Source organism: Moschus berezovskii, chromosome 26 (assembly GCF_049115385.1).
Source record: "Moschus berezovskii isolate FMDL1 chromosome 26, NW_MosBer_1.0, whole genome shotgun sequence".
NCBI classification, from domain to species: domain Eukaryota; kingdom Metazoa; phylum Chordata; class Mammalia; order Artiodactyla; family Moschidae; genus Moschus; species Moschus berezovskii.
Window position 1 is genome coordinate 36,253,020 of NC_142485.1, and position 72,089 is coordinate 36,325,108.

The following is a 72,089-nucleotide window of genomic DNA, read 5'->3' on the forward strand; positions in this document are numbered from 1 at the left end:
TAATTAGACACACATGCTGAATCTGGAAACATAATTTGTGGCATAATGTGTTTTCTAGGGTCAAATCTTTCACCAGATATTTTAGGAATATGTTGTATAAATATATTTGTTCAGTATATATTAAAGCTATTTAAAGCTATACATATTCTAAAATTAATTTGTCATTACTTGAAATGCAGTTTTATAAAATTTGTCAAAGCTTATTTAAAATATGTATAGTGTCCATTATTAAATAAAATGGTATTACATTAATCTTAAATATTAAGCAAATATTAGCAAATATTAAATGATAATGTGTTCTTCCAAAGCATAGTTTTTAAAAGAAATAATAAGTTGGTGGAAATATTTTAGAAACAGTTTTGAGATTTCCATATTATATCTTGCTTCATGACTTACAAATTATTAGATATGTATTTTCTTCCCCAGATAGTTTTAACTAGAATATAATTTTAAAATCTTAATATATAATTTTTTTTTCATTTAAAAGGTTGAACGGGAACAATAATAGTAACAATTTAGCAGGGATACATTAAAGTCTGAATTTCAATTTCCTCATTTGCAAATGGGTGGGAAAATATTTACCTGGAAGGAATGCTTAAAATCAACACACAGTAGGCATTACATATCTAATTATTATCATTATTTTTCTTTCACATTTAGTCTGGGCATAAATAGGCATTAACCTTTACTATCCCATCAGTTCTGTAGCAAAAGTATTAAACTACTCGTCACAGGATCACAATGACACAACATCACCAAGTCATACACACACGTATGTCTGTAAAGGGATGCAAAATCTGTGATGTATTTAACCTCAGAGAGTTAAGAAAATGGACCATGAACTGATTTGGGATTTTCCCATATTCATTTGATGAAGAGCATTATGGTTACTTTGATCATTATATACATTACACATTTGCAAATTAAACCAATGACTCTGGGGTCTATGCCCTAAATGCTGTCTTATTTTGGAAGGAACCCATGTGGAATTCAAGTGTGGTATGAATAGATTCGACTAAGGTTTCTAGGTATTCTGGCAAGCTGATAAAATTAATATGTATGAAATTTTGAAGAGGGAATATAACTCAAAAAAATTACAACTTTTTAGAGCACTTTAAACTTTACAGCAAATTGAGAAGATAGATTTTCTATATACTGCATGCCTCACACAGCAGAGTCTTTCCCATTATTAACATCCCCAACCAGAATGCCATATTTGTCATAACTGAGGAAAGTATGCTTATGTATAGTAAACATCAAAACCATAGGTGACATTCCAGTTTACTGGAACTAGTATGTGAGATAAGTGCCACTGTGTGGTAGTTTGAACATTCCTTTCTTTGGGATTGGAATGAAAAGTGACCTTTTCCAGTCCTGTGGCCACTGCTGAGTTTTCCAAAATTGCTGGCATATTGAGTGCAGCACTTTCACAGCATCATCTTTTAGGATTTGAAATAGCTCAACTGGAATTCCATCACTTCCACTAGCTTTGTTCGTAGTGATGCTTTCTAAACATCACTTGACTTCGCATTTCAGGATGTCATTTGCCACCTCTTCTTAATATCTTCTGCTTCTGTTAGGTCCATACCATTTCTGTTCTTTATTGTCTTTATTTTTCATCTTTGCATGAAATGTTCCCTTGGTATCTCTAAATTTCTTGAAGAGATCTATAGTCTTTCTCATTCTGAAAATCTGAAAAATTCAATATAGAAAACATTCAATTTTTCTGCAATGCATTTAAATATTCAGTGCAACCACCACATATGTTTTTGCCATTGTTTTCATGTTTGATTTAGTTTTTTAGACCCTGATGCTGGGAAAGATTAAAGGTGGGAGGAGAAAGGGACGACAGACAATGAGATGGCTGGATGGCATCACTGACTCGATGGACATGAGTTTGGGCAAGATCCGGGAGTTGGTGAAGGACAGGGAGGCCTGGCGTGCTGCAATCCAGTGGGTCACAGAGAGTCAGACATGGCTGAGCAACTGAACTGAACATATTTCTAAAACTAAATTTATATGGTCCCAAGAATGCATAAAGCACTGTTCCTTATTGGGTATCGAGATATTAAGAAACAGAGAAAAATCAATCAATGGAACTAAATAAAAAGCTAAATCACACATCTGAATACTGTGTGACAGAGGTAGAGTTTGCAGAATAGTATTTTAATTTTAAACAGTATTTAATACAGTATATCAGAATGCCATTGTGAGTGTGAAGTAGGAGATACTGTTTAAACAACATGCAAATAGTGTAAATCATAAGGGGAGCATCTGAAAAATTCTGTAGCTACATTGAGAGATGCTTCAAAATAAATGCTACCAGAACAAAAAGGCTAAAAAATAGAGTATCTTCAACACATGAAATCTCTATGTGTAATTTTAAAGAAATCCTTGCAAATGATGACAGTAATATAATGAGTACAAAAGATCAATAGACATATGATTAGTAAATAAAAATCTTATTTACATTCAATCAATTATCAGAAATTAAAGTTTAATGTTAACTATTAGAAGATGGACCTTGATGGGAGTACACATTGCCTGTTCAGTTCAGTTCAGTCGCTCAGTCGTGTCCGACTCTCCGCGACCCCATGAATCACAGCAAGCCAGGCCTCCCTGTCCATCACCAACTCCAGGAGTTCACTCAAACTCATGTCAACAGAGTCGGTGATGCCATCCAGCCATCTCATTCTCGGTCGTCCCCTTCTCCTCCCGCCCCCAACTCTTCCCAGCATCAGAGTCTTTTCCAGTGAGTCAACTCATCACATGAGGTGGCCAAAGTATTGCAGTTTCAGCTTTAGCATCAGTGCTTCCAAAGAACACCCAGGATCGATCTCCCTTAGAATGGACTGGTTGGATCTCCTTGCGGTATGAGGGACTCACAAGAGTCTTCTCCAACACCACAGTTCAAAAGCATCAATTCTTTGGTGATCAGCTTTCTTCACAGTCCAACTCTCACATCGATACATGACCACGGGAAAAACCATAGCCTTGACTAGACGGACCTTGGTTGGCAAAGTAATGTCTCTGCTTTTTAATATATTATCAAGGTTGATCATAACTTTCCTTCCAAGGAGTAAGCGTCTTTTAATTTCATGGCTGCAATCAGCATCTGCAGTGATTTTGGAGCCCAAATAAAGAAAGTCTGACACTGTCTCCACTGTTTTTCCATCTATTTCCCATGAAGTGATGGGACCAGATGCCATGATCTTTGTTTTCTGAATGTTGAGCTTCAAGCCAACATTTTCACTCTCCTCTTTCACTTTCATCAAGAGGCTTTTGAGTTCCTCTTTACTTTCTGCCATAAGGGTAGTGTCATCTGCATATCTGAGATTATTGATATTTCTCCCAGCAATCTTGATTCCAGCTTGTGCTTCTTCCAGCCCAGCGTTCCTCATCATGTACTCTGCATACAAGTTAAATAAGCAAGGTGACAATATACAGCCTTGACGCACTCCTTTTCCTATTTGGAACCAGTCTGTTGTTCCATGACCAGTTCTGACTGTTGCTTCCTGACCTGCATACAGGTTTCTCAAGAGGCTGGTCAGGTGGTCTGGTATTCCCATCTCTTTCAGAATTTTCCACAGTTTATTGTGATCGACACAGTCAAAGGCTTTGGCATAGTCAATGAAGCAGAAATAGATGTTTTTCTGGAACTCTCTTGCTTTCTCCATGATCCAGCGGATGTTGGCAATTTGATTTCTGATGCCTCTGCCTTTTCTAAAACCTGCTTGAACATCTGGGAGTTCACGGTTCACATATTGCTGAAGCCTGGCTTGGAGAATTTTGAGCATGACTTTACTAGCATGTGAGATGAGTGCAATTGTGTGGTAGTTTGAGCATTCTTTGGCATTGCCTTTCTTTGGGATTGGAATGAAGACTGACCTTTTCCAGTCCTGAGTTCCAGGAGTTCCACTCCTGGCCACTGCTGAGTTTTCCAAATTTGCTGGCATATTGAGTGCAGCACTTTCACAGCAACATCTTTCAAGATTTGAAATAGCTCAACTGGAATTCCATCACCTCCACTAGCTTTGTTCGTAGTGATGCTCTCTAAGGCCCACTTGACTTCACATTCCAAGATGTCTGGCTCTAGGTCAGTGATCACGTTATCGTGAGTATCTTGGTCATGAAGATCTTTTTTGTACAGTTCTTCTGTGTATTCTTGCCACCTCTTCTTAATATCTTCTGCTTCTGTTAGGTCCGTACCATTTCTGTCCTTTATCGAGCCCATCTTTGCATGAAATGTTCTCTTGGAATCTCTAATTTTCTTGAAGAGATCTCTTGTTTTTCCTATTCTGTTGTTTTCCTCTATTTCTTTGCATTGATCACTGAGGAAGGCTTTCTTATCTCTCCTTGCTATTCTTTGGAACTCTGCATTCAGATGCTTATATCTTTCCTTTTCTCCTTTGCTTTTCGCTTCTCTTCTTTTCACAGCTATTTGTAAGGCCTCCTCAGACAGCCATTTTGCTTTTTTGCATTTCTTTTCCATGGGGATGGTCTTGGTCCCTGTCTCCTGTACAATGTCACGAACCTCCATCCAGAGTTCATCAGGCACTCTATCTATCAGATCTAGTCCCTTAAATCTATTCCTCACTTCCATAAAAATCGCTACAAAACTTTGAAAAAGGACATATAGCATTGGTTAGGGAAACTGAATGTGTGTGCATTTTATGATGTAGCAATTCTACTTTTGGACATATGCAGCTAGCTTCTCGGAGAAGGCAATGGCAAGCCACTCCAGTACTCTTGCCTGGAAAATCCCATGGACGGAGAAGCCTGGTGGGCAGCAGTCCATGGGGTCACTACGAGTCATACATGACTGAGCGACTTCACTTTCACTTTTCACTTTCACACATTGGAGAAGGAAATGGCAACCCACTCCAGTGTTCTTGCCTGGAGAATCCCAGGGATGGGGGAGCCTGGTGGGCTGCTGTCTATGGGGTCACACAGAGTCGGACACGACTGAAGTGACTTAGCAGCAGCAGCAGCCAGCTTATACGTTTACACAATGAACAGTAAAGCAACATGCTAACAAGGAAAAAAGATAAAATAGCTATCAAACATAATGTTAGAATGGATAAACAACTTGTGCTATATATGTACAAAGGAATATAATTTGAAGGTAAATATTAATTTGCAACAAATATCAGCACATCTGAGACTGGGAAAGGGTGAATAGAATTTAGTCAAAAAAAGAAAAGGGAACATAGAGTCTTCAGTCCTGTCCCTAAAGAGAGTAGGAATTCCCTTATGGCCAATTTTGTTTTAGAGTGAGTTTCATTTAGGAAAATTACTTACTTAGATGTGACTTCGTCACAGTTATCTGAAGAGCTTTCTCAAACTGTATCAAGTTTTTCCCACGTCCATGAAACCCTTCACGAGTCAGACTCGATGTGGGTATACCTGCTCATAGTTTTCTCTTCCCACTCTTTCTTCTCTTCTACTGTATGCATTTGGTGTTGGTATAACTTGGGTACTTGCACTATATGTATTTATGACCTAATTTAGTATGAGAATGCTGGAACCAAATTTAATTCTCCAATAGGAATAATACATAGTGTGTGGTCTTTCAATCAGTATTTGACCACATAAGCAAAATATCAGGCTCTAATATGGATAAATTTCAAAAGTGAATCAAACTGAATTATCTGAGAATTTATTTATATTAGACTACTGTTAAATAAAAACATGAAATTCTTTATTTAATACGTCTCATTGTCTATGAAGTGTCACTTCTCAGGTGCTATGCATGTAATGGTGAATAGCACTAATGTCCTGGCTTCCTGATGCTTACAATATTTGAACAGGTGGCCAACTGACCCAATGACAGACACCGTATTGTTGTTGTTGAATCACAAAGTCGTGTCTGACTCTGCAACTCCATGGACTGCAGCATGCCAGGTTTCCCTGTTCTTCACTGTCTCCTGAAGTTTGTCTAACTCATGTCTGTTGAGTTGGTGATGCCATCCAACCATCTCATCCTATGGTGCCTCTGTCTCCTCCTACTCTCAGTCTTTCCCAGATCAGAATCTTTTCCAATGAATCAGCTTTTCACAACATGGATGGATGACTATTGGCCAGAGACACCAACATCACATTCCAGTCTGTGGTCCGTAAGCAGCTCTTGTCACAAAGTCATAGCCAGATCTACTGAAAAATCAGTTTACACAGCATGCGACTTCTAAATTATAACTATGTTCTGATTAATTCGCTAAAGCAGTTATATCAAATTTTATACAAAATGAACAGGAAGGCGTGGCATGCTGCGATTCATGGGGCCACAAAGAGTCGGACACGACTGAGCGACTGAACTGAATAATAAATATGATTAAAGTTAGGAAAGAGTGTACTAAAGGAAGTCTCCACTTTAGCTAAGAGAGGAACACATATTTAGTCGTTTTCCTACCATGTATCACATCTAGTAAAATTCAGTCAGTTACTTAAAATATCAATGCAGAATAGAAGTACTTTTGACAAAATAACAGAAGACAGGAAACTCTTTTCTGACATTTTTGAAGACAGATTTTAAGAGCATCTTCATAAGATGCTTTGCTTTAACTTTGATAAAGAGGGAATTACCATGGAAATGAACTTAAAAGAGCCTAGGAATCCTCAGGCTTGAATTTGCCTCCGAATCTACTGAGGATGTGGAATACGTGAACCAACTCAGATCACAGGATCCTGAGCTTCTCTGAAAGAGTGGACAGCTTCAGATTTTTTCCTGCTTCACTCACTGTGAGGTGATAATTGAGCAAACTGGACCATCACTCATCTGTTTATATACTTGAAGTCCTGTACAGTTGCAGGTGTGGACCAGTGAAGAGAGCATTCAATGTCATAAGCAACAGTGTTGTCAAATCCAGAAATTTTATGTATTCATTTACTTATGTGTATTATATGTAGTAAGAATTTTTTTCAAGGCAACAAATTTGGATGGTATAATTTATTACCCTTCTCCCACCCCCCACCCACATAAAAATGTTGGATCTCCTTTACAGGAACTTAAAATCAATGGTAGAAGAAGACGTATAAAGCATCACAGTATATTGTTCTATGTTTATACTTGTGAAATATGGTCTAACACATCAATGAATTAAAATTCATTGGTGTTAAAGATATTTCTAAAGCATGCCAAAGGAATATCTGGAAAACTGACACACTAAAGTGAAAGCAGTTACTAATGTAACAAACTTACTTTTAGGCAGGATGCAGATATTAATTATTTGAGTATATTTCATGAAGAAACTTGGGCTTCCCTGATAGCTTAGTTGGTAAAGAATCTGCTTGCAATGCAGGAGACCCCGGTTCAATTCCTGGGTCAGGAAGATCTGTTGGAGAAGCGATACGCTACCCACTCCAGTATTCTTGGGCTTCCCTTGTGGTAAAGAATCTGCCTGCAGTGTGGGAGACCTGGGTTCGATCCCTTGTTTGGGAAGATCCCCTGGAGAAGGGAAAGGCTACCCACTCCAGTATTCTGGTCTGGAGAATCCATGGACTGTATAGTCCATGGGGTTGGACATGGCTGAGCAACTTAGACTTTCTTCTCTTTCACTTGAAGGAACTTGTTAAATCGTATTGTTAAGTATCACTATGGCATTAAAATTTGATATAAAATATAGTATTAATCATCAATTATATAGACGTTGTATCTTTGAACAAAGAGATGTTTATTACTATAAATAATTTTAAAAATAGCTAACCTGTAATATAAAAAGTAGTGATTTTATTAAACATGCCCACAGATTATTTTCTTCCATCAAATATTTATATCTGACAGTGCAGGAAGAAATAATGAGTACATGCAGCACCTTCATCTCTATGCAGATGAAGAAGAAGAAGCCCTCATCCTTGATTTAACATTCTCAGAGAATCAACCAACTTGAAGAGTAATTTGAAAATTATTTGTGTCAGCACTTTTAGTGTTGCCACGTATTTCAGTACAGCAGTGTACAATTTAATGAGACTCCCTTCAAAATAAATCATAGCACTGGTATACATTTGGAAAGTATAGCTCATCATTGGAAAGTTCCAAGAGGGAAAGTCATTTCTGACCAACAGTATATATAGGCCTTCACAAGGGAATGGGATGAAAACACGGGCAGCTTGTCTGAATGTCCCCTAATAAACCTTCAATTATCCACATTATCAAGGTAATGTAGGGTGCTTTAAAAACAAGATTAAGACCAAAAATCTATTGCCACAGACACGGACACACACAGAAACACAGAGGACCTTTGGATCCTCTCCTCGTTCAAGGATATTGCTGTAAACAATCATCAGTGTTTCCAAGGATATTTGTGTACATGTAGATTTTTTTTTGCCTGAACATAATTTTATATTTATGAAGCAAGCCAATTCTCTGTAAATAAATATGAATGGAAAACAAATACCGCAAGCTTCAAGTGTGGGAGAATTTTTGGTTTGAGCACCTAAATTGCTTCTTAGCTTTGTTTGTCTTTTGGGGACTATTGCTTTCTTTATAAATTATAATCCTTGCATCACTTGGTGAAATTTGTTGAATTGTTTAGAAGGATCCAGACATTCAAACTTCTGCAAGTTTTATTTTGACTGTTCTAATACTACAATGATTTAACAGAGATTTTCATGATTCCACTTAAATGATCTAAAATGTATTTTAAATTGCTAATCAATACCTGTATCGAGTTGAGCCTCAGTTTTTAACACAGTTTGACAAAATCAGTCACTAAAAGCTTAGGTCCCCTTAGGCTCAGACACTAAGGAAACACATTTAATCTTTAACATTTCGGTTCAGTTCAGTTCAGTCGCTCAGTCGTGTCTGACTCTCCGTGACCCCATGTATCACAGCACGCCAGGCCTCCCTGTCCATCACCAACTCCCGGAGTTCACTCAAACTCATGTCTACAGAGTCGGTGATGCAATCCAGCCATCTCATTCTCTGTCGTCCCCTTCTCTTCCCTCCCCCAACCTTTCCCAGCATCAGAGTCTTTTCCAGTGAGTTAACTCGTCACATGAGGTGGCCAAAGTATTGCAGTTTCAGCTTTAGCATCAGTGCTTCCAATGAACACCCAGGATCGATCATCCTTAGAATTGACTGGTTGGAACATTTCGGTTAGTAGCACTTGATTTCCTTGTTTCACACAAAAAATGCAAAACACAGTGCACTAAGTGTACAGGGGTCTTCTTAATTGTTTCTCTAACTTTTCCCAGTCCCTGTGTTCCCAGTGTTGAGAGTAGTTCAGTTATACGTGCAGTTCTAAAATTTACTGCATTGAATATTTCAGACCATATATTGAACATTTTATAATTTCTCTTAAAATGGACCTCAAATTTGGGTGGAAATATTCTACCATACATACTGAAATATATATGCTTATATCATAATAAAGGAAGAGAGGATGTCCTAGATACTTGATACTTAAAAAATAGGAGATACAAATAGAACATTCATATACTGTAGCAGCATGCACAGTATTGGATTACCTGAATTTTAACTGGGAATCTTTAGTGTTCAGCTTAAATATTATCTTTTAATGAGACTTAAGAACTGATTTGCATAATCCTTAAGCAAAACACGTTGGCTATTCAAAAGAGTCATCAGTATTCTTCTTTAATGTTCATATTACTGCAAATTCAAAAAGAACTGTTTATGACAACCAGACAAGAAAATAGAAATGGAGTTGGGCATTCCTGTGCTAAGTCACTTCAGTCGTGTTCGATTTTTTGCAACCCTGGGGACTGTAGTGTGCCAGGCTCCTCTGTCCATGGGATTCTCCAGGCAAGAATACTGGAGTGATTGATCACTTTTTAAATACAAAATGTCCCTCATAATTGTACCAATATTTTATTCCAAACTTAACACTTTTATTGCCTTGTAGGTGTCTTCTATAATTTGTTTTCTATCATTCTTTAATGCCTATAAATATAAAAGGAATATCAAGGTAGTCTAAAATGTAAGTAAATCTTTTGGCAATTGACCTCTTTTCTAGTGAAAATTAACAATGAAGTAGGTCTTTGTAATTCTTAACTATGAATCACAGTTAGATGAAAATAAGTTGTACTTCAAAATTTCTTAACTTTTAAACTTACACTAATGTAAATTCAGTGTTAATTTTTCCATGATTCTGTTTTATTTATTTTGATTTATTTTATGTTAATTGGTGAAAAAGGTTTGTTAAGTATAATAAATATATTAAATATTTTGGCAGTCCAAATTAGAAAAGGTGTGATCACACTTTATTTCATTTTATACTTAACTGCTATATAGTCAAGCATCAATTTGCATTTTCTTTTTAATTCAATGTTGCACTCCCGGATGATCATTGTTGATTCCACTTCCACAGAGTCTTTGCATAGGATTAAGCAAAAGATTTACGTTAATCCCATAGAAAACCAAAATATTAAAGAAAATACATCAGTGTGTCTGTTTAAACCTGCACTTTACCTGTATGTATATAATCTGAGGTTTTGTGTAACTGGTTAGGTATGAACAAGGTAAGAGTACAGGATTACTTACTTATTCGGAGTATAATTGCTCTATAATGTTGTGTCAGTTTCTGCTGCGTGTTCACATCTACCCCCACCCCACACCCCGTACTCAGATCTGCCTCCATCTCTCCCACCTAGGTCACCACAGAGCCACACGCTGAGCTCCCTGTGCTAGACACAGCAGGTTCTCAGCAGCTATCTGTTTTACACACGGTTGTATTTATAAGTTAGTTCTAATCTCCCAATCCCCCCCACCCTCTTCTTACCCCAGCTGGGTCTACAAGTCCATTTTCTATGTCTGTGTTCCTATTCTTGCCTGGTAAAGAGGCTCATCTGTACCATCTTTCTAGATTTATATATACGCATTGATACGCAATATTTGTTTTCCCCTGACTTCACTCTGTATGACAGATTCTAGATGCATCCACATCTGAAAATTACCCAATTTTGTTCTTTTTTATGGCTGATTAATATTCCATTGTATCAGTTGAATTCAGTTCAGTCACTCAATTGTGTTCGACTCTTTGTGACCCTATAGACTGCAGAACGCCAGGTCTTCATGTCCATCACCAACTCCCGGAGTTTATTCAATTCATGTCCACTGAGTCAGTGATGCCATCCAACAATCTCATCCTCTGTTGTCCCCTTCTCCTCCCACCTTCAATCTTTCCCAGCATCAGAATCTTTTCAAATGAGTCAGCTCTTCGCATCAGGTGGCCAAAGGATTGGAGTTTCGGCTTCAACATCAGTCCTTCCAATGAACACCCAGGACTGATCTCCTTTAGAATGGACTGGTTGGGTCTCCTTGCAGTCCAAGGGACTCTCAAGAGTCTTCCCCAACACCACAGTTCAAAAGCAGTAAGCTTTCTTTATAGTCAAACTCTCACATCCATACATGACCACTGGAAAACAATAGCTTGACTAGATGGACCTTTGTTGGCAAAGTAATGTCTCTGCTTTTTAATATGCTGTCTAGGTTGGTCATAACCTTCCTTCCAAGGAGTAAGCATCTTTTGATTTCATGACTGCAGTCACCATCTGCAGTGATTTTGGACCCCAAAAAATAAAGTCTGACACAGTTTCCACTGCTTCCCCATCTATTTGCCATGAAGTGATGGACTGGATGCCATGATCTTAGTTTTCTGAATATTGAGCTTTAAGTCAACTTTTTCACTCTCCTCTTTCAATTTCATCAACAGGCTCTTTATTTCTTCTTTGCTTTCTTCCAAAGGGTGGTGTCATCTGCATATCTGAGGTTATTGATATTTCTCCCAGCAATCTTGATTCTAGCTTGTGCTTTATCCAGCCCAGCGTTTCTCATGATGTACTCTGCATATAAGTTAATAAGCAGGGTGACAATATACAACCTTGAAGTACTCCTTTCCGTATTTGGAACCAGTCTGCTGTTCCATGTCCAGTTCCAACTCTTGATTCTTGTCCGGCATACATATTTCTCAAGAGGCAGGTCAGGCGGTCTGGTGTTCCCATCTCTTTCAGAATTTACCACAGTTTATTGTGATCCACACAGTCAAGGCATTGGCAGAGTCAGTAAAGCAGAAATAAATGTTTTTTGGAACTTTCTTGCTTTTTTGATGATCCAGCAGATGTTGGCAATTTGATCTCTGGTTCCTCTGCCTTTACTAAAACAAGCTTGAATATCTAGAAGTTCACAGTTCATGTATTGTTGAAGCCTGGCTTGGAGAATTTTGAGTATTACTTTACTAACTTGTGAAATGAGTGCAATTGTGTGGTAGTTTGAACATTCTTTTGCATTGCTTTTTTTGGGATTGGAATAAAAAGTGACCTTTTCCAGTCCTGTGGCGACTGCTGAGTTTTCCAAATTTGCTGACATATTGAGTGCAGCACTTTCACAACATCATCTTTTAGGATTTGAAATACTCAACTGGAATTCTATCACCTCCACTAGCTTTGTTCGTCGTGATGCTTCCTAAGGTCCACTTGACTTATTCCACAATGTCTGGCTCTAGGTAAGTGATCACACCATTGTGATTATCTGGGTTGTGAAGATCCTTTTTGTACAGTTCTTCTGTGTATTCTTGACACCTCTTCTTAATATCTTCTGCTTCTGTTAGGTCCCTACCATTTATGTCCTTTATTGAGCCCATCTTTGCATGAAATATTCCCTTGGTATCTCTAATTTTCTTAAGAGATCTCTAGTTTTTCCCATTTGATTCTTTTCCTCTATTTCTTTGCACTGATCACTGAGGAAGGCTTTCTTGTCTCTCCTTGCTATTCTTTGGAACTCTGATTCAAATGGGTATACCTTTCCTTTTCTCCTTTGGTTTTCTCTTCCCTTCTTTTTCCAGCTATTTGTAAGGCCTCCTCAGACAGCCATTTTGCCTTTTTGCATTTCTTTTTCTTGGGGATGGTCTTGATCCCTTTCTCCTGTACAATGTTACAGACTTCCATCCATAGTTCATAAGGCACTCTATCTATCAGATCTAGTCCCTTAAATCTATTTCTCACTTCCACTTTATAATCTTAAGAGATTTGATTTAGGTCATGCATGAATGGTCTAGTAGTTTTCCCTACTTTCTTCAGTTTAAGCCTGAATTTGGCAATAAGGAGTTCATGATCTGAGCACAGAAAGCTACTGGTCTTGTTTTGCTGACTGCATACAGCTTCTCTATCTTTGGCTCCAATTTCACTGTATAAATGTACCATATCTTTATCCATTCATCCATCGATGGACATTTAGATTTTTCCATATACTGGCTATACTAAGTAGGGCTGCAGAGAACATTGGAAAAGACTAATGCTGGGGAAGATTGAAGGTGGGAGGAGAAGGGACAACAGAGGATGAGATTGTTGGATGGCATCACCAATGCGAAGGACATGAGTTTGAGCAAGCTCTGGGAGTTGGTGATGGACAGGGAAGCCTGGCGTGCTGCAGTCCATGGGACTGCAGACAGTGGGACTTGACTGAGCAATTGAACTGAACTGAACACTCAAGTACATGTGTCTTTTTACATTATTATTTTCTCAGGTATCTGCCCAGTAGTGGGATTGCTGGATCATAAGGTAGTTGGAGAAGGAAATGGCAATCCACTCCAGTATTCTTGCCTGGAGAATTCCATGGACGAGCCTAGCTTGCTACAGTCCATTGGGTCACAAGGAGTCAGACATGACTAATTGACTAATTTTTTTCAAGGTAATTGTATTTTTGGTTATTTTAAGGAACCACCATAGTAGTCTGCATAGTGGCTGAATCAATTTACATTCCTAATAACAGTATAAGTTCGGTTCAGTTCAGTCGCTCAGTCGTGTCCGACTCTTTGTGACTCCATGAGTCACAGCACACCAGGCCTTCCTGTCCATCACCAACTCCCAGAGTTCACTCAAACTCACGTCCATCAAATCGATGATGCCATCCAGCCATATCATTCTCTGTCGTCCCCTTCTTTTTGCTACTTAAATCTTTCCCAGCATCAGGGTCTTTTCAAATGAATCAGCTCTTTGCAGGTGGCCAAAGTATTGGGAGTTTCAACCTCAGCATCAGTCCTTCCAATGAATATTCAGGACCGATTTCCTTTAGGATGGACTGGTTGGATCTCCTTGCAGTCCAAGGGACTCTGAAGAGTCTTCTCCAACACCGTGGTTCAAAAGCATCAATTCTTTGGTGTTCAGCTTCTTTAACAGTCCAACTCTCACATCCATACATGATTACTGGAAAAACCATAGCCTTGACTAGATGGACCTTTGTTGGCAAAGTAATATCTTTGCTTTTTAACATGCTGTCTAGGTTGATCATAGCTTTTCTTCCAAAGAGCAAGCGTCTTTTAATTTCATGGCTGAAGTCAGCATCTGCAATGATTTTGGAGCCCCGAAAAACAGTATAAAAAAGTTCTCTTTTCTCCCTACCCTTTCCAACATTTATTTTTTGTAGATTATTTTGATGATGGGTATTCTGCCCAGTGAAGTGATATCTCATTGTAGTTTTTATTTAAACTTCTCTAATAATAAGGGCTTCCCTAGTGGCTCAGAGGTTAAAGCATCTGCCTCCAATGCGGGAGACCTGGGTTCGATCCCTGGGTCGGGAAGATCCCCTGGAGAAGGAAACGGTAACCCACTCCAGTATTCTTGCCTGGAGAATCCCATGGACGGAGAAGCCTGGTAGGCTACAGTCCATAGGGTTGCAAAGAGTCGGACATGACTGAGCGACGGAATGGAACAGAATAATTAGTGATGTTAAGCATCTTTTCATGTGACTCAACCATCTACATGGCTTCTTTGTAGAAATGTCTATTGAGTTCTTTAGCCAATTTTTAAATTGGATTATTCATTGTTTTGTTACTGAGTTGCATGAGCTGTTTGTATATTTTGGAGATTAATACTTTGTCAGTTGCTTCATTGCAAATATTTCCTTCCATTTGAGGGTAGTGTTTTCCTCTTGTTTATTGTTTCCTTTGCTGTATGATTTTAAGTTATTTAGGTCCAATTTGTTTATTTTTATTTTTGTTACTCTCAAAAAAAGAAGTTGCTGTAATTTATGTCAAAGAATGTTTTTGATATGTTTTCCTAAAAGAGTTTTATAGTGTTTGGTTATTTTGGATCTCTGTTCAAAATATGGTTTTTCAGAGTTTTCTAATGTCATTCTTCTACATGTAGATGTCCAGTTTTCCCAGCACCAATTATTGAAGACTGTCTATTCTCCACTGTATATTCTTGCATCCTTTGTCACAGATTAAGTGACCATAGTTGCATGAGTTTATTTCTGGGCTTTCCATCCTGTTACGTTGACCTGTATTTCTGTTTTTGTGTCAGGACCATACTGTCTTGATTACTGTAGTTATGTATTATCTTCTGAAGTCAGAAAGCCTGATTGCTTCAGCTTTGTTCCTCTTTGTCAAGATTGCTTTGGCTATTTGGGGTCTTCTGTCTTTCCATAAAAATCGTAAATTTTTTTTCTAATTCTGTGAAAAATACCATTGGTAGTTTGATACAGATTGCATTGAATCCAGAGGTTGCTTTTGATAGTATAGTCATTTTCAAAATGTTGATTCTTCCAGTCAAAGAACATGGTACAGCTCTCCATTTGTTTGTGTCATCTTTGATTTCTTTTATCATTATTTAATAGTTTTCTGAATAACAGTCTTTTGTCTCCTTAGGTTTATTTCTGGACATTCTTTTTGTTATATGATAAATAGGATTGTTTCCTATATTTGACTTTCTGATCTCTTGTTATTAGCATATAGGAATGCAAGAGATTTCTGTGTATTAATTTTGTTTCCTGCAAAATTACCAAATCCATTGATTAGTTCTAGTGGTTTTCCGGTGGCATCGTTTGGCTTTTTCTTGTATAGTATCATGTTATCTACAAACACAGACAGCTTTACTTCTTTTTCAAGTTGGGTTCCTTTTATTTCTTTTTCTTTGATTGCTGTGGCTAGGACTTCCAAAACTATGTTGAATAACAGTGGTGAGAGTGGACATCCTTGTTTTGTTCCTGATCTTAGAGGAAATTCTTTCTTTTTTTTTTTTTTTTACCACTGAGAATGTTGTTTGCTGTGAATTTGTCACATATGGCCTTTATTATGTTGACATAATTTCCCTCTGCACCCACTTTCTGGAGAGTTTTCTTTTTATCATAAGTGTTGAATTTTGTCATATCTTTTTCTACCTCTATTGAGATGATCATATATATATTTTTTTATTTTTTAATTTGTTAGTATGGTATATCATATTGACTTGTGTATTTAAGAATTCTTGCATTGCTGGGATAAATCTCACTTGATTGTGGTGTATGATTCTTTTAATTATTTTTGGATTTTGTTTGCTAGTATTTTGTGGGGGATTTTTGTATATCTGTTCATCAGTTATATTGAGCTATAATTTTCACTTGTTGATATATCTTTGTCTGGTTTTGGTATCAAGATGATGGTGGCCTTGTACAATGATTTTGGGAGTGTTCTTCCCTCTGCAGCTTTTTGCAAGAGTTTGAGAAGAATGGGTGTTGGCTCTTAATATTTGATAGAATTTGGCTGTGAAGCCATCTGATCCTGGACTTTTGTCTATTGGAAAATTTTAAATTACAGTTTCAATTTCATTACTATGATTACTCTGTTTATATTTTATATTTCTTCCTGGTTCAGTCTTGGAAAAAGGGTTGTCCCGCTTCTTCCAGGTCGTCCACTTTATTGGCATATAGTTGCTTGTAGTAACCTCTTAGGATCCTTTATATTTCTGTAGTGTCAGTTGTAATTTCTCCCTTTTCATTTCTAATTTTATTGATTTAAATCCTCTCCCTTTTTTCTTGATAACAGGGTTTAGAGACACATCTTGATACACTGTGTGTTAGAAACTGTGTACCCAACCCTCATGTATATTTTTATGGAAAGTACGGGTTAAATTTTTAAGTTTTGAAGATTAATTATACAATGTAACTCAGTCTTCATCACTTGATGGTTGGGCATCACTGAGCAAATTAAAGTTATTTTGAGTGTCAGATTTTCCTGTGAAACGAAGTAGTAATGCTTCCAAACTAAAATGGACAATATGGCAATTTAGTAAAATTACTAAATCATAGCACCTTGCCCATAAATACCCTTAAACAATGTTGTATTATATGATTTTATTATATTAATATTGCAAATTATTAAACTAATTATAAATACAACTTTTCATTTTTATAAAATGGAACGAGCTATGGTCTTTAGCTCTCACATGCAATATGATCTTTGAAAACCTGGCTGAACCTTGGTTGTTCATCTATAAAATAATGGCATAGTAGTAAATTTTGCATGTATGAGTTTATTTGGCATGAATCATTATTTGTGAAGTACACACTGATGTGAAAAAAAAAATTTGCAAACTATGTCAATATATCTTAGTTATCATTAGCATTTGTCTTAGTAAAGAAAAGCATTTTCCAAATTTTCTACACGGATAAATGTCATGGCTGCTTACATGATTTTTAAAACATCTCAGGAACTGAGTGGGAAAGTAAATAAGACAGCACGAAGGAGAACACAGTCTAGTACTCCCATGATAATTAGTGCTCGTACGCTGCAAACATTCCAACAAGTGTTTTCTCATCCCTTTCTATCCATTCATATGTTTATATTTATTATCCTTCCCAATATGTCCATCCATTCTTTTCTACATGTTTCTTTATTTCTTGCTCACTTCTATTACCCTCCCACTTCTTTAAAAATCAAATTGTGAAGCAGAGTACAGTTAATTGTATTTATGACTGTATAAGACCTTCTGTTCAGTTCAGTCACTCAGTCATCTCCGACACTTTGCGACCCCATGAATCACAGCATGCCAGGCCTCCCTTTCTATCACCAACTCCCTGAGTTCACTCAGACTCATGTCCATTGAGTCAGTGATGCCATCCAGCCATCTCATCCTCTGTCGTCCCCTTCTCCTCCTGCCCCCAACCTTTCCCAGCATCAGAGTCTTTTCCAGTGAGTCAACTCTTCTCATGAGGTGGCCAAAGTATAAGACCTTATACCCTTTAAAAAATATGTATTTTTTGGCTGTGCTGGGTCTTCTTTGCTGTGCAGGCTTTTCTCTAGTTGTGGCAAGTCAGGAAGCAACAGTTAGAACTAGACATGGAACAACAGACTGGTTCCAAGTAGGAAAAGGAGTCCGTCAATGTTGTATATTGTCACCCTGCTTATTTAACTTATATTCAGAGTACATCATGAGAAACGCTGGGCTGGAAGAAGCACAAGCTGGAATCAAGATTGCCGGGAGAAATATCAGTAACCTCAGATATGCAGATGACACCACCCTTATGGCAGAAAGTGAAGAGGAACTAAAAAGCCTCTTGATGAAAGTGAAAGAGGAGAGTGAAAAAGTTGTCTTAAAGCTCAACATTCAGAAAACAAAGATCATGGCATCTGGCCCCATCACTTCATGGGAAATAGATGGGGAAACAGTGGAAACAGTATCAGACTTTATTTTTTGGGGGGCTCCAAAATCACTGCAGATGCTGATGCAGCCATGAAATTAAAAGACGCCTACTCCTTGGAAGGAAAGTTATGACCAACCTAGATAGCATATTAAAAAGCAGAGACATTACTTTGCCAACAAAGGTCCGTCTAGTCAAGGCTATGGTTTTTCTGTGGTCATGTATGGATGTGAGAGTTGGACTATGAAGAAAGCTGATCGCCGAAGAATAGATGCTTTTGAACTGTGGTGCTGGAGAAGACCCTTGCGAGTCCCTTGGACTGCAAGGAGATCAAACCAGTCCATTCTAAAGGAGATCAGTCCTGGGTGTTTATTGGAAGGACTGATGCTGAAGCTGAAGCTCCAATATTTTGGCCACCTCATGCGAAGAGTTGACTCACTGGAAAAGATTCTGATGCTGGGAGGGATTGGGGCAAGAGGAGAAGGGGACGACAGAGAATGAGATGGCTGGATGGCATCACCGACTCGATGGAGGTGGGTTTGAGTGAACTCTGGGAGTTGGTGATGGACAGGGAGGTCTGGCGTGCTGTGATTCATGAGGTCACAAAGAGTCTGACACGAATGAGCAACTGAACTGAACTTAACTGATGGCCCTGTACATTGCACCTATGTACGATAGTGTGAAACTTCTCACTTTTGTTTTCTTTTATGAAGTTTCTTTAGTCATTGGAAACATTTTTCTATGCAAAAGCTTAGAATAAATTATTCAAATCACTCTGAAAATCAAGTTCAGAATTTAATAGGAATTTAAATAAATACTTGAGTGTGTGCATGTGTGGTCAGTTGCTCAGTCATGTCCAGCTCTTTGCAACCTTATAGACTGTAGCCTGCCAGGCTCCTTTGTCCATGGAATTCTCCAGGCAAGAACACTTGAGTGGGTTTCCATTTCTCCTCCAGAAAATGTCCCTGACCCGGGGATCAAACCCATGTCTCCTGCATCTCCTGCACTGGCAGGTGGATTCTTTACCACTGCAGAACTTGGGAAGCCCAAACAAACACTGGTAAACAGCAAAACTGTTTATTAAAAACTTATTTAATATCACCAACTCAATGGACATGAGTTTGTGCAAACTCTAAGAGCTAGTGAAGGACAGGGAAGCCTGATGCAGTCCATGGGGTTGCAAAGAGTTGGACATGACTTAGTGACTGACTATTTAATATCTTAAATCATTTTAAAATTATTTTCTCTATTAAATTAATACATGTTTTGTATGGTTGGTCTCTAGACTCTTTTGAGTGGTTGATAAGAATATGAATGATTTTTAAAACATTTTATAATATAGTTTCTTAATGAGGTTCTGTGGTATAAAGGAATAAAATGTAAATTATCAATCAGTAGATAACTCTGCAGTCTTACTGTAATGCCTAATCTGCTTGGCCAGAATCAGTGGCTGTTGTTTTAAATTGAAAATCAAATTTACAAAACACAGTTGGCCAGTAGCTAGTTTACTCTCAGAAGGAAATGAGGTAGGCAACGTAGCATGCATAGTCAGGTTCTGGAGGACTGGGGATTTCTGGACACATTAATCAGCATCCCTACTCTGCGTATAAGAAATAAGGCTCTGTGGGCTCAAACAGTCTTAATTAAAGCAAACCATCCAACCCAAGAAACCTTCAGCTGCATCCCATTAATTTCAGGGTATGCATAAGTTAAAGATTACTCAATCAATAAATCTCAACAGTGAGTTACAACTGTTCAGTTTGTTAACAGTAAATTTACCCAGGATCGCATGCAAGTATAGATTGACTGAGTTACTATGGTGAGAAGTATTTGACGAGGGACCAAGTTTTCTGGCATCCTTAAGGCTTGTACATGTTACAGACCAGCTCACCTGGTCTTCCATATTATCACTTGTAAATTTATCTATTCTTGTGGGCTTAGTTTGTAGTAAAGTTGTTGTTGTTTAGTCCTTAAGTTGAGTCCAAATCTTTTGCAGCCTCATGGACTATAGCTCACCAGGCTCCTCTGTCAATGGAATTATCTAGGCAAGAATACTGGAATGGGTTGCCATTTCCTACTCCAGGGGATCTTCCTGACCCAGAGATTGAACCCATATCTTATGCATTGGTAGGTGGATTCTTTACCACTGAGCCACCAGTGAAGCCCAGGTGTAAGTTACTGGAGTCAAAAGGTAATAATAATCATCCTCCTCCAGGTGTAAAATCATGCCTTTAGGAGCAAAAATGGTCTGTGTTTCTTCCTACTCTAGAGATTATGTTTTGAGCCTTTCTCTGTTGTTTGCACCTTTCTGTATTGTTTTGTGCTTAGTCACTCAATCGTGTCCAACTCTGTGCAGCACTAAGCAAGAATACTAGAGTAGGTTGTCATTGCCCACTCCAATGGATCTTCCTGACCCAGGGATCAAACCCAAGATTCTTGCATCTCCTGCCATTGGCAGATGGGTTTTTCACCACTAGTGCCACATGGGAAACACTTTGTTCCTAATACTTCAGTTCAGTCACTCAATCGTGTCCAACTCTCTGTGACCCCATGGACTTCAGCGTGCCAGGATGCCCTGTCCATCACTAACTCCCAGAGCTTGCTCAAACTCATGTCTATCGAGTCAGTGATGGCATACAGCCATCTCATCCTCTATTGTCCACTTTTCCTCCTGCCTTAAGTCTTTCCCAGCATCAGGTGGCCAAATTATTGGAGCTTCAGCTTCAACATCAATCCTTCCAATGAATATTCATGACTGATTTCCTTTAGGAGTGATTGGTTTGATCTCCTTGCAATCCGAGGGACTCTCAAGAATCTTCCCCAACACCACAGTTCAAAATCAATTCTTCAGTGCTCAGCTTTCCTTATAGTCCAACTCTCACATCCATACATCACAACTGGAGAAAAACAGAGCTTGGACTAAATGGACCTTTGTCAGCAAAGTATTGTCTCTGTTTTTTAATATGCTGTCTAGATGTTCAGGCTGGATTTACAAAAGGAAGAGGAAGCAGAGGTCAAATTTCCAACATCTGCTGGATCATTGAAAAAGCAAGAGAGTTCAAGAAAAACAGCTCATTCTGCTTTATTGATTACAACAAAGCCTTTGATTGAGTGGATCCTAACAAACTGTGGAAAATTCTTAAAGAGATGGGAATACCAGACCACCTGACCTGCTTCTTGAGAAACCTGTATGCAGGTCAGGAAGCAACAGTTAGAACTGGACATGGAACAACAAGGTTCCAAATAGGAAAAGGAGTACATCAAGGTTGTATATTGTCACCCTGCTTATTTAACTTACATGCAGAGTACATCATGCAAAATGCCAGGCTGGATGAAGAACAAGCTGGAATCAAGACTGCTGGGAGAAATATCAATAACCTCAGATATACAGATGACACCACACTTATGGCAGAAAGCAAAGAACTAAAGAGCCTCTTGATGAAAGTGAAAGAAGAGAGTGAAAAAGTTTGCCTAAAACTCAACAAAAAAACAAAGATCATGGCATCTGGTCCCATCACTTCATGGCAAATAAATGGGGAAACAGTGAGAGACTTTATTTTTTTGGACTCCAAAATCAGCACAGATGGTGACTGCAGCCATGAAATTAAAAGACACTTGCTCCTTGGAAGAAAAGCTATAATGAACCTAGACGGCATATTAAAAAGCAGAGACATTACTTTGCTAACAAAAAGTCTCTCTAGTCAAGGCTATTGTTTTTCCAGTAGTCATGTAGGGATGTGAGAGTTGGGCTATAAAGAAAGCTGAGTGCTGAAGAACTCATGCTTTTGAACTGAGAAGACTCTTGAGAGTCCCTTGGACTGTAAGAAGATCAAACCACTCAATCCTAAAGGAAATCAGTCCTGAATATTCATTGGAATGACTGATGCTGAAGCTGAAACTCCTATATTTTGGCCACCTGATGCGAAGTACTGACTCATTGGAAAGACCCTGATGTTGGGAAATACTGAAGGCGAGAGGAGAAGGGGACCACAGAGGATGAGATGGTTGGATGGCATCACCAACTCAATGGACATGAGTTTGAGCAAGCTCCTGGAGTTGATGGACAGGGAGGCCTGGCCTGTGGCAGTCCATGGATCACAAACAGTCGGAAACAACTGAGTGACTGAACTGAACTGAACTGAGGTTGGTCATAGCTTTTCTTCCAAGGAGCAAGTGTCTTTTAACTTCATGGCTACAGTTACCATCTGCAGTGATTTTGGAGTCCAGGAAAAAAAAGTCTGTCTCTGTTTCCATTGTTTCCACACCTATTGCTTTGAAGTGATGAGACCAGATGCCATGATCTTAGTTTTTGGACTGTTAAATTTTAAGCCAGCTTATTCACTCTTCTCTTTCACTCTTCTGAGGATTTCTGGAGACCTTTTGAAAACTTAGTCCCAACAAAACTTAAAAGATACTGTAAATGTTGGCCTGATCACCTAACCTAGTGAGCTGTAGTCTGTATTATAAACAGCAAGTAACATATTCCAGAGTTCCCGTAACCGGGTAGAAACAGGCTCAGTCAGTTCAGTTCAGTCACTCAGTCGTGTCCTACTCTTTGTGACCCCTTGATTCACAGCACGCCAGGGCTCCCTGTCCATCATCAACTCCAGGAGTTCACTCAACCTCATGTCCATTGAGTCGGTGATGCCATCCAGTCATCTCATCCTCTGTTGTCTGCTTATCCTCCTGCCCCCAACCCTCCCAGCAGCAGAGTCCTTTCCAATGTGCCAACCCTTCATATGAGGTGGCCAAAGTAATGGAGTTTCAGCTTTAGCATCAGTCCTTCCAATGAAAACCCAGGACTGATCTCCTTTAGAATGGACTGGTTGGATCTCCTTGCAAACCAAGGGTATCTCAAGAGTCTTTTCCAACACCACATTTCAGAAGCATCAATTCTTCAGCTCTCAGCTTTCTTCACAGTCCAACTCTCACATCCATACATGACCACTGGAAAAACCATAGCCTTGACTAGACAGACCTTGGTTGGCAAAGTAATATCTCTGCTTTTTAATATACTATGTAGGTTGGTCATAACTTTCTTTCCAAGGAGTAAGTGTCTTTAATTTCATGGCTGCAATCACCATCTGCAGTGATTTTGGAGCCCAAAAAAATAAAGTCTGACACTGTTTCCACTGCTTCCCCATCTATTTCCCATGAAAAGAAGGGACCAGATACCATGATCTTAGTTTTCTGAATGTTGAGCTTTAAGCCAACCTTTTCACTCTCCTCTTTCACTTTCACCAAGAGACTTCTTAGTTCCTCTTCACTTTCTGTCATAAGGGTGGTGTCATCTGCATATCTGAGGTTATTGATATTTCTCTCTGCAATCTTGATCCCAGCTTATGCTTCCTCCAGCCCAGCTTTTCTCATGATATACTCTGCATATGAGTTAAATAATCAGGGTGACAATATACAACCTTGACGTACTCCTTTTCCTATTTGGAACCAGTCTGTTTATTCATGTCCAGTTCTAACTCTTGCTTCCTGACCTGCATATAGGGTTCTCAAGAGGCAGGTCAGGTGGTCTGGTATTCCCATCCCTTTTAGAATTTTCCACAGTTTATTGTGATCCACACAGTCAAAGGCTTTGGCATAGTCAATGAAGCAGAAATAGATGTTTTTCTGGAACTCTCTTGCTTTCTCCATGATCCAGCAGATATTGGCAATGTGATCTCTGTTTCCTCTCTCTTTTCTAAAACCAGCTTGAACATCTGGAAGTTCACGGTTCATGTATCACTGAAGCCTGGCTTGGAGAATCTTGAGCATTACTTAACTAGTGTGTGAGAAACACCCTCTTCCAAAAAAACAAGAGAAGGCTCTACACATGGACATCACCAGATCGTCAACACCAAAATTAGATTGATTATATTCTTTACAACCAAAGATGTAGAGGCTCTATACAGTTAGCAAAAACAAGACCAGGAGCTGACTGTGGCTCAGATCATGAACTCCTTATTGCCAAATTCAGACTTAAATTGAAGAAAGTAGGGAAAACCACTAGACGATTCTGATATGACCTAAATCAAATCCCTTATGATTATATAGTGGAAATGAGAAATAGATTTAAGGGACTAGATCTGATAGACAGAATGCCTGATAAATATGGACAGAGGTTCATGACATTGTACAGGAGACAGGGATCAAGACCATCCCCATGGAAAAGAAATGCAAAGAAGCAAAATGGCTGTCTGGGGAGGGCTTACAAATAGCTGTGAAAAGAAGAGAAGTGAAAAGCAAAGGAGAAAAGGAAAGATATAAGCATCTGAATGCAGAGTTCCAAAGAATAGCAAGGAGAGATAAGAAAGCCTTCCTCAGTGATCAATGCAAAGAAATAGAGGAAAACAGCAGAATAGGAAAGACTAGAGATCTCTTCAAGAAAATTAGAGATACCAAGGGAATATGGAACAAAAGACTGGTTCCAAATAGGAAAAGGAGTATATCAAGGCTGTATATTGTCACCCTTATTATTTAACTTATACTCAGAGTACATTGTGAGGAACCCTGGGCTGGAAGAAGTACAAGCTGGAATCAAGATTGCTGGGAGAAATATCAATGACCTCAGGTATGCAGATGACACCACCCTTATGGCAGAAAGTGAAGAGGAACAAAAAAGCCTCTTGATGAAAGTGAAAGAGGAGAGTGAAAAGGTTGGCTTGAAGCTCAACCTTCAGAAAACAAAGATCATGGCATCTGGTCCCATCACTTCATGGGAAATAGATGGGGAAACAGTGGAAACAGTGTCAGACTTTATTTTTTGGGGCTCCAAAATCACTGCGGATGCTGATTGCAGCCATGAAATTAAAAGACGCTTACTCCTTGGAAGGAAAGTTATGACCAACCTAGATAGCATATTAAAAAGCAGAGACATTACTTTGCCAACCAAGATCCATCTAGTCAAGGCTATGGTTTTTCCAGTGGTCATGTATGGATGTGAGAGTTGGACTGTGAAGAAAGCTGAGCGCTGAAGAATTGGTGCTTTTGAACTGTGGTGTTGGAGAAGACTATTGAGAGTCTCTTGGACTGCAAGGAGACCCAACCAGTCCATTCTAGAGGAGATCAATCCTGGGTGTTCATTGGAAGGACTGATGCTAAAGCTGAAACTGCAATACTTTGGCTACCTTATGCGACGAGCTGACTCACTGGAAAAGACTCTGATGCTGGGAGGGATTGGGGGCAGGAGGAGAAGGTGATGACAGAGAATGAGATGACTGGATGGCATCACCAACTCAATGGACATGAGGTTGAGTGAACTCTGGGAGTTGGTGATGGACAGGGAGGCCTGGTTTGCTGTGATTCATGGTGTCGCAAAGAGTCTGACGTGACTGAGCGACTGAACTGAACTGAAGGGAACATTTCATGCAAAGATGGGCTCGATAAAGGACAGAAATGGTTTGGACACAACAGAAGCAGAAGATATTAAGAAGAGGTGGCAAGAATACACAGCAAAACTGTACAAAAATGATCTTCATGACCACGATAATCACGAAGGTGTGATCACTCACCTAGAGTCAGACATCCTGGAATGTGAAGTCAAGCTGCCTTAGAAAGCATCACTAAGAACAAAGTTAGTGGAGGTGATGGAATTCCAATTGAGCTATTTAAAATCCTGAAAGATGATGCTGTGAAAGTGCTGCACTCAATATGCCAGAAAATTTGGAATATTCAGCAGTGGCCACAGGACTGGAAAATGTCACTTTTGATTCCAATCCCAAAGAAAGAAACAGTCTCACTTTCTCCTAATAAGACTTCTAGAATTTCTCTCTTGCTGTTTATGATATAGACTTTAGCTTACTGGGTTAGGTGGTCAGACCAACATCTAAAATATGTTTTATGTTTTGTTGAGACAAAATCTTCAGTAGGTCTCCAGGTATTTCAGAATTTAAGACATTATCCAGTCTACCCCTAAAGCACCTCTTGAGTGATTTTGGCAGGGCAACAAGAGAAGTATATTAATTATTGTCCTCCTGTCTTTCACAGCATTGTTCAAAATGTTTTATTATAGAGGCCCTTAATACAGTTTTCCACATTTTATGTAATATGCTAAAGCAGTATTAAGATAGGTATTGTGGCTTTAGTATCCCAACTATAATAACACAATTTTGTCCATTCAGGAGCTGCTTAGGATTTCAGTAGGATGACAGAGATTGTAAATAGTTCAAAAAGTTTAAAGTTTGTCATGTTGAGCTCTACCAGATTTTAATCAATCATAAATTTTGTGTCATTTATCTACCTGTTTTTAGATTTGACACGGAGTGTGGTATATCCTACAGCACTGATCAATATTATTATTAGTTTGAGTTGGATTGCCAATCACACCAATTACATTTGGGACAAATTGTGCAGAGACTGAGATTGTCTTTTGCAGTATTGTGTTTCCCACAGGTTCCCCGTGGAAATTATAATATTTCACAACCCGATATCATACAGGATAATGTCTCTTAATAAGGAGATAACATACTCCAAACCAAGAATGGATTAATCACACTATTGTTCCAGGCAAAAAGAAGATGAAAAGTCTAAATTTAGCTCAAGTGTAGCTTTCTGTGGGTTGATTCTCAGAAGAGTCAGCTTAGCCAACCATTAGCTGATGTCCAGCTGCCAGTTCAGGCAGAAAGGCCCCACTGCCGGAGCACAATGCTGATGGAACCAAGGTGCCAGTGCTGACAGGCGGGATGTTCTTAGCTCTGGGACCAATGTGTTTTTCACCACAGCTGGCAGAGTAGCCTTGCCTATACCAAATACTCTCATTAAGTCCTCACAAAATCTTGGTGTTTAGGGTTTAAATGTTGATAGTCATCCCTCCCATATGTTCATTGATGTAAGCAGTGACACAAAAGTTTTGCTGACATCATTCTGACAGCCTCCCCAATGTAAAGAAATTCTCCCTTACTCAGCTCAAACAACTTTACTTAAGCCATCAACAACTGGATCTGAAATTGTAACACACCAGTCCACAACAGATATGAATATTTAATTTTTAGTTTTAGGCCTTCTAGTAGGTATGCTGTCAGAGAAGGCAATGGCAAGCCACTCCAGTACTCTTGCCTAGAAAATCCCATGGACAGAGGAGCCTGGTGGGCTGCAGTCCATGGGGTCACTACTAGTCGGACGCGACTGAGCGACTTCACTTTCACTTTTAGCTTTCACACATTGGAGAAGGAAATGGCAACCCACTCCAGTGTTCTTGCCTGGAGAATCCCAGGGATGGCGGAGCCCGGTGGGCTGCTGTCTGTGGGGTTGCACAGAGTCAGACACGACTGGAGTGACATAGCAGCAGCAGTAGGTATGCTGTAGCATCTTGTAGTTTTAATATGCATTCCTGAGTAGTTTTTCATGTGTATTTCCTATTATTTGAATGTCTGTTATTTATTTCTAGTGAGTTATTTCTCTTATTACTCTAAAAATACATTTTATTTATGTATGTGTATATATATATATATGTATTTGTGTGTGTGTATATATATATATATATATAATTCCTTTATCAGGTATAAGTTTTGTAGATGTTTTCTATTGGTCTGTAGCTTTACTTTCCATTTTATTCAGACTGTCTTTTGAATAGGGGAAAAATGTCTTAATTTATTAATTCCTTTCATAGTTTATGCCTTTTTGTATCCTACATAAGAAATCTTTTTCCTATTCCAAGGTAAATAATTTTGCTATATTTTCTTCTAGAAGATTTTAAAGGTTACAGTCTGATATTTAAGTTGTTCTATTTTAATTTTGGCATTTTTGCATATAGTATTAAGTAAAGATATATATACACAAAATATATAAATAATAGTTATCAACTTGTTCCAACAAAATTTGTAGAATGTATTCATCTTAACTCATTGAAATGCTTTGACATTTGTTAAAAATTAATGACCATTTATCATATTTTCACAATTTGAAAAATAAGAAAGAGAAGAAAGGGTAAAAGAAAAAAAAATAGTGACCATATGTATGTAGGTCTACTTCTTGACTCTAATTAATTTATAGTCTAATGATTTTGTTTCATATATACTTTTTTAAATTATTTTTTATTTTTTTAGTTTACATTAGACATCTTCAAATTCCCAACATTTAAACTTAATAGTATTCTACTTTCCATTTCACCCTTAACTCTAAAATCGCATTTCCTTTTTTGTTCTCATTTTATGTTTTATACTTTGCATCTTCTTTACTTTGTTCTGTTTTCCTGTATTTCCTACATATTTTCAATGCTGTTCTTAAATAGTCACTTGCCTTCAAGAAATCAATAGAAAAATGTACTGTGTGTTTTCCCACTTGCTTGCTGTTTCTGATACTGCGTGTTTATCTGGTGGTGTTCTCCTTCTTCCTAAAGAATGTTTTTTAGCCTTTTTTCCAGTGCAGGTCTTTAACCACCATCTTCAGCTTTTATTTAACTGTAACAGTATTTTCTCTTCACTGTAAAAAAAATTTCCTGGACTTTGTGTTGAAGCATTTCTTTTGGCACTTTAATGATTTTGTTGTATTACCTTTGGTTTCGTGGTGTCTGAGAAGTTAGCTGACATTAAGTTTAGTGTTGCTCTTTGTATAATTTTGTTCTCTGGCTGTTTTGAATTTTTGCCTGTAATTTTCAACAATTTTACTATGATGTAGTTTTCTTGATGCTTATCCTGGTTAGTGTCTGCTGAAATGTGTAGATCTCCAAGTGTAAATCCAATTTGTAATCAAAGGAAAAAAAAATCATTGTCATCCAAATATATCCTTCTGTCCCAATCTGTCTTCTTTCTGTGAATCCAACTCTAGATATGTTAGACGCTTGTTCAGTTCAGTTCAGTTCAGTCGCTCAGTCGTGTGCGACTCTCCGTGACCCCATGAATCACAGCACGCTAGGCCTCCCTGTCCATCACCAACTCCCGGAGTTCTCTCAAACTCATGTCCATCGAGTCGGTGATGCCATCCAGCCATCTCATTCTCTGTCGTCCCTTCTCCACCCGCCCCCAATCCCTCCCAGCATCAGAGTCTTTTCCAGTGAGTCAACTCATCGCATGAGGTGGCCAAAGTATTGCAGTTTCAGCTTTAGCATCAGTCCTTCCAATGAACACCCAGGACTGATCTCCTTTAGAATGGACTGGTTGGATCTCCTTGCAGCCCAAGGGGCTCTCAACAGTCTTCTCCAGCACCACAGTTCAAAAGCATCAATTCTTCGGCGATGAGCTTTCTTCACAGTCCAACTCTCACATCCATACATGACCACCGGAAAAACAATAGCCTTGACTAGATGGACCTTGGTTGGCAAAGGAATGTCTCTGCTTTGTAGTATACTATCAAGGCTGGTCATAACTTTCCTTCCAAGGAGTAAGTGTCTTTTAATTTCATGGCTGCAATCAGCATCTGCAGTGATTTTGGAGCCCCAAAAAATAAAGTCTGACACTGTTGCCACTGTTTTTCCATCTATTTCCCATGAAGTGATGGGACCAGATGCCATAATCTTTGTTTTCTGAATGTTGAGCTTCAAGCCAACCTTTTCACTCTCCTCTTTCACTTTCATCAAGAGGCTTTTGAGTTCCTCTTCACTTTCTGCCATAAGGGTAGTGTCATCTGCATATCTGAGGTTATTGATATTTCTCCCAGCAATCTTGATTCCAGCTTGTGCTTCTTCCAGCCCAGTGTTCCTCATGATGTACTCTGCATATAAGTTAAATAAGCAAGGTGACAATATACAGCCTTGACATACTCCTTTTCCTATTTGGAACCAGTCTGTTGTTCCATGTACATTTCTGACTGTTGCTTCCTAACCTGCATACAGGTTTCTCAAGAGGCAGGTCAGGTGGTCTGGTATTCCCATCTCTTTCAGAATGTTCCACAGTTTATTGTGATCCACACAGTCAAAGGCTTTGGCATAGTCAATGAAGCAGAAATAGATGCTCTTCTGGAAATCTCTTGCTTTCTCCATGATCCAGCAGATGTTGTCAATTTGATCTCTGGTGCCTCTGCCTTTTCTAAAACCTGTTTGAACATCTGGGAGTTCACGGTTCACATTATTGCTGAAGCCTGGCCTGGAGAATTTTGAGCATGACTTTACTAGCATGTGAGATGAGTGCAATTGTGTGGTAGTTTGAGCATTCTTTGGCATTGCCTTTCTTTGGGATTGAATTGAAGACTGACCTTTTCCAGTCCTGTGGCCACTGCTGAGTATTCCAAATTTTCTGGCATATTGAGTGCAGCACTTTCACAGCATCATCTTTCAAGATTTGAAATAGCTCAACTGGAATTCCGCCACCTCAGCTTTGTTCGTAGTGATGCTTTCTAAGGCCCACTTGACTTCACATTCCAAGATGTCTGGCTCTAGTTCAGTGATCATGTTATTGTGACTATCTTGGTCGTGAAGATCTTTTTTGTACAGTTCTTCTGTGTATTCTTGCCACCTCTTCTTAATATCTTCTGGTTCTGTTAGGTCCATACCATTTCTGTCCTTTATCTAACCCACAGGTCTTAGATGTTCTGTTATATTTGATTTTTAAATTTTTTATTTGCATTTTATTTTGAAAGTTCTCTTGACCCATTTGCCAGTTCAATACAATCATTCCTTACTCTTAACTAGTTATTAGACTGTTAAAGGAATTTTTTCATTTGATATAATATACTTTCCAGAAATTAAGATCAAGTGAGACTGAGATAAATATTTTTTACAACCAGAAATGGGTATGCCTACTGCTTTTTTGGGCAATTATGATGAAGAGTTAGGTTACTAGGGTGAACCATTGAGAAAGATGTATGCTTTGTTGTCTGTATCACTGACTTCCAGTGCTCCAGACTTCACATTCATTCAGCAACAGGTTATCATTGCATGTGCTTCCTGTTAGTCCTGAGATCCTGACAACCTAGTGTTCCCGTCCATCTGTGCGTCATGTTTCACCTGGTTCCTGCGCTTTTGAATCACAGAGATGCCTGTCTCTCTGTGCTTGTGTCTTCCGCGGAGGCAGTTGCTGCTGCTGCATACTTGGCATCATCAATGCATTGCTTTGTGTCCCGTGTAGGGGGTTGGGGCTCTCCTGCTCCATCCAGTCTTTGTCTGGCAGCTGTGTTTGGCCTCACGGGATGTTCCTTCTTGTTCCTGCCTCTGCTCCACCCACAGAAGCTGAACTCTACCTCATGTCTAACGTGGTCTCGTGTAGGAGGTCATCTTTGCCAAGTGGTAGAGGAACACCATCTTGTTCTGGTGAGGCATTCAGGGACTGCTTTTCTTTGCTTTCCTGCAAGGGCAGAGGGTTTTGCATGTTTTTCCCCAGAAGCCAAGGATCTTTGCCTTGCCCTAGAAAGCATAATCCATCTTCCCTAGTGACTCAGATGGTAAAAGTGTCTGCCTACACAATGCGGGAGACCCGGGTTCAACCCCTGGGTTGGGATGATCCCCTGGAGAAGGAAATGGCAACCCACTCCAGTATTCTTGCCTGGAAAATCCCACGTACGCAGAAGCCTGGTAGGCTCAGTCAAGACCCCACTTTGAGGGCATAAAGGTGGTTTTTCCCAGCTCTTCCCAAGATGCAGATGGGTTCCTCTCTAAACATATCCTCACAGGCCTGTGTCTGGGATGAGCATCAGCTGCTGCTCCATAATGAGGAAGAGAAAAACTCTACACTGCTTTCCCATTCGCCACTGGGACCAGATCATCTCTTGTGGTTGTCTGGGAGCATAAAGAGACTAGTTTGTCTGCTCCTTTGCTCACAGACTCCTATTAAATATCTAGAAGAGGCCCACGTGGAAGAGTTTGTGAATGAATGCATACTTTATGTGTGCATCTCCCTTTATATGTAGGGCTTGTGGCCGTGGGAACTGGTGTCCGGCCCTTCCCTACAGTTCCCCTTTACAATATTGTTAGTTTTTATTATTTCTCTTTCTGTCCTGCCTACAGTTCCTGTTCCTCTGGTCCCCAGAAGAGCTGGTCACTCCTCGACATGCTGTTCCCTATATGAGCCTTGCAGCTTCAGCTCTTTGACTAGTTCCCCAAAATTGTTTCTGTGTTTTATCTGGCTGTTACTCACTTGTAGTTTGAGGGTGATGTTCTCTTGGAGTCTTCTGGATTCCCAGTGGAAGCAGCACTCCTTTCTCGTGTGTGTCTGACTCTTTGCGACCCCATGGACTGTAGCCCACCCAGATCCTCTGTTCATGAAATTCTCCAGCAAGAATACTGGAGTGGGTTGCCTCTTCCTACTCCAATTCTTGTGTACTTTAATGATATTTTAAATACAACAGGATAGCCCTATGCACAGCCAAAATCTCACTTAAATACACACTTTTGGTTACTCTTTTCCTGTTTTTCTTCTGCCTAATTTTACCCATCAGCCAGGTTTCTGGCTGATGAATAACCTGTATTTGGCTTTGGTAAAAATGCCTTTGAGGTTTTTTTTTTTTTTTTTTAATTTTAAGCAGTTCTTCCATGATATTCTTAAGGACTGATTTTCTTTACAGCACTTCTTGAATCTATGTTTTTTTGAATTTCCCTAATTTGGGAGTATTCTTGATTGCTCAGTTGCTTCAGTCATATCTGACTCTTTGAGACCCCATGGACTGAAGCCCACCAGGCTTCTCTGTTCATGGAATTCTCTAGGCAAGAATACTGGAGTAGGTGGTCATTTCCTCCTCCAGAGGATCTTTCCAGCCCAGGTATTGAACCCACTTCTGCATTGCAGGCAGATTCTTTACCACTGAGCCCTGATAGCCCTTGTCTTATTAACATGTATACTTCTAACTATAGGTTTTAACAATAGGTTCCTATAGAGTTCTTTGATTTCAGTGGGTTTTTTAAAATTTTTTGCATGCCCGAGTTTTTTCTAGCCTTATTGAGGTATTACTGACAAATAAAGGTTATATATATTAAGACTGTTCAGCATCATTTTTAAAATTTATTTAAAATTTATCATATTGAAGTATAGTTGATTTACAGTGTTGTGTTAAATTCTTTTTAAAATTATTTTTAATTGGAGGATAGTTGCTTTACAATATTGTGTTGGTTTCTGCCGCACATCAACACCAATCAGCCATAGGAATATGCATGTCCCCTCCCTCTCAACATGATTTTTTAAGGCATAGAGCTCAAGGTTTATAATGATTGAATATACATTGTGAAATGATTACATTGTGAAATGAAAAGTTTATTAACATACCACCTCACAGAGCTAGTATTTGTGTGTGTGCTAAGAACACCTTAGATCCAATTTCTTATTAGCAAGTTTCAGGTACACAATACAGTACAGAATATTTACTATAATTGCCATGTTGTATGTTTGTTTTTAACTAAAATCACTATGCTAGGTCCTTAGAACTTACTCATCTTATGAGTGAAATTCTGTGCCTTTGACCAACACTCCCCACTTCACTTCAATCCATCCACAGCCCCTGGCAACCGCTATCCTTCTCTGGTTCTATGAGTTTGGTTTTCTTGGATGTTCATATATAAGTGAGATATATAGTGTTTGTTTTTCTATGTCTGGCTTGTTTTACTTAGTATAATGCCATCCAGTTTCATCCATGATGTTGTATATGGCAGGATTTCTGCTTTATAGCTGAATAATATTTCATTTTACATATATGTGTATACATATACACACATATCTTTTATATAATATTCCATCATACATACAATACATATTACAGTTTCATAATCTATTCAACCATAGATCTATTAAGACCTCTTTTGGGTTTTCCCATTAATTACGCACTATTGTTCATCCTGCCTAGGTGTTTTCTATGGATATAGCCTCAATCCCTTAATCCTCTTTTTCTCTACCCAACATGCTGCTTAACTGGCTTATTGAATTCTTAAACTTAATTTACGAATTTTTCACTCTTAGAATTAACATTTGAATCTTTTTCATAGACTTCAGTTCTCTGCTGAAATAACTTTATGACTATTTAAGAATTTTTATTTTAATCTCTTACATGAATGATATCATCGTCAGCATCCTCTGTAGTGTTTCTGTTATCTAATTTTCTTCTGGCTTTCTGTCCCATCACCTTGTTTCCTCTCATGCTGGTACTTTTGAGTGACAGAATTATAGACACTTATACAAAAAAAAAAAAAAAAGAATGAGGCTAGATGTAACTTTAAGTCATGCCACGAGTATTTACCTTTGCTTTTGCAGTGAAAAGAGGTACACTATCATCCCTGGGACTTCGGGTTTCAGCACGTGTGAAGGGCAATATGGCTCTAGTTTTTATTTCCTCTTAAAACCCTGCTTATAATCATTTAGCCCTTCAGGGAACCAAATCAAACAATTGAAGGATTAATAAGTCACCACCTCCTTGGTAGACCCTGGACTCCAAATTCTGCCTCTCTATCTTCAAGTGGCTGATGAAATCCAGGCATAGCTCTTCATTCTTTCAGCTACTTTTTCCAAAATAGTCTTAGGTAAAACATTGCCCTAAATGAAGGGTTACAAAATATTCAAGTTACCTTTTTTGTTTTATAATCTTGAATTACTCTACTGATATATACGGAAAAATCATTCTCAGTAAGAGTTGGTCCACAATAGCCAGCATTTCATTACTGTGAATGAACGCATATTCCATCTCTTTCTTTTTTATTTAATACACACACACAGATACAAACACATAAAATAATTTTGATATGGTAGGTATTGTTGAAGTTATTAGAATATAAATCCTACTCAATGCAAAGAAATAGAGGAAAACAATAGAATGGGAAACACTAGAGATCGCTTCAAGAAAATTACAGATAACAAGGGAACATGCAAAGATTGGCACAATAGAGAACAGAAATGGTAGGGACCTAACAGAAGCAGAAAATATTAAGAAGAGGTGGCAAGAATACACAGAAGAACTATACAAAAAGATCTTCACGACCCAGATAATCACAATGGTGTGATCACTCACTTAGAGCCAGACATCTTGGAATGTGAAGTCAAGTGGGCCTTAGAAAGCATCACTATGAACAAAGCTAGTGGAGCTGATGGAATTCCAGTTGAGATATTTCAAATCCAGAAAGATGACGCTGTGAAAGTGCTGCACTCAATATGCCAGCAAATATGGAAAACTCAGCAGTGGCCACAGGACTAGAAAATGTCAGTTTTCATTCCAATCCCAAAGAAAGACAATGCAAAAGAATGCGAAAATTACTGCAAAATTGCACACATCTCACATGCTAGTAAAGTAATGCTTAAAATTCTCCAAGCCAGGCTCAACAATATGTGAACTGTGAACTTCCAGATGTTCAAGCTGGTTTTAGAAAAGGCAGAGGAACCAGAGATCAAGTTGCCAACATCTGCTGGATCATGGAAAATACAAAAGAGTTCCAGGAAAACACATATTTCTGCTTTATTGACTATGCCAAAGCCTTTGACTGTGTGGATCACAACAAACTGTGGAAAATTATGAAAGAGATGGGCATACCAGACCACCTTACTTGCCTCTTGAGAAAGCTGTATGCAGGTCGTGAAGCAACAGTTAGAACTGGACATGGAACAACAGACTGGTTCCAAACAGGAAAAGGAGTACATCAAGGCTGTATATTGTCACCCTGCTTATTTAGCTTATATGCAGAGTACATCATGAGGAATGCTGGGCTGGAAGAAGCACAAGCTGGAATCAAGATTGCCGGGAGAAATATCAATAACCTCAGATATGCAGAAGACACCACCCTTATGGCAGAAAGTGAAGAGGAACTAAAAAGCCTCTTGATGAAAGTGAAAGAGACGAGTGAAAAAGTTGGCTTAAAGCTCAACATTCAGAAAACTAAAATCATGGCATCTGGTCCCATCACTTCATGGGAAACAGTGGAAACAGTGGCTGACTTTATTTTGGGAGGCTCCAAAGTCACTGCAGATGGAGACTGCAGCCATGAAATTAAAAGATGCTTACTCCTTGGAAGGAAATTTATGACCAACCTAGATAGCACATTAAAAAGCAGAGACATTATTTTGTAACAAAGTTCCATCTAGTCAAGGCTATGGTTTTTCCAGTCATCATGTATGGGTGTGAGATTTGGACTATAAAGAACACTGAGTGCCGAAGAATTGAATCTTTTGAACTGTGGTGTTAGAGAAGACTCTTGAGAGTCCCTTGGACTGCAAGGAGATCCAACCAGTCCATCCTAAAGATCAGTCCTGGGTGTTCATTGAAAAGACTGATATTGAACTTCAATACTTTGGCCACCTGATGCAAAGAGCTGAGTCATTGGAAAGACCCTGATGCTGGGAAAGATTGAGGGCAGGAGGAGAAGGGGACAACAGAGGATGAGATGGTTGGATGGCATAGACTCGATGGACATGGGTTTGGGTGGACTCCGGGAGTTGGTGATGGACAGGGAGGCCTGATGTGCTGCAGCACATGGGGTCGCAAAGAGTCAGACAAGACTGAGAGACTGAACTGAATTGATGAATCCCACTCCTGACAAGTCAGCCTTTAGAAGGTCTCTCTATGGCTCAGATGGTAGAATCTGCCTGCAGTGTGGGAAATCGGTTCGATCCCTGTGTTGGGAACATCCCCTGGAGAAGGGAATGGCAACCCACTCTAGAAATTTTGTCTGGAGAATCTCAGAGGATCATGATGGGCTACAGTCCATTAAGTTGCAAAGAGTCAGACATGATTGAGTGATTAACATTTTCACTTTCATAAATTTTAAGATTATTGACAATTCAAAAAATAATTTATTCCGTATCAGACTTTTGTTACTTGAGAATCTACCATATAGTGCTTTTTATTTTACACATAAAACGGATTCTATGTGAGTGACATTTTTTAATACTATGATAGTAATTACAGTGGAATCCTACCTGATTTGCAAACAAAACTTTAACTTCAATGAGAACTCATTCTAGTGTCTCAGTTCATTCTAATACACATCTGTCATCATTGCCAAGAAATATGGTGAGAGAGGCAGGATTCTGGGGGTCAAGGAAGAGTGGGGAGGCATACCTGTGTTTCAGAAACATTTGGAAAGAATAGTGCATGCGAAGTATTTTCAATACATATTCAATCATTACACCATCAATCTGGTTTAACATTCTGTAAGTAGATTCTGTATACAACACATTAACTCAGAGAAAGCTTCACAGTTAAGAAACAAGCATTTGAAAAAAAATCCATTGCCTTTGGTTGAAATGGTTCTACTTTATTGGCACCTTTTTACAATTTCAATTTGTAAAGTTTCTCACATTTCTGTATTAACAAAGAAACATGAAAAATGATACCAGACTCAGAAGTAATTGTCCTCTGTTCTCAAAAAGTGTAAACTACTTGTAATTCAGGATTTAATACTTCATTTACATCTCTGTACCTCTGCTATTCATTGTTCCAGGTGTATATTAAAGTGATCTCTTTATTTCATTGTTTTCATCCATTCGTTTGAATCTGTGAACAGTCTTAAACTTGATTAGATCAATAGATTTCTAAAGGAAGTAAAACATGATAGTTAAATGAAAGAATGAAAGCTTTAGTCTTCAAAGATAATTCTGTAATGAAAAGTTAATTAGTGAAAAGAATGATATTTCACATAAAAATCTATTGACCTATAGAAGTAATATTAGATTTAGTAGCATAAAACCTTGACAACATTTCTGGCAAAATCAGCAACTTGAAACTTCAGTATTAATATATGCTGTCTTTTTTCTATTGCAAATCACAATTAAACATCAAACAATCTATCAAAGGGAGAAGGCAATGGCAACCCACTCCAGTACTCTTGCCTGGAAAATCCTATGGATGGAGGAGCCTGGTAGGCTACAGTCTATGGGGTCACAAAGAGTCAGACACAACTGAGCAACTTCACTTTCGCTTTTCACTTTCATGCATTGGAGAAGGAAATGGCAACCCACTCCAGTGTTCTTGCCTGGAGAATCCTAGGGACAGAGGAGCCTGATGGGCTGCCGTCTATGGGATCACACAGAGTCAGACACGACTGAAGTTACTTAGCAGCAACAACAATATATCAAAACTAATGTAAAATTCAACCTTTTCCACTGTAAGCATCTGTTGCTGTTTTAAAAAACCATCATTCATGCAATCATGCATATTTACTAATATTTAAGAAATATATAATTAAATAACTCGTTATTTGTATTTATATTTGTACTGATAACTATCAGTCCTTATAATATTTTCAGTGTTTATCTAGTATGAATTAAAATCTCTTAATGGATTAAATGACCATAGGCATGATCTTTCACATATATATTATGAAATAATTTATTCCTGGAAAATTTTATTTTCTACTGTCATGTATTTTAGCAAGTCACTTATAGTCATGTATTGTCCTTTGGTATATTGTACTAAGCATTACATTATAGTTGTTGTTACAGTCATCACCATATGATACTGTATTAAGACATCATTTTTAAAAATTTACTTTTAATTGGAGGACTCCAGTACTCTTGCCTAGAAAATCCCATGGACGGAGGAGCCTGGTAGGCTGCAGTCCATGCGGTCGCTACGAGTCAGACATGACTGAGCGACTTCACTTTCCCTTTTCACTTTCGCACATTGGAGAAGGAAATGGCAACCCACTCCAGTGTTCTTGCCTGGAGAATCCCAGGGACGGGGGAGCCTGATGGGCTGCCGTCTATGGGGTCACACAGAGTCGGACACGACTGAAGTGACTTAGCAGCAGCAGCAGCAGCAGCAGCAACTGCTTTACAATGTTGCACTGTCTCTGCCATACAAAAATGGGAATAGTAAGTAAAAATATGTCCCTTCCCTCCCACCCTAGCCCACACCTCTAGTTTATAACAGAGTACCGGGTTGAGCTCTCCGTGTTACACAGCAAGTTCCCACTAGCTTCTGTTTTACACGTTATAAAGTGGATGTTTCAGTGCTGCTCGCTCAGTTTGCCCCGCCCCCTCCTTTCCCAGCTGTGTCCACAAGTCTGTTCTGTGTGTCTGCGTCTCCACTGCTGCACTGAGGATAGGTTTACCAGCATTGTCTTTTGAGATTCCATATCAGTTCAGTTCAGTTCACTTCAGTCGCTCAGTCGTGTCCGACTCTCCGCTGCCCCATGAATCACAGCACGCCAGGCCTCCCTGTCCATCACCAACCCCCGGAGTACACTCAAACTCATGCCTACAGAGTCGGTGATGCCATCCAGCCATCTCATTCTTGGTCTTCCCCCTCTCCTCCCGCCCCCAACCTTTCCCAGCATCAGAGTCTTTTCCAGTGAGTCAACTCGTTGCATGAGGTGGCCAAAGTATTGCAGTTTCAGCTTTAGCATCAGTCCCTCCAATGAACATCCAGGATTGATCTCCTTTAGAATGGACTGGTTGGATCTCCTTGCAGTCCAAGGGACTCTCAAGAGTCTTCTCCAACACCACAGTTCAAAAGCATCGATTCTTCGACGATCAGCCTTCTTCACAGTCCAACTCTCACATCCATACATGACCACAGGAAAAACCATTGCCTTGACTAGATGGACCTTGGTTGGCAAAGTAATGTCTCTGCTTTTTAATATACTATCAAGGTTGGTCATAACTTTCCTTCCAAGGAGCAAGTGTCTTTTAATTTCATGGCTGCAGTCAGCATCTGCAGTGATTTTGGAGCCCAAAAAAATAAAGTCTGACACTGTTTCCACTGTTTTTCCATCTATTTCCCATGAAGTGATGGGACCAGATGCCATGATCTTTGTTTTCTGAATGTTGAGCTTCAAGCCAACCTTTTCACTCTCCTCTTTCACTTTCATCAAGAGGCTTTTGAGTTCCTCTTCACTTTCTGCCATAAGGGTGGTGTCATCTGCATATCTGAGGTTATTGATATTTCTCCCAGCAATCTTGATTCCAGCTTGTGCTTCTTCCTGCCCAGCGTTCCTCATGTTGTACTCTGCATAGAAGTTAAATAAGCAAGGTGACAATATACAACCTTGACGTACACCTTTTCCTATTTGGAACCAGTCTGTTGTTCCATGTCCAGTTCTAACTGTTGCTTCCTGACCTGCATACAGGTTTCTCAAGAGGCAGGTCAGGTGGTCTGGGATTCCCATCTCTTTCAGAATGTTCCACAGTTTACATATACATGTGCATTAATATACAGTCTTTTCTCTTTCTGACTTATTTCCCACTAAGGCATCATTAATCTTTTAGTAGAAAAAATGTGCCCTAAGAATTCTGCAGAGTCACATTTGCAACTACTTGTTTTTTGCTTGGAACCATTTCCACTACTGGCGGTGCTCCTTTCTTGACTTGAAAGCAGTAGCATCTTTAGGGTACCATTTACCATGAAGGTCTCCTAATTCACAGGCATGAGGAAAATCTATTACTGTTAAAATCTTACCTTGAACTGAAAATGTTTGATCATATGCTGTTTCCTTATTACATTTTGGTAGAATAGTCAACTCCTAGTGACCCCTTGGACTGCAGCACACCAGGCTTCCCTATCTTTCAGTATCTCCTAGATTTTGATCTAATTCACATCCACTGAGTTGGTGATGCTATCTAACCATCTCATCCTCTGCCACTTTCTTCTCATTTGCCTTCAATATTTCCCAGCATCAGGGTCTTGTCCAATGAGTTGGCTCTTTGCATCAGGTAGCTAAATATTGGAGCTTAAGCTTCAGCATCAGTTATCAATGAGTATTTAGGGTTGATTTCCTTTACGAGTGACCGGTTTGATTTCCTTCCAGTCTGGACGACTCTCGACTCTTCTCTAGCACCACAGTTCAAAAGCATCAATGCTTCGGCACTCAACCTTCTTTATGGTCCAACTCTCACATCCATAGATGACTACTGGAAAAACCATGGCTTTGACTATATGGATCTTTGTTGGCAAAATAATGTCTTTGCTTTTAATATGCTGTCTAGGTTTGTCATAGCTTTTCTTCCAAGGAGCAGGCTTCTTTTAATTTCATGGCTGCAGTCTGCATCCATAGTGATTTTGGAGTCCAAGAAAAGAAAGTCTGTCACTGCTTCCACTTTTTTCATTCTATTTGCTATGAAGTGATGGGACCAGATGCCATGAATTTAGTTTTTCAAATGTAGAGTTTCAAGCCAACTTTTCCACTTTCCTCTTTGACCCTCATCAAGAAACTCTTTAGTTCCTCTTCACTTTCTGCCGTGAGGGTGGTGTCATCTGCATATCTGTGGTTATTGATATTTCTCCCAGTAATCTTGATTCCAGTTTGAGCTTCACCAGCCCAGCATTTTGCATGATGTACTCTGCATAGAAGTTAAATAAGCAGGGTGAAGATATACAGCCTTGTCATTTTGAACTAGTCAGTTGCTCTGTGTAAGGCTTTAACTGTTTGTTCTTGACCCAATACAGGTTTCTCACGAGACAGGTAAGGTGGTCTGGAATTCCTGTTTCTTTAAGAATTTTCCACAGTTTGTTGTGATCCACACTGTTAAAAGTTTTTGCTTAGTCAATGAAGCCGAAGTAGATGTTTTTCTGGAATTCTGTTGCTTTCTCTGTGATCGAATGAATGTTACCAATTTGATCTCTGGTTCCTCTATATTTTCTAAACCCAGCATGTACATCTGGACTCTGTTGGTTCATATACTGCTGAAGCCTTGCTTGGAGGATTTTGAGCATTATCTTGCTAGCATGCGAAATGAATGCAGTTGTGCAAAAGTCTGAACATTTTTTGGCACTGCCCTTCTTTGGGTTTGGAGTAAAACTGACATTTTCCATTCCTGTGACCACTGAAGAGGTTTCCAAATTTGCTGACATTGAGTACAGCACTTTCACAGTGTAATCTTTCAGGATTTGAAATAGCTCAACTGGAATTCCATCACCTCCACTAACTCTGTTTGTAATAATGCTTCCTAAGGCCCACTTGACTTCACCCTTGGCTCTAGGTGAGTGACTTCAATTTCTCTGAGTCAATAAGATCTTTTCTGTATAGTTCTGTGCATTCTTGCCAACTTTTCTTAATCTCTTCTGCCTCTGTTAGGACTTTGCCATTTATGTCCTTTATTGTGCCCATCCTTGCATGAAATGTTCCCTGGACATGTCCAGTTTTCTTGAGATCTCTCATCTATCCCATTCTATTGTCGTTCTCCACTTCTTTTCTTTATTCATTGAAGAAGGCCTCTCTCCTTGCTATCCTCTGCATTCAATTGGGTATATCTTTCCCTTTCTCATTTGTCTTTGACTTTTCTTCTTTTCTCAGCTGTTTGTAAGCCCTCCTCAGACAACCACTATGCCTTGCTCCTTTTCTTTTTCTTTGGAACGGTTTTGGTCACTGCTTTCTGTGCAATGTTAGGATCTTCTGTCCATAGTTCTTCAGGCACTCTGTCTCTCAGATCTAATCCCTTGAATCTATTTGTCACCTCCACTGTATAATCATAAGGGATTTGATTTAGGTCATACCTGAATGGTCTAGTGGTTTTCCCTACTTTCTTTAAGCCTGAATTTTGCACTAAGAAGCTGATGATCTGAATCACAGTCATCTCCCAGTCTTGTTTTTGCTAACTGTATGCAGCTTCTCTATCTTCAGCTGCAAAGAATATAAGCAATCTGATTTTGATATTAACTATTTGGTGATGTCCATGTGTAGAGTCTTCTCTTGTTTTGTTGGAAAAAGGTGTTTGTTATGACCAGTGTGTTCTCTTGACAAAACTCTGTTAGCCTTTGCCCTGCTTCATTTTGTACTCTAAGGCCAAACTTGCCTGCTACTGCAGGTATCTCCTGACTTCCTACTTGTGCATTCCAATCCCCTATGATGAAAAGGACATCTTTTTTAGTGTTAGTTCTAGAAGTTCTTGTAATTCTTCATAGAACTGGTCAACTTCAGCTTCTTCAGCATCAGTCGTTGGGGCATATACTTGGATTACTGTGTGTTGAATGGTTTACCTTGGCAACTAAATGAGATCATTCTGTCATTTTTGAGATTGCACCCAAGTACTGCATTTCAGACTCTTGTTGATTATGAAGGATATTCCATTTCTTCCAAAAAATCCTTGCCCACAGTAGTAGATATGGTGGTTATCGAAATTAAATTCACCCATTCTAGTTTGTATTAGTTCACTGATTGCTAAGATGTTGGTATTCACTCTTGCCATTTCCTGCTTTCAGTTCAGTTCAGTTCAGTTCAGTCGCTCAGTCATGTCCGACTCTCCACGACCCCATGAATCACAGCACGCCAGGCCTCCCTGTCCATCACCAACTCCCGGAGCTCACTCAAACTCATGTCCACAGAGTCGGTGATGCCATCCAGCCATCTCATTCTCCGTTGTCCCCTTCTCCTCCCGCCCCCAACCTTTCCCAGCATCAGAGTCTTTTTCAGTGAGTCAACTCGCCGCATGAGGTGGCCAAAGTATTGCAGTTTCAGCTTTAGCATCAGTCCCTCCAATGAACATCCAGGATTGATCTCCTTTAGAATGGACTGGTTGGATCTCCTTGCAGTATAAGGGACTCTCAAGAGTCTTCTCCAACACCACAGTTCAAAAGCATCGATTCTTCAGCGATCAGCTTTCTTCACAGTCCAACTCTCACATCCATACATGACCACGGGAAAAACCATTGCCTTGACTAGACGGACCTTGGTTGGCAAAGTAATGTCTCTGCTTTTTAATATACTATCAAGGCTGGTCATAACTTTCCTTCCAAGGAGCAAGCGTCTTTTAATTTCATGGCTGCAGTCAGCATCTGCAGTGATTTTGGAGCCCAAAAAAATAAAGTCTGACATTGTTTCCACTGTTTTTCCATCTATTTCCCATGAAGTGATGGGACCAGATGCCATGATCTTTGTTTTCTGAATGTTGAGCTTCAAGCCAACCTTTTCACTCTCCTCTTTCACTTTCATCAAGAGGCTTTTGAGTTCCTCTTCACTTTCTGCCATAAGGGTGGTGTCATCTGCATATCTGAGGTTATTGATATTTCTTCCAGCAATCTTGATTCCAGCTTGTGCTTCTTCCTGCCCAGCGTTCCTCATGATGTACTCTGCATAGAAGTTAAATAAGCAAGGTGACAATATACAACCTTGACGTACACCTGTATCCAATTTACCTTGATTCATGGACCTAACATCCCAGGTTCCTATGCAGTATTGTTCTTTACACCTTTGGACTTCACTTTTATCACCAGATTGCAACCACAACATAGCGTCAGCTCTGCTTTGGCCCAGCCACTTCATTGTTTCTCAAGCTATTAGTAATTGCCCTCTGCTCCTCCCCAGTAGCATCTTGGACCCCTTCCGACCTGCGGTAGCTCATCTCCTGATATTGTATATTTTTGCCTTTTCACACTGTTCATGGGGTTCTCAAAGCAAGAATATGAGAGTGGTTTGCCATTCCCTTCTTCAATGGACCACGTTTTCTCAGAATTCTCCACTGTGGCCCATCCATCTTGGGTTGCCCTGCACAACAGTGTTCATAGATTCATTGAATTATGTTCGTTGGCCAAAACAAGACTTTGATGCATGAAGGCAGATACTTGCCATATACATGTGTTTTTATTTTTGTGATTCTTATTATTTTTATGTATAATACGGGCTGTGAAATAACAGGTGAGTTAAGTCATAATGGTAAAATTTGCTTCTAAGCAAATAGTTAAATTTTTCCAATAGTCCCTGTCTGTGTGCTCAGTCACATTCAGCTCTTTACCACCGCATGGACTATAACCCACCAGGCTCTTCTGTTCATGGGATTTCCCAGGCAAGAATACTGGAATGAGTTGCCATTTCCTCCTTCGTGGGATCTTCCCTACTCAGGGATCGAACCCATGTTTCCTGCAGCTCCTGATTGGCAGGTGGATTCTTTACCACTGAGCCACCTGGGAAGCTCCAGCATTACCTGTGACCTTCTGAATAAACTTAGTGTCCAGTTGGTCTCTCTGTGAAGTCAATTTTGAAACTGATGGACTTTTTAAAATGTTTAGATTTAGCACTGCAATTTAAAACTCACTATAGATTTTGATATATTTAGATTTACTAAAAAATTTTTAGTTATGACTTGTTTCTTGTGACTCTGAAGAAAACTTAAGTATTTTTCTATATCAATAAGTTAGTTCAGAATTGTCACTGTGAATGTTAAATATTTCAATATTTCATGTGACACCTATAAATCATATAGTTATGCGAGAAAATTTTTCACATACAATCTAAGTGACTCAAATGAAGTAACTTCAATTTTAATTTATGTGACTAGGAAATAAATGGCCTAAAAGGGCATATGTTTCTCATTGTTGCTGTTCTTTAATCTCTACATTGTGTCTGACTGTTTTGTGATCCCATGGACTATAGCCTGCCAGGCTCATCTGTCAATGAGATTTCCCAGGCAAGAATACTGTAGTGGGTTGCTATTTCTTTCTCCAGGGTATCTTCCCAACCCAGGGATTGAACCCATGTCCCCTGAATTGTCAGGTGGATTCTTTACCACTGAGCCATCAGGGAAGCTCATGTTTTTCTTACATGTATTTTAAAGAATAAACAAAGATAAGTCACATAATATATTGAGAAGTTCCAGCTACTTAGAATTAGAATTGTGAACATAATCATCTTATTTGTTATAAGGAGTAAGATATTACATATAAGAGTATTTAATGTTATATATGGTATAAAATGTTTTCATGGTATCAAATACAAATACTGATTAGACTACTGATGAGTTTCACCTTTCTAAATGAGTATTCACAAATGCATGCACAATTTATATAATTTAATGTGATTTGTGGAGTTCAGAGTTTGCACTTCCTGCACTTTAGGATTACAAAAGTAGTGTTATAGATAATTGTTCATAGCTGTGCTAATATTGTAAAAGTTTTATGAATATATCTTCTAGAAAAGTCAGCTTCTGGCCTAACACTGTTAAAAGTAAACTTGAATTTTTTTTTCTGATATAATGATGTAAGAAGTGTATTCTCTCAGGGCATTTTGCAGTGTCATTTATATATGAGAATATTGGCTTTCTTGGAAGATAAGAAGTATATGATTTATTTAACTTGGGAGATGTCTGTGCTTTTCATGAGCACATTTTATGAAAAATAAATAGATGGTTGGTGCCTAATTTGTTAATAAATAAACACAATGGGCTACAAATATGCCACCCATTTTATATAATCTTAATGCATTGGGTGTACATGTTATTCTGAAACAGATTTAATTCTTTCTGAAGTAAGTAACTTATTCAAATTTAAAACCAATTAATCGTTATACATAAAACATAATATTTATAAGCTATCACTTGTATTTTGATACAGGATTTGTGACAAGTACAGTAAGATGAAAATCAATTTTTTAAATTGTCCCAAACAGTATGAAATTATAGTTGATGTTATTTCAACCACATATATTGATTTCTATAACCTACAGGGAGGCCTGGCGTGATGTGATTCATGGGGTCGCAAAGAGTTGGGCACGACTGAGCAACTGAATTGACTGACTGACTGATTATATACTTTTAACTATTATGTTTTTTTCAATATCATCAGACTTTAAAACATCAGTTATTCCTTAATATCATCAATATCTAATCGGTACTCACTTGTCTAACAGTCTAAGCATCATAATTTTCCCCCTTCTCTTTATGCAGTCAAATCAGGATCTTTTCTTAAGTTGAAGTATAATTTCTTTACTAACTCTGAACTCCCAGTCCATCCTTCTCCCTCCCCTCTCCTTGGCAACCACAAGTCCATTCTCATGAGCCCGTTTCTGTTTCATGGATAGGTTCAATTGTGCCATATTTTTAGATTTCACCTTTAAGTAACACCATGTGGTACTTGTCTTTATAACTTACTTCACTTAGTATGGTAATCACTAGTTGCTTCCATGTGGCTGCAAATGGCGTTATTTTGTTCTTTTTTATGGCTGAGTAGTATTCCATTGTATATTTGTATGACATCTTCTTTATCCATTCATCTGTTGGTGAACATTTAGATTACTTCCATGTCTTGGATATTGTGAATATTGCTGCTGTGAACATAGAAGTGCATGTGTCTTTTGGAATTATAGTTTTGTCTGGGTGTATTTCCACGAGTGGGATTGCTGAATCATATGGTAGTTCTATCTTTAGTTTTCTAAGGCACCGCCACGGTATTTTCTAAAGTGACTGCACCAACTGACATTCCCACCAACAGTCTAGAATAGTTTCCTTTTCTTGATATCCTTTCTAGCATTTATTTGTAGAGGTTTTCATAATGGCCATCCTGATCAGTGTGAGATGGCACCTCATTGTAGTTTTAATTTGCATTTCTCTAATTATTGCCTGTGTTGAACATCTTTTCATGTGCCTAATGGTCATCTGGGTGTCGTCTTTGGTAAATGTCTAGATCTCTACCCATTTTTTGATTAGGTTGTTAGTTTTTTGTGGTTGAATTACATGAGCTGTTTGTATATTTTGGTGTTTAATACTTGCCTGTTGTGTCATTTGCAAACATTTTCTCCTATTCCATAGGTTGTCATTTTTCTTATGATTTCTTTTGCTGTGCAAAAGCTTTTTAAGTTTGATTTAAGTCACTCAGTCATGTCCGACTCTTTGAGACCTCATTTGTTTTATTTCTTTTTATCTCTATTGCCTTAGGAGACTGACCTAAGAAAACATTGGCACATATATGTCAGAATGTTTTGCCTATGTTCTCTTCTAGGATTTCCATACTGTCTTGTCTTATATTTATGTCTTTAAGCCATTTTGCAGTCTAACTTTGAGTTGCATGCAGCCATCCCACTTTCCCAGCACTGCTTGCTGAGTAGACTGTCTTTTCCCCATTTGTCCCCTCCTTGCCTCCTTCGGCAAACATTAACGACCAGAGGTGTATGGGTTTCTTTCTGGGCTCTCTACCGAGTTCCATTATCCCGTATGTCTGTTTTTATACCAGTACCACAGTGTTTTAATTAGTGTAGCTTTCTACTATTGTCTGAAGTCTGAGAGAGTTATGCCTCCTGCTTCCCACACCCACCACACCCCAAGATTGCTTTGGCAGTACTGGGTCTTTTATGGTTCCATATAAAAATGCCATGGGTAATTTGATAGGGATTGTATTAAATCTGTAGATTGCTTTGGGTAGTATTGCCATCTTAACAGTATTAATTCTTTCAATCCAAGAGCATGGAATATCTTTCCATTTCTTTGAATTATTATGCTTTTTAATTTTTAAGGCTTTCTTTTCTCTTTCATTGACATAAAGAATTCTATATGTAAAATTCTGAGGCACAGATATCCTCAACTAATGTCATCTTTAAAACTTAATTACAAAGCAATAGTACATGCTTACTATTCTTTGAATGGAATGTGTATTTTGTATTGGTTGTTATTTCCTAGATTTGCTTTATTAAAACTGAAGTTAAAAATCCGTTCTCTCAAAGAATTCATATTAGTTGATTAGGTAATAAACACTGGTTGAATAAGAAATTATAAGAAACATTAAAAATTCCTGATAATGGATAAAACTTGGTCAGGGAGTGCGGGATATCAAGGTTGATAAGACAGAAATTATTTTCTCTGAATACAAACAATTAGGGTTGTTTTATCTAAAATTTAAAACAAATTTTAAAATCTAAAGCCAGCGTTAAAATCACTAGAGGTGTTCTTTTTACTAACAGCGTTTGTTGGCAGTTCTAACCAATGTCAGTATTAAAATTCCCTTCCTAAAAAAAAATTAGTTTCTGGGCTTAGGTTCTAAATAATTGTGGCAGTTACTTTTGAACTTTAATTGTATACAAGAAATAAATTTTTGAATATACATATACATTCAAATCAGAACCTATTTTAAGTGTCTCCTTTAGTAAATATTGATTGTATTCTCCAAATAATTTAATTCAGAGAACCCAATTATATAACCCCATATAGCAACATATTGAGTCTTGGTTTGTAATAGCTCAAAACCATTACGTTTACTCTGGACAAAATTTGCGTCTCCAACCCTGTGTTACTAGATAGATATTCCTAACTACAAAAAAACTGATTCAAAGTAAATGATGAGAGTTTAACATGTGTACCTAGTTACTTAGTCATATCTGACTCTTTGTGACTTAGTCATATCTGACTCTTTGTGATCCTCTGGACTGTAGCCTACCAGGCTCCTCTCTCCATGGAATTTTTCAGGCAAAAATACTGCAGAGGGTTTCCATTTCCTCCTCCAGGGGTTCTTCTTGACTTGGGGATTGAGCCCACGTCTCCTGTGTCTCCTGCACTCCAGGACACTGCACTGTGCAAACCATTCTTTACCTGCTGAGCCGTCAGGGAAGCCTCAAGTTTACTATAAAGATGAAAATAAGATTTGTTTCAATTCTTTTTTTTTTTAATGCCAGGAGAAACAAGTCCAGTTTAGCGAAGTTGTACTATACAAAACAGCACACAAAACTCATTTTCATTTATTGTTAAAATGGAATTGAGTAGTTGTTTATGGAAAGTAAAGTAAGTCCTATGTGTTCAATAACATTGAAGACATGAAATAATTTTAGAGAAATTGAAATATGTCCCAGATTTATATGCTGAAAAGTATAACATCCATGAAAGAAGCTAAAAACTATCTAAATAAATGGATAAATATACTTGAATTGAACCATTTAATACTGTCAGGATGTCAGTTTCTCCCAGAATTCATTTAAAAATTCATTATAAGTCCAGTAAAATTCCAGCAGAACTTTCATAGATTTTGTCAACTAATTTAAAATGTACACAAAAGAGCAAAGGACCAAAGTTTTGAAGTAAAACTATTACAAGGCTCACAGTAATTGAGTTTGAAATTTACCCTGAAGCTATGATAATCAATAGAGTGGGATATTTTCATAATAAATATATTGTAAGTCACAGAGAAATAGATGTGTATATTTCATTTTAAACAAAAAATTTGACTCTTCAATAAGCTCATATTGAAATAACATAATAAATCTTCAATTCATATCTGATATTGGAGCATATTGCTATATACATGAGACATATAATTGCAAATGCATATCTCTAAAGGACTTATATTCAAAGTTTATGAAGGACTTTTATACTCAGTAATAAGAATAAGTTGGCAACTAAAAAAATGCAAAATATTTAAAGAAATACTTTACCAAGGATGAGATAAAACTGGGAAATAAATATTTGTTACCATTTTTCATTAGAAAAATCTATCTTAAAGAGATACCACTACACATTTACTAGGATGGCTAAAGACCAAAAAAAAATAAATGAAGGGTTTGGAAGGAGAAAGGATGAGTGTTTGACATTCATACTTATAGAACACAGAATAATTTGGAGACTTTGGAAGATCTTTGGTAATTTCTTATAAAGCTAAACATACACTGCTAAACATACACAAGTCACCATTCTCATTCAAAGGTAGAACACATGTGGTCACTTAAAGACCTACACACAAATGTTCTTAGGAGCCTTCTTTATACTTGTGTAGAACTGGAATCACCTGAAAACACATCCAATGGGGAATGGGGATAAAGATATTAGCTTATTCATAATGTATTGCTGTCACCATGAAAAGAATAACAAGGGTGGATTTAAAAACATAAAACTAAGCCAGACATAAAAATCTACATGTTTGTAATTGCAGCTATATTTTACAAGAATATGTATTTACACAGAACCAGGTTGTTGCCAGGAGCAGAGAGGAAGGAATATCTAAAGGGGACTGAGGGAGATTTTTCTAGCAATAGAAACATTGCATATTTCAATCATGGTAAAATTTCCATGGTTCTGCATGGTTCTCAAAGTAATTGAATTACACGGCTAAGCAGAAAGATTTCTACTACAGGTGAATCATATTCAGCAAGTCTGAATTTGAAAAAATACGCAAACAGTGTTAGGAGGGTTAGAGTTGTTTTAGCTGCTGGGAGAGAGCACTGTTTCTCCTGGAAGAGAGGATATTCAAATATTATCCTTTGATAAATAAATATGTATATTATCTCACGTCGGACTTGGAAGTGACAATGCTTTCTAAAAAATGTAAAACCAGGGGGAAAATAAGATAGTAAAAAGATATAACTGATGGAACCAATAGAAAGCGAAGTATGAGATCTTATATTAAAACCAAAGTATGTCAGAAACTGCATTTAAAAACACATATAGTTGAATTACTCCAACTAGACAAAGCAAGATGTCTTTCAGACTAATTTTTATGTATTTATTTTTTTTTACAGCTGGAAGTTTGTACTTTTTATTTTATTTTATTTTAACAATTTTAGGAATCTTTACTTAAAAACAACCTTATCTTAAAATGGAGTAACTTTGGTTTTACGAGCAGCAAGCAAAGTACAGAAGCAAAAATGCATTCATTTCAGTTCAGTACAGTTCAGTCGCTCAGTCGTGTCCGACTCTCCGCGACCCCATGAATCACAGCACGCCAGGCCTCCCTGTCCATCAAAATGCATTACAGGAGCATTAAGTTCTACAATAGGTCACAGCGTCTAATCCAAAATCACACCCCTAATATCATTTTTCAGGATATCTGGGAAATAGTTATTTCCCAGGATGTCTGAACCATAGCTACTCTATTTTGACTTTTAATTATTAAAAAAAAAATTTTTTTTAATAGCCAAAACAGAGGTCACCATTAATGACGTCAGTGTTTTTCTAGGTATGAGAAGATGCGAGATTTTGGAACTCATAAAACCTTTTTCTGAAAAGGTCTATCTGAAGGCCTGTTCTGCCAGTTTTTTTTTTTTTTTCAGAGCACAGTGCCTCCTTCCTGATTTTCACCATGAACTTCTTTCAGGGGGTGTTGAAGTTCAGCAGCTTGCAATGGTCATGATGTAATCTTTGTAGAGGCAGCTGGCAAGTACCAACTTCCAGTCAGCAGGGTCCCTTCATAGCCACATATCTGACCATGTGACACCATTTCATGGCCATTGTGTCCCGCGGTGCTGGGAAGGCTCATTCCCAGGTCTAGGGAAGTGATGGGCCACTCAGTGTGCTAAAATTGGACCAGGCCTTGCAAGTAGCAAAAGTCTCTGGACCACTGTCTTACTAGCCTCCTGGACCAGGAAAATATTTCCTCTTGTTGCTTTTTCCCATACCCAGAGTCACCTTATTACAATTATTGATCTCATATGGAACTGTCAGTTCAGCATTATATCACAGGCTCAGTGAAACAAGTGACATAGAAAATAATATAGCCATAGCTAGCAGGGCTTCCCTGGTGGCTCAGAGGTTAAAGCGTCTGCCTCCAATGCGGGAGACCCGGGTTCGATCCCTGGGTCGGGAAGATCCCCTGGAGAAGGAAATGGTAACCCACTCCAGTATTCTTGCCTGGAGAATCCCATGGACAGAGAAGCCTGGTAGGCTACAGTCCACAGGGTCGCAAAGAGTCAGACACTACTGAGTGACTTCACTTAGCAGTTATTAGTAAAATAAGCAGTTGTCAGGTTTGTAGACATGTAAAAACTCATTCTGCTTATACAAAAACTCTGTTAGACTTGTGCCATCTTAATGTCCTTAAACCATGGTAACAGTCTGCTTCTAAATTGGAAAATTAAAAACAATAGCTGGAAATCAGAGTCAGGGCTATGGGAAATCCAAGATGGCTGCTTGGCTTTTCCCAGCTCCCTGACAAACCTCATTTTTTATTTGATGGGTTAAAGCCTCCGTGGCTACAGGGCCTCCATAATGAAAAATCACGGAATATTAAGTTTTTGTAAATTGTTAAATTAAATTTCTAGTTTTGTTGATGTCTAGTGTTTACTAAGACTCACTGCTGAGACAGTTCCTTGTTACGTGATACTGCTAAAAGATATAATTAAGTTATTAAAAAGGACACTCTAGGTTAGTTTCTAAGGCTTACCTCAGTAACCAATCTTCAGATAAAGGTCCGATGCTCCATAATGTACAACCAGGAGATTAACACCAGACTGTAATCATTTAACAAATAAAGTCAGGTGACTTGGGGTATACCAGGCTTTATCTAATGAAGTTCAGACTAATTTTTAACATTTAGAATTTTTATATACAAGAACTCTAAAGCATAAACTATTAATATTTTGAAATTAAAAATTATAAGAAGGAAGAGAAGGAGAAGAAATAGAGGAGAGGTGGTTTCCATTTCAGATTGTAAGACATTTGGATGTCACCACTTCGTTTGTGTCTTATTTTTAGATATAAGTGAGACTCAAAGAAGTGACTAAAGCGGGCAGTTTTCATACCTTTAGACAATTATCTGTGAGGGTTTTGGAAAAACAACAAAAAGTCTGGGCTTGGAGTAACAAGTTAATGAAGTAATAGGGTTTGTTTCTATAGCTTTCTCAGTCTTGAATTCCCTCTCTCTGGTGATAAGGATGCCTTCTACCTTCCTAATACAGGGAAGGTATCTTCACAAGAAAGATTTATGTCTGGCTTTCAGGGAGACAAAGGAGGGTCAGGGTATCTGGCAGTGGCTGCTCAAGTAACCTTAAATTGAAAAAATCAACATGCCATAGTGGTACATTTTGGTCCCCCTCACTGTATTTCAAATGACTACCATATGATCAAAGAGAAAACCAAATACAAGCAATTTTGGAAACATGACTATATATTCTTAGGCTGTATGTTTGGATTTTAGCAGTGTGGTATGTGTACATAATACACATATTGGTATAATGGCATCTATTCTGAAAATATGTTGTTATTAGGTTAAAAAATATATGAATATATTGAAGATTGATCCTGGGAGACAAAGTTTACAAAAGAAGGGAGATACTAATAAGAAGTGAGGAAGGCAAGAAGGGATCCTATAAGGTTGGATTGAAATTAGAGCTATCACTATGATATTATGAGTTTATACTTTAAATTTTAGACACTGAAATTATAGTATATAAATGTCATGTATAGTTAAATTTTAAATGCAACTTTTATATATTTGTATTTGGTATGTTTGTAGGTGAGTGGTGCAATGTTTTTACCTAGTTCTTTCCTCTAAAATGGCCCAGAAGCAGATACTCCAGTAGCGAAGGATAGTACACTTTAGCTCAGAAATCTTGGTTGATAAATACAATTTCCCAATAAGAACTAGACTCTGGGGAAATAGCCGATTCCAGTGCTGAAACAGTATAAGTACAAGATGTGTCTGGACATGCCAGAAAGTAAGAAAGTCCTTTTAAAAAAATGGGTTATGTCAAAAGTATAAAAAGCCATTTTGAATAGCTTCACCTGTCCAAATGTATAATTCAAACATCAAAATAAGATGACAGTAATGAACAATAGTCCATTGAATAATATAAAAATCTGTTTGCATGTAAATTTAAAAAGACAATGAAAGGGGGAAAATAAATTTCTTCCTTACAGCTGAATGCCAACTAATAAACATAGAAACAATAATAAAGTTACAAAACTGTCACTACAAAACTTTCAAAAGTTGATTCCAAAAACTATCATTCAGGATTGCTAAGTCTATTGAGTGAAAGGTTAAAAAAACAGAATATTTCCATAATATCAAATTATTTCCCTAATTACTTATCAATTACACAGTGAGTAGCTTTACAGTGGAAAAAACTTGGTGGGAAACACTCAATTACACAGTGAGTAGCTTTACAGTGGAAAAAACTTGGTGGGAACACTCAGTGTTCACTACTAATAGGGCACATGGACACAATGTTCCTTTTGTGATGCACTGTGAACGTTGTATTACTGCTCTATATTCCTATTGGCCAAATTATGTACCTTTGCCACTGGAAAATATTTATCAGTATGATGTTCCTGGCTTATTAAAGTCTAAAATTATTATTCCTGGCTTATTAAAGTCCGAGGGTCAAAAATCGGGCAATTAAATGATGTTTTCTTTGTATTGCTTATGGTGAAAGAAGTCATTCTCAATATTATTGCAGAAAGAAGTTCATCTTATCTACTATCACTGTTGCGGTTCAGTCACACAGTCATGTCTGACTGTGACCCCAGGGACTGCAGCATGCCAGGCTTCCCTATCCTTCACCGTCTCTTGGAATTTGTTCAAACTCTTGTCCATTGACTTGATGACGCCATCCAGCCATCACATCCTCTGTCGTCCCCTTCTCCTCCTGCCTTCTATCTTCCATCAGGATCTTTTCCAGTGAGTCAGCTCTTCACATGAGGAGGCCATAGTATTGGAGCTTCAGCTTCAGAATCTGTCCTTTCAGTGAGTATTCAGGGTTGATTTCCTTTAGGATTGACTGGTTTGATCTCCAGGCTGTCCAGGGACTCTCAAGAGTCTTCTCCAACACCACAGTTCAAAAGCAGCAATTGTTCAGCGCTCAGTCTTTTTAATTGTCCAACTCTTTCATCCATCCATAACTACTGAAAAAGACATAGCTTTGACTACACGAACCTGTATCAACAATGTCTCTACTTTTTAATATGCTGTCTAGGTTTGGCATAGGTTTCCTTCCAAGAAGCAAGCATCTTTTAATTGGCTGCAGCCCACAGTGATTCTGGACACCAAGAAAATAAAGTCAGTCACTGTTTCCCCACCTATTTGCATGAAGTGATGGGACCAGATGCCATAATCTTAGTTTTCTGAATGTTGAGCTTTAAGCCAACTTTTCCCCTCTCCTCTTTCACTTTCATCAAGAGGCTCTTTAGTTCCTCTTCACTTTCTGCCATAAGGGTGTTGTCATCTGCATATCTGAGGTTATTGATGTTTCTCCCAGCAATCTTGATTCCAGCTTGTGCTTCATTCATCCTGGCAATTTTGCATGATGTACTCTGCATATAATTTAAATAAGCAGGGTGACAATATACAACCTTGATGTACTCCTTTCCAATTTGGAACCAGTCCGTTCCATGTCTGGTTTTAACTGTTGCTTTTTTACCTGTATTCAGGTTTCTCAGGAGGCAGGTAAGGTGGTCTGATATTTCCTACTTTTTAAGAATTTTCCATAATTTGTTGTGATCCACACAGTCAAAAGTTTTAGCATAGTCAATGAAACAGAAGTAAATATTTTTCTGGAATTCCCTTTCTTTTTTGATGATTCAAAGCATGTTGGCAATTTGATCTCTTGTTCCTCTGCCTTTTCTAAATCCACTTTGAACATCTGGAAGTTCTTGGTTCACCTACTGTTGAAGCCTAGCTTGAAGGATTTTGAGCATTACTTTGCTAGCATGTAAAATGAGTACAATTGTGTGGTATGTGAACATTCTTTGGCATTGTCTTTCTTTGGGATTGGAATGAAAACTGACCTTTTCCAGTCCTGTGGCAACTGCTGAGTTTTCCAAATTTGCTGGCATACTGAGTGCAGCACTTTCACAGCATCATCTTTTAAGATTTGAAATAGCTCAACTGGAATTCCATCACCTCCACTATCTTTGTTTGTAGTGATACTTCCTAAGGCCCTCTTGGCTTCACATTCCAGGATGTCTGGCTCTATGTGAGTGATCACACCATCATGATTATCTATCAGATATCTTTTTTGTATGGTTCTTCTGTTTATTCTTGCCAACCCTCATAATATCTTCTGCTTCTGTTAGGTCCATACCATTTCTGTCCTTTATTGTGCCCATCTTTGCATGAAATGTTCCCTTGTTATCTCTACTGTTTTTGGATCGATCTCTAGTCTTCTCCATTCTCTCATTTCCCTCTATTCTTTGCATTGTTCACTTAAAATAACTTTCTTACCTCTCCTTGTTATTCTCTGGAACTCTGCATTCAGATGGGTGTAAATAATTTGCCTTTTCTCTTTTGCCTTTCGTTTCTCTTTTCTCAGCCATTTGTAAGGCCTCCTCAGGCAACCACTTTGTCTTTTTGCATTTCTTTTTCTTGGGGATGGTTTTGGTCACAGCCTGTCATACAATGGTACAGACCTCTGTCCATAGTTTTTCAGGCACTCTATCTGATCTAATCCCTTGAATCTATTTGTCACTTCCACTATATAATCATAAAGAATTTGATTTAGGTCATACCTGAATGTCCTAGTGTTTTTCCCTACGTTCTTCATTTTAAAGTAGTCTATGGAATTTTCCAGGGAAGAATACTAGAGTGGGTTCCCATTCCCTTTTTCATGGGCTCTTCCTGACCCAGGGATTGAACTCAGGTCTCCTGCATTGCAGGCAAATTCTTTACCATCTGAGCCACAATGGAAGCCCCTACTACTATCTTACACATTTTCAAAATATATCAAAAGTTAGGTAAAGTCAATGGACATTGACTATCCAAAAGTTTTGCCTTTCTTTCATTTGTCATGTCTTTTCAAGATATTAAATACTTCAAAATAAAAACCACTGAAATTACATTGATTTTTTTAAGTTCTTTGATTCATTTTATTAGCTTTGACTTCTATTCTTTTTCTTCATTTTTATTAAGGCCTTCTTTGTTTAGATGCTTAAAATTTTCACACCAAAATGGAAGGGGAGTTACAGAGATTTTCTGTAATTCTGCCCCCCACACCTGTGTAGCCTCCCCAGTTTTCAGCATCCCCACCAGAAGGTTGATTTATTATAATTTATGAACATCATAATCACCCAAGGTACATAGTTTACTTTTGGGTTCACTTCTGGTGTCATACACTCTATGGGCTTGAACATGTGTTCATTTGTGTATAAACAAGTACCATCATTATGGTATGAGTTCATGTGTGCTAAGTCACTTCAGTCATGTCCATGGGATTCTCCAGGCAAGAATACTGGAGTGGATTGCCATGCCGTCCTCCAGGGGATCTTTGCAATCCAGGGATGGAAACCGCAACTCTTATGTCTCCTGCATTGATAGGCAGGCTCTTTACCACTGAGCCACCTGGGAAGTCATCATTATGGTACAGTACTCTCCTAAATATTTTACTCCCCTAAAAATCCTCTGTGCTCTGACTAGTCATCTTTCTGCCATCTCACCCCAGACTCCTGGCTATTGTTGAACATTTACCATCTCTATAGTTTTATCTTCTCCAAAATATTATATAGTTGGAATCATACTATATGTAGCCTTGTCTGATTGGTTTTTTTGAGTGAGTCATATACACATTTAAGTTTCTTCCATGTCTTTTCTCATTTCTTTTTAGCACTGGGTATTACTTCATTGTCTAAATGTAAGAAGCCACCAAACTGTCTACCAAAATGACTGTACGATTTTGTTGTGTTTCCAGCAGCAATATATGAGAGTTCCAGTTGCTTTACATTCTCATAAACACTTAGTATTCAGTGTCTTGGATTTTGGCCGTTTGGTCTTCCCTGGTGGCTCAGATGGTAAAGAATCTGCCCGCAGTGCAGGAGACCCAGTTTCGATCCCTAGGTCAGGAAGATCCCCTTGGAGAAGGGAATGGCAACCCACTCCAGTGTGCTTGCCTAGAGAATTCCATGGACAGAGGAGCTTAGTGGGTGGGTGGATGTCCATGGGGTTGCACAGAGTCAGACACGACTGAATAACTTCCACTTTCAGAGATGTGTAGTGTTATTTCATTGTTCTAATTTGTATTTACTTGATGGTATAGAATGTGAAGTATCTTTTCATATGCTTGTTTGACAACTTTATGTTGTCTTTGATATGGCACTTTGTTAGGTATTTGGCCCATTTTTATTTAGATTGGTTTTCTTATTTTTAGCTTTCAGGGGTCTTTGTAATTTTGGATGACAGTCAATTATCAGATGTATCTTTTGTAAATATTTTCTCCCAGTCTGTGGCTTGTCTTCTCATTCTGTTCATGTTTTTTTCACAGATCAGGAGTCCTTAATTTTAATGAAAATGAGATTATCCATTAGTTTTGTCATTGATCATGCCTGTGGTGTTCTATCTGAAAGGTCTTTGCCATATCCAAGATCATCTGTTTTTCTCCTCTGTGTTATCTTCCAGGTGTTTTACAGATTTGTGGGGGTTTTTTAAACCTTCTTATCCAAATAATTCACTTATTTTGATTCCTTTAGAATAATAAAGATTTGGGGCTATAAATTTTCCTTTATATTCAGTATTGTTCATATCAAGTATGTTTATATACTCAGATCATTTGATCTTTGATATTTGGTCTTTTTAAAAATCAATAATTTCAGCTTGGATGGTTATCCAAGACACGGGAGCTATCTAGGAGACTGTTTTGTTTAACAATTAATTTCAAAGTGTTTGATTTATTTATATGGTCTTAATCATTTCAAATTTTATAGTATTATGAAATTTTTTATTTGGTCAATTCAGTTCAGTTCAGTTCAGTCACTCAGTCGTGTCCAGCTCTCTGCGACCCCATGAATCACAGCACGGCCAGGCCTCCATGTCCATCACCAACTCCCGGAGTTCACTCAAACTCATGTCCACAGAGTCGGTGATGCCATCCAGCCATCTCATTCTCTGTTGTCCCCTTCTCCTCCCGCCCCCAAACTTTCCCAGCATCAGAGTCTTTTCCAGTGAGTCACCTTGTCGCATGAGGTGGCCAAAGTATTGCAGTTTCAGCCTTAGCATCAGTCCCTCCAATGAACACCCAGGACTGATCTCCTTTAGAATGGACTGGTTGGGTCTCCTTGTGGTATAAGGGACTCTCAAGAGTCTTCTCCAGCACCAGAGCTCAAAAGCATCAATTCTTCAGCGATCAGCTTTCTTCACAGTCCAACTCTCACATCCATACATGACCACGGGAAAAACCATTGCCTTGACTAGACAGACCTTGGTTGGCAAAGTAATGTCTCTGCTTTTTAATATACTATCAAGGTTGGTCATAACTTTCCTTCCAAGGAGCAAGCGTCTTTTAATTTCATGGCTGCAATCAGCATCTGCAGTGATTTTGGAGCCCCAAAAAATAAAGTCTGACACTGTTTCCACTGTTTTTCCATCTATTTCCCATGAAGTGATGGGACCAGATGCCATGATCTTTGTTTTCTGAATGTTGAGCTTCAAGCCAACCTTTTCACTCTCCTCTTTCATTTTCATCAAGAGGCTTTTGAGTTCCTCTTCACTTTCTGCCATAATTAGATCATCTTTATTATCTCACAGTCAGAGACAAAGTAGATGTATCAACCTGGCATTATCTTCAGTTCAGGTCAGTTGCTCAGTTGTGTCCAACTCTTTATGACCACATGAACTGTAGCACGGGAGGCCTCCCTGTCCATCACCAACTCCCAGAGCTTACCCAAACTCATGTCCATTGAGTCAGTTGCCATCTAACCATCTCATCCGCTGTCATTCCCTTCTACTCCTATCTTCAATCTTTCCCAATATCAAGGTCTTTTCAAATGAGTCAGCTCTTCCCATCAGGTGGCCAAAGTATTGAAGTTTCAGCTTCAAGATCAGTCCTTCCAATGAACACCCAGGACTGATCTCCTTTAGGATGGATTGGTTGGATCTCATTGCTGTCCAAGGGACTCTCAAGAGTCTTCTCCAACAACACAGTTCAAAAGCATCAATACTTCGGTGCTCAGCTTTCTTTATAGTCCAACTCTCACATCCATACGTGACTACTGGAAAAACCATAAGCTTGACTAGACGGACCTTTGTTGACAAAGTAATGTCTCTGCTTTTTAATATGTATCTAGGTTGGTCATAACTTTCCTTCCAAGGAGTAAGCGTCTTTTAATTTCATGGCTGCAATCACCATCTTCAGTGATTTTGGAGCCCAGAAAAATAAAGTCTGACACTGTTTCCACTGTTTCCCCATCTATTTCCCATGAAGTGATGGGACCAAATGCCATGATCTTAGTTTTCTGAATGTTGAGTTTTAAGCCAACTTTTTCACTCTCCTCTTTCACTTTCATCAAGAGGCTCTTTAGTTCTTTTTTACTTTCTGCCATAAGGGTGGTGTCATCTGCATATCTGGGGTTATTGATATTTCTCCCAGCAATCTTGATTCCAGCTTGTGCTCCCTCCAACCCAGCGATTCTCATGATGTACTCTGCATATGAGTTAAATAAACAGGGTGACAATATACAGCCTTGACGTACTACTTTTCCTATTTGGTACCAATCTGTTGTTCCATGTCCAGTTCTAACTGTTGTTTCCTGATCTGCATACAGGTTTCTCAAGAGGCAGGTCAGATGGTCTGGTATTCCCATCTCTTTCAGAATTTTCCACAGTTTATTGTGGTCCACACAGTCAAAGGCTTTGGCATAGTCAATAGAGCAGAAATAGTTGTTTTTTTCTATAACTCTCTTGCTTTTTCTGTGATCCAGTGAATGTTGGCAATTTGATCTCTGGTTCCTCTGCTTTTTCTAAATCCAGCTTGAACATCTGGAATTTCACAGTTCACATATTGCTGAAGCCTAGCTTGGAGCATTCCTTTACTAGTGTGTGAGATGAGTGTAACTGTGCAGTAGTTTGAGCATTCTTTGGCATTGCATTTCTTTGGGATTAGAATGAAAATTGACCTTTTCCAGTCTGTGGCCACTGCTGAGTTTTCCAAATTTGCTGGCATATTGAGTGAAGCACTTTCACAGCATCATCTTTTAAGTTTTGAAATAGCACAACTGGAATTCCATCACCTCCACTAGCTTTGTTTGTCATGATATTTCCTAAGGTCCACTTGACTTCACATTCCAGGATGTTTAGCTCTAGGTGAGTGATCACATCATCATGATTATCTGGGTCGTGAAGATCTTTTTTGTATAGTTCTTCTGTGTATTCTTGCCACCTCTTCTTAATATCTACTGCTTCTTTTAGGTCCCTACCATTTCTGTCCTTTATTGAGCCCATCTTTGCATGAAATATTCCCTTGCTATCTCTGATTTTCTTGAAGAGATCTCTAGTCTTTCCTATTCTGTTGTTTTCTTCTATTTCTTTGCATTGATCGCTGAGGAATGCTTTCTTATCTCTCCTTGCTACTTTTTGGAACTCTGCATTCAGATGCTTATATCTTTCCTTTTCTCCTTTGCTTTTCACTTCTCTTCTTTTCACAGCTATTTGTAAGGCATTCTCAGACAGCCATTTTGTTTTTTTTGCATTTCTTTTCCATGGGGATGTTCTTGATCCCTGTCTCCTGTACAAAGTCATAAACCTCCGTCCATAGTTCATCAGGCACTCTGTCTGTCAGATCTAATCTCTGAATCTATTTGTCACTTTCACTGTATAATCATGAAGGATTTGATTTAGGTCATAACTGAATGGTCTAGTGGTTTCCCCTACTTTCTTCAATTTAAGTCTGACTTTGGCAATAAGGAGTTCATGATCTGAGCCACAATTAGCTCCCTGTCTTGTTTTCGTTGACTGTATAGAGCTCCTCCATCTTTGGCCGCAAAGAATATAATCAATCTGATTTTGGTGTTGACCATCTGGTGATGTCCATGTGTAGATTCTTCTCTTGTGTTGTTGGAAGAGGGTCTTTGCTATTACCAGCACATTCTTTTGGCATTATCTTAAAGCTTTGTAAAGTGTATGTGAACATATATACCTAAACACTTAATATTAACTTTATGAAATATATTATTTAGATATTTTGTATCCTTATTATTTGGATCCCTACTTAAATAATAGGTGAGAATGCTATCCTAAAGTCTTAATATCTTTGCCTTTTGTTTATTTTTCCTTACCTTTTAAAACTGATATGGTTCATATATTTGATGTAAAATTATTAGATTTATGAGGTGTCATAGCAGTTATAACTTTTTTCACCTGTATATATGCATCAAAATATTTTTATTAATAGAATTTTGTTTGCTTGCTTGCTTATCAGTGGGAGAAATTTTTAACCTATTACAAGAGATTCAGAGGCAATATTTCTTTCTTGTTAACCAAGGGCATTTTCTACTGCTTCTTGCTAGAGCAGAGATATAGGGGAAAAAGTAAACTAAAACATTAATGTCCAATTTGACATCTGCCTTCCATTTTCAGCTCATTTCACATATTGTCATTTCCCACTTATGAGCAAATTCTGATATCAAAAATACGAAGAAAGAGAAATCAAGCAGTTTCAGAAGCTTTTAAAGGACTTCTCTAATAAAGTCTTTTTGATAAAGCAGTGATATACAGGGTATGCACAACATATTTCTGGTTTCAGAGCAATACCCATATTATATAATTTTGAAAGTGCTTTAAATGTAGATCAAAGAGAAAGAATATCTTACTACTCTGAGGGACATTGAAATACAGAACTCCCAAAGAAACTGTGAAAATTTACATTTCAAATAACATTGTATAGTAGCTAATTAATTTTGATATTTGAAACAGTATTAAAATAGAATTAAAGAAAAAGTATGTCCAAAACACTTCAAATACTTTTTTTTCCTTAATGCAACAAGTTTAACTGATATAACCTAGCTTTTTACATTTCCTCCACATATACAGAAATAATATTTTCATACTTGTGTCAACATATAGGAAAATATCCCATTGCATTTTATGTTCAGTAATTTATTCTAACTGAGAATGACGTTTATAATCTTATTTTGACTTTCATTATCAATCATTGGATTTCATTAACCCTAAACTTATAAATTGTACTTGTGGAGAAAAAGTTTTCATACATCTCTTTCATTCCATATGTAATCTAAAATCATATTCTCTGGTAGACTGAACTCTAAAGAATTATTTATCCTACAAAGAAATTCGTGGACAATTGCCATTCTTCGCTAAGTGAAACAGGCATTTATTTACCCCATTCTTACCGTCGACATTCTTAACAGAATTTTCATTTCCCTGTATCTATGTGCTTTATGTAGGGAGCAGCAAAGGATACCCTGACTTCAAGTATAGTTTGGCACGATTACCTTGGATTACACTAAGAGAAAAGCAGCAAATGTCAACACGGAAAAAAGGCAGGTGACAACAACATATTATTATGATATGGAAGTAGTGCTTTCCTAGTTTAGATGAGGACACTAAGCCACAGAAACATTAATTAAATGCCCTAAAGACAAAAAGTTGGAAAGTAGTTTAGTTAGCATTTGAATGCATCTAAAATCATAGCCTGTAGCAAAGAGTGGGACACGACTGAGCGACTGAACTGAACTGAAAATCATAGCCGGATCCCTTAATAAAGTGTAGGAATCTAGGGAGGGGGTTTTAGTTCCATGAGCCTGTCTTTACATTTTTCCTGATGCACAGCATTTTAAACAAGTGTTTTCAATGTTTTTTTTTTTTTCCTTCTCTCAATTATTTCCTTAAATTGTATTCACAATCAGTAGCTACATCTGAACCAAAGGATTGAAAAGACCACGTGGAATTGTTGTCTGAGTAGCTTCTTGCTAGTGTAAGAACCAAAAATTTAGGACAGGTCTTTCATTTGTTTGTGTGAATTGGAGCAAATTACTCTTATGAATCTGAGACTTCTTATATTCAATACTGATACTAAAGAGTCGTGACATTTAGCCAAGACATCATTTAGAGTTGACATACCACAGTAGTAAACAGAGTAGTAGTAAATATTCTTTAATATTCAAAAGTTATCACACTTATGCTTTTTATTGCCATGGTTTTTGTTCATCTTCCTTTATCGTGAATGTCAGTAGGTTTCATATTTTTTAATTGATTTATTTAACAGTTCACTGTTAATCTATGCTATTTTGCCACTAAATATTTGCTTTATTAATTTACTTCTTGTGCTCTTAACACTTCATAACTCTTTGGATTCCATTCCACTATGACCCTTGAGCACAGAATCCTGTCAACTTTGGCAAAATATTTGAAAGGAACATCAGATAAAGTAAGACTTCTAGAAATACAGTAATTTTGTTTAAATGTCTGTGTGTTTTGTGTATAAATAGTGATAATGCCAACTTCATAAACTCAGAATGATGCTATGGACATCCTTGGTGGTCCAGTGGAGGAGACTCTGGGCTTCCAGTGTGGGGGGCCTGCTCGGGGAACTGGATCCCACATGCAGCAACTAAAGATCCTGTGTGTCAAAATGAAGACCTGGTGCAGCCAAATAAACAGAGAAAACTAGATCAACAGTCAGAAGGAAAGCAAGATTAATTAAACAGATAAGAATGATGCTAGAGTAATTTCTTCAAGCATTACAATGCTAAAAGGAAAAAAAAACTAGGGGTGCAACCAGTTCTGGTGATATTTGTGTATCTGTGTCTATGAGAGTGTGTATACAGATTCTTATTCTAAATTAAATATTCTTTTTAGAACCTACTCTAGTTAAAAATTTTACCCATAACCTTACGTTTCCATGAGGTGAAAACAACCTCAAATGTGTTTGAGATCTTGCATCCCTTTTTTTCTTCTGTTTTCTTAAGAATTCTATTGTAGCTCATGAAGCTTAAGAACATGTGTATCTTTGTGCAACTTTGTGTGTAATTAGCAATAAATTACTGTCATATTGGCACAGAAATGGATATCTTAGTAGTGGTGATTGTCATAATACATGAGTTTCTTTTGAAAAGAACAGCTTCTACCTCCCAAACTGTGTTTTCAATCAACCAAGTTACAATTAACACAGCAGCAGACAAAGCTAGCTGCAGGCTCTTTTCAGCCAGATGCTTCCACCTCTAAAGTGAGCTGCAGCTCTGACTTCTTCATCTTGTAGGTGGAGGCTGGGTTAATTGCTTTTAATTAGTTGCCTAATTACCCTAACTAGGACGGTATTTGTCTAAGTCTTGCTTGTACCATGAACCTGAAACCTGGAGGCAAAAATTATTTTACCAGCTTATTTCTCTCTTCTCTGAGTTCTTTACCCATTCATTCTGCTAACTGACTTCCAGCAATCCACTCATCAGCCTCTCCAGAACCAAAGGGCCTGGAGACCCCTTTCCAATGTGACAACCACTGCCTGCTCTTCACATCAGAAGAACATCTTTGTTTTTCTAAAATGTGGCCTCTGCCAGGGAAGTTATTTCCCCTGATGGTATCTGCTAGTTACCTCTTCTCATGGGGCTCCTTCAGATCACTCTATTGACTCAGCCACCAGCCTGCTCCCTCTGAATTTTTTTCCCCAAATCTTACACAGAACTAACTATCCTTTGCTAAGTCTTATTTTTGTTTTTATTCAGTCACAAGACATGTCCAACTCTTTGAAACTCCATGAACTGCAACATACCAGGCTTCCCGATCCCTCACCATCTCCCGGAGTTTGCCCAAGATCATTTACACTGAGTTGGTTTTGTCATCCAACCATCTCATTCTCTGTTCCCCCATTCTCCTCCTGCCCTCAATCTTTCCCAGCATCAGAGCCTTTTCTAATGAGCAACTGTTTGCATCAGGTGGCTAAAGTATTGAAACTTCAGCATCAGTCCTTCCAATGAGTATTCAAGGTTGATATCCTTTAAGATTGACTGGTTTGATCGCCTTCCTGTCCAAGAGACTCTCAAGAGTCTTCTCCAGCATCACAGTTTGAAAGCATCAATTCTTTGGCACTCTGCCTTCTTTATGGTCCAGCTGTCAATCTGTATATGACTACTGTAAAGACCACAACCTTAACTATATGGACTTTTCTCAGCAAAGTGATGTTTTTGTTTTTGTTTTTTGTCTAGGTTTGTCATAACTTTCCTGCCAAGAATCAATCATCTTCTAATTTCATGTCTTTAGTCACCATCTGCAGGAATTTTAGAGCCCAAGAAGAGGAAATCTGTCATTGCTTCCACCTTTTCTGCTTCTATTTGCCATGAAGCGATGGGATCAGATGCCATGATCTTAGTTTTCTTTTTAATATTGAGTTTTAAGCTGACTTTTTCACTCTCCTCCTTCACCCTCATCAAGAGGCTCTTTCATTCGTCTTTGCTTTCTGCCATTAGAGTGGTATCATCCCCATTTCTAAGGCTGTTGATGTTTCTCCCAACAATCTTGATTCCAGCTTGTAACACATCCAGCCTGGCATTTTGCATGATGTGCTCTGTGTGTAAGTTAAATAAACAAGTGACAATAAGCAGCCTTGTTGTACTCCTTTCTCAATCCTGAACCAGTCTGTTGTACCATGAACCTGAAACCTGGAGGCAAAAATTATTTTACCAGCTTATTTCTCTCTTCTCTGAGTTCTTTACCTGTTCATTCTGCTAACTGACTTCCAGCTATCCACTCATCAGCCTCTCCAGAACCAAAGGGCCTGGGGACCCCTTTCCAATGTGACATCCACTGCCAGATGTATGTACTGTTGCTTCTTGACCCAAATATGTGTTTCTCAGGAGACAGGTAAGATGGTCTCTTTAAGAGTTTTCTACAGTTTGTTATGATTCACACCTGAAGGCTTTAGTGTAGTCGATGAAACAAAGGTATATGTTTGATCTCTCATTCCTCTGCCTTTTCTAAACCCAGCTTGAACAATTGCAAGTTCTCGGTTCATGTGATGCTGAAGCCTAGCTTGAAGGATTTTTGGCATAACCTTACTAACATGGGAGATGAGTGCAATTGTCCAGTGGTTTGGACATTCTTTAGTACCGCCCTTCTTGGGAATTGGGATGAGGACTGACCTTTTCCAGTAATGTGGCCACTGCTGAGTTTTCCAAATTTGCCGACATATTAGTACAGCACTTCAATAGCATCATCTTTTAGGATTTGAATTCCAGTTCTGCTGGGATTAGCTCCACTAGCTCTATTGGCAGCCGTGCTTCCTAAGGCCCACTTGACTTCACATTCCAGAATGTCTTAGTGACAACACCATCATGGTTTTCCATATCAGTGAGATCTTTTTTTTTGTACAGTTGTTCTGTGTATTCTTGCCACGACTTCATCTCTTCTGTTTCTTTTAGGCCTTTCCCATTTCTGTCCTTTATTGTGCCCCTTGTTGGATGGAATGTTCCTTTGATATTTCCAGTTTTCTTGAAGAGATCTCTAGTCTTCTTTGCATTGTTCGTTGAAGAAGGCCTTCTGTTCTGGCCATACTATTCTTGGAACTCTGCATTTGGTTGAGCGTACCTTTCCCTCTCTGACTTGCTTTTCACTTCTCTTCTTTCCTCAGCTATTTGTAAAACCTCCTCAGACAACCACTTTGCCTTCTTCCATTTCTTTTCCTTTGGGATAGATTTGATCATGGCCTCCCATACAGTATTGACAACCTCTGTTCACAGTTCTCCAGGCATTCTGTTTACCAGATCTAATCCCTTGAATCTATTTGTCACCTTCACTCTATATTCATGGACTTCCCTATGGTAAAGTGTCTGCCTACAATGCGGGAGACCCAGGTTCAACCCCTGGATCGGGAGGATTCCCCTGGAGAAGGAAATGGCAACCCACTCCAGTATTCTTGCCTGGAAAATCCCATGGATGGAGGATCCTGGTAGGCTACAGTCCATGAGGTCACAAAGACTCAGACATGACTGAGCAACTTCGCTTTCACTTTTCACTGTATATTCATAGGGGATTTGATACTTGATACAATTTGTACCTGAATGGCCTAGTGGTTTTCCCCACTTTCTTTAGTTTAAGCCTGAATTTTACTATGAGGAGCTGATGATCTGAGCCACAGTCAGCTCCAGGTCTTGTTTTTGCTGACTGTATACAGCTTCTCTGTCTTCAGCTACAGAGAATGTAATCAATCTGATTTTGGTGTTGACCATTTGGTCATGTCCTTGTGTAGAGTTGTCTCTTGTGTTGTTGAGAAATGGTGTTGGCTGTCACCAGTGCATTCTCTTGGCAGAGTTCTGTTAGCCTTTGCTTTGCTTTATTTTGTACTCCAAGACCATATTTGCATGTTACTCCAGGCATCTCTTGACTTCCTACTTTTGCATTCCAGTCCCCTATGATGAAGAGGACATCTTTTCTGGTGTTAGTTATAAGAGGTCTTCTAGGTCTTCATAGAACTTATCCAGCTTCTTCAGCACTGGTGGTTGGGGCATAGACTTAGATTACTGTGATGTTGAATGGTTTGCCTTGGAAATGAACTGAGATCATTCCATCATTTTTGAGGTTGCACCCAAGTACTGAATTTCAGACTCTTCTGTTGATTATGAGCACTACTCCATTTCTACTATGGGGTTTGTGCCCACAGTAGAAGATGTCATGGTCATCTAAATTAAATCCATCTACTTTAGTTCACTGATTTTTAATGTTTGTCGATGTTTACTTTTGCCATCTACTGCTTGACCACATCCAATTTACCTTGATTCATGAACCTGACATTCCAGATTCCTATGCAATATTGTTCTTTACTGCATCAAATTTTACTTTCATCACCAGACAACATCCCCAACTGAGCATTGTTTCCTCTTTGGCCCAGCTGCTTCATTCTTTCTGGAGCTGTTAGTAGTTGTTCTCCGCTCTTCCCCTGAGCACATTGGACACATTCCAACCTGGGGGACTCATCTTTCAGTGTCATATCTTTTTGCCTTTTATACTGTTCATGGGGTTCTCATGGCAAGTATGCTGGAGTGGTTTGCAATTCCCTCCTCCAGTGTACCATATTTTGTCAGAACTCTCCACTATGACCCATCTGTCTTGTGTGGCCCTGAATGACAGGGCTTATAGCAAGTCTTATTTTTAATCTATTAAGTATTTATTTTTTATTATCTGTCTTCCCTCATTGTATTTAACCTGAAGTCAAGGTTGTTTTTCTCTTTTGTACTCCTTTGTTCACTGTTGCATGCTAAGGTCCTAGGAAAATCTCTGTCATATATAGGGACTCAGTAAAATTTAAATGGGTCATTGCATGAATCTCATATTATTTAAAACCACATTGCTGTTATTTTACACTCTCTACATGTGGGTTTATGACTAGGTCACTGAGTGTAGGGGGACTGTGTGCTGTATGAGAAAATTGGAAGTTTTTCATTGTAACTTTCAGTTTACAGGTCTTAGGGATAGAGTCTTATACCTATCATCATTGATAGAGAAAACTAGAAGAAATGTATAAAGCTTTGTGTTACTGACCTCACTACTACGATGCCATTAAGATGAGAGAAAACATCAGAACTGGGTTGGGAACGACAGAGGAATGTACATACTCTCTTCTGTCAGATACGTATCCATTACATGGATCTCCTGATGATCCAATATGCAAGGCAACAAAGGAGATACAGATGTAAAGCCCAGACATTTGGACTCAGTCAGAGAAGGCGAGGGTGGGATGACTTGAGAGACTAGCTTTGAAACACATGTATATTGCCATATGTAAAACAGATGATCAGTGCAAGTTTGATGCATGAAGCAGGGCACCTACAGCTGGTGCTCTGGGACAACTCAGAAGGATAGGATGGGGACAGAGGTGCGGGGGTGGGGGGTGGTTCAGGATGGGGGTAAACATTATACCTGTGGCCAATCCATGCTGACTTATGGCAACAACCATCACAATATTGTAAAGTAATTATCATCAAATCAAAATAACTGAATTGAAATAAAAAGCACTTTGAAAGAACGAACACTCACTCACCGTCTCCACTGCCCCTCCATTTTTCCTGAGCCAGTTCTAATCAGGCCTTCTCTGTGTCTTCATCCTCCCACTCTCATCACTCCTGTTCAGTTTCCTTTGAGACCCCTGACCTCTCGCAGCCTTAGGATGGATGCCAGTTTCAACCCCTGCACCTCTTGTGTTCTGTCTTCATTCACAGCCTCAGTTATAACCTCCTGCCTCTTGGTTTTTAATTCCTTCTATAGCTGGTGACACAGCTCAGCCACCTTGGGCCCTACCTGACTTCATTCATCTTGCAGACCTCACTGCCCATCCAGAACTCAGTTCCTGATACCCACCAATACCTATTCCACCATCAGACTTCTTTAATGAATTCTGTACTTCCAGTTGTTCAGACCACAACTGTGGTTTCCTACATGATCTATTTTCTTTATATGCTGACAGGCATAGCAGGAAAATATACGTTGGGATCTACTTTAAAAAATATTCCAAATTCAACAATTTGCTTCATTACTCCAGTCCTACTCAGAACCAAGATAATTTCTCACTTTTGATCCTGCGTATCTCTGCCTCATCACAGATCTGTGGGAACGGTCCTGTTTTGCTGGAAGTGACATCATGTCACTCTTCTCAGAAAACTCCAGTGCCTCATGCTCCTGTCAGAGTATAATTCAAAGTCCTCACAGCAGCCTCATTACATTGCTGACTTCATGTCCTACAATCGTATCCCTTCCTTGACCTTGACCAGTCTTTTTATTTTTTGCTGCACTGAATGATGCTAGATACACTCTCATATTAAGGCCTTTTTACAGGCTGTTTTTCTGTCTGGAATGCTCTTTCCTCCAGATAAGCAGGGAGATCTCTTTCCCACTCCTTAAGGTCATCAGTCAAGTATTTTACGTTCTCAGTGAAGCTTTCCAAAACCATCATACTCAAAATTGCGAACCTTCTCAGTACCTACCCTTCACCTTGCTTCACTTTCTTCCCTGATGGCATGGATTGTATTAAGAGACAATATAGTATATTTAATTAACACATGCAGGGTTTGTTTTATTTCCACAGTTAGAATATAAACCCCAGGAAGGAAAGACTTTTTATTTTTTTCATCAATTTCAGGTGCTAAAGATAAGTGATCCTTTAGTAAATGCTGATTGGATTAATTAATCAATATCTAGTAATGTATACTTTTATGAAACACGAAACACTACCAAATGTGATCCATCTGTTCAGATCATAGAGAAGATTGTAATGGATTTTTAAAGATCAAAATTACAAGTATTGTGTTATAAGTACCATTTTCTTTGATCATGATATAAAGATGATTTTTTTAAGTAGGAAAAGTAAAGAAAGGAAACTCTATACAGCAGGGAATTTAAAAGTTTAAAAGTTTCCCCTAAACAAGAATTGGAAGGACAAAATTAAAATAGAAATAATGACAAAAAAATCCTTCACTACAGATTATTTCTTAAGCATTAAATTCAAAAAGTTAGAAAGAGGATGAACAGAGTTTAATAAGTATGGAAGTAGCAAGGTTAATTTATAGAGAAATTAGATTTGATAAATCAAAGAATTGGCTTTTTGAAAAATATAATTAAAAGATAAGCAATGAGCTTCCATAAGCAATAAAGATGCAGAGAGCAAAATACACAAAATCAGAAATTGTGTATGGAAATAGAACAAATAGGAAGTTGTAAATGTCTAAAGAATGTATTAATCAAATTTGAAAACCTCTATGGAATTGAAGGGCTTTTGAAAATTAAGTGGCTGTCACTAACTCTCAAAGATATACATAAAATCTCAGTAGACCAATTATTATAAAATAATTGTAAAAGTTATCAGAATCTAAGTACCTAA